This window comes from Panthera tigris, chromosome C1 (genome assembly GCF_018350195.1).
Source record: "Panthera tigris isolate Pti1 chromosome C1, P.tigris_Pti1_mat1.1, whole genome shotgun sequence".
Lineage (NCBI taxonomy): Eukaryota > Metazoa > Chordata > Mammalia > Carnivora > Felidae > Panthera > Panthera tigris.
In genome coordinates, this window is record NC_056667.1 from 87,662,390 (window position 1) to 87,734,478 (window position 72,089).

Genomic DNA, 72,089 nt, shown 5'->3' on the forward strand with positions numbered 1-72,089 from the left:
TGATTTCACTATTCCTTACTATTGGATACTATTGGATACTATTCACTACTTCCTTACCTATTTGGATACCTTTCATTTCTTTTTGTTGTCTGATTGCTATGGCTAGGACCTTTAGTATCACATTGAATAAAAGTGGTAACAGTGGACATCCTTGTCTTGCTCCTGGCCTAAGGGGAAAGGCTCTCTGTTTTTCCCCATTGAGGATGATGTTAGCTAGGGGGTTTTCATATATGGATTTTATTATATTGAGGTATGTTCCCTCTAAACCTACTTTGTTGAGAATTTTTATCATGAATGGATGCTGTACTTTGTCAAATGCTTTTATGCTTCTTTTGAAATTATCATATCATTCTTATATTTTCTCTTATTGATGTGATGTATCACATTGATTGATTTACAAATATTAAAACACTCTCACAACACAGGAATAAATCCCACTCGATCATGGTGAATGTTTTTTTTTTAATGTATTGTTGGATTTGGTTTGCTATTATTTTGTTGAGGATTTTTGCATGCATGTTCATCAGAGATACTGCCCTGTAGTTCCTCTCTCTCTCTCTCTCTCTCTCTCTCTCTCTGTCTCTGTGTGTGTGTGTGTGTGTGTGTGTGTGTGTGTGTGTGTGTGGTATCATTATCTGGTTTTGGTATCAGGACAATGCTGGCATCATATAATGAATTTGGAAGTTTTCCTTCTGTGTCTATTTTTTGGAGTAGTTGAGAAGAATAGGTATCGACTCTTCAAATATTTGGTAAAATTCGCCTGTGAAGCCATTTGATCCTGGACTTTTGGTTGTTGGGAGTTTTTTGATTACTGATTCAATTTCTTTGCTGGGAAATAGTCTGTTAAAAATTTATATTTGAAAATTTCTTGTTTCAGGTTTGGTAGTTTATATGTTTCTAGAAATTTATCCATTTCTTCCAGGTTGTCCAATTTGTTGGCATATATTTTTTCATAATATTCTCTTAATATTGCTAGTATTTCAATGGTGTTTGTTGTTATTTCTCCTTTTTCATTTGTGATTTTATTTATTTTGGTTATTCCTCTTTTTTTTTCTTGATGAGTCTGGCAAGATGTTTACCAATTTTCTTGATTTTTTTCAAAGAACCAGCTCCTAGTTTCATTGATCTGTTCTACTATTTGTTTTTAGTTTCTGTATCATTTATTTCTGCTGTAATCTTCATTATTTCCTTCCTTCTGTTGTTTTTAGGTTTTACTTATTGTTCTTTTTCTGGCTCCTGTAGGTGTAAGGTTAGGTTGTTTGAGACTTTTCCTGCTGATTGAAGTAGAACTGTAATACTATAAACTTCCCTCTTAGAGCCTCCCAAAGATTTTGAACCACTGTGTTTTCATTTTCATTTTTTTCCAGGTACTTTTTTATTTCTTCTTTTACTTCCTGGTTAACCCATTCATTGTTTAATAGCATGTTATTTAACCTCCATATATTTGTGGTCTTTTCAGATTTTTTCTTGTATTCGACTTCTAGTTTCATACTGTGGTGGTTGGAAAAGATGCATGTATGACTTTCATCTTTTAAAATTTGTTGAGGCATCTTTTGAGGCCTAATATGTGATCTATTCTGGAGAATATTCCATGTGCACTTGAAAAGAATGTGTATTCCACTGTCTTAGGATGGAAAGTTCTGAATATACCTGTTAAATTCATATGGTCCAGTGTGTTATATAAAGGCATTGTTTCCTTGTTGATTTTCGGTTTAGAGAATCTGTCCATTGATATAAGTGGGGTTAAGGTCCCCTATTATTATATTATTGTTGATTAATTCCTTTATGTTAATTCCCCTGTTAGGTGTATAAATATTTACAATTGTTATCTTCTTGTTGGATTGTCCCCTTTATTATATAGTATCCTCTGTATCTCTACAGTCTTTGTTTTAAAGTTTATTTTGTCCAATATATGTATTGCTACTTTTTCTTTTGACATCCATTTGCATGATAAATGTTTTCCATCCCCTTTCTTTATTATTTTAATTTTTTTTAACATTTATTCATTTTTGAAAGACAGAGAGACAGAGCATGAATGGGGGAGGGACAGAGAGAGAGGGAGACACAGAAACAGAAGCAGGCTCTAGACTCTGAGCGATCAGCACAGAGCCTGATGCAGGGCTTGAACTCACAGACCGTGAGATCATGCCCTGAGCCCAAGTCAGCCACTTAACTGACTGAGCCACCCAGGTGCCCCTATATCCCCTTACTTTCAATCTGCATGTGTGCTTAGGTAAAAAATGAGTTTCTTGTAGGGAGCAATAGATGGGTGTTGTTATTTTATCCATTCTGTCACCCCTATGTCTTTGATTGAAACATTTAGTCCATTTACATTCAAAGTAACTATTGATAGATATATATTTATTGCCTGCCATTTTATTACTTGTTTGTGGTTGTTTCCAAAGATTTTCTCTGGTCCTTTCTTGTCCTTTTCTCTTTCATAGTTTGTTGGTTCCCTTCATAATATATTTGAATTTTTTTCTCTTTATTTTTGTGTATTTGTTAGTGGTTTTTGACTTGTGGCTACAATTAGGTTTGTAATAACATCTTCCACATATAGCAGTCTATACATTTTTTAATTTTTTTTAACGTTTATTCATTTTTGGGAGCATGAGTCACGTAGGGGCAGAGAGAGAGGGAGACACAAAACCCAAAGTAGGCTCCAAGCTCCCAGCTGTCAGCACAGAGCCTGATGTAAAGCCCGCACCCAAAACCCAGAGATCGTGACCTGAGCCAAAGTCAGACACTTGACCAACTCAGCCACCCAGGTGCCCCATAGTAGTCTATATTATGTTGACAGTTGCTTAAGTTTGAACCCATTCTTTACTCCTCTCCTCCCCATATTTTAGGTATATGGTGTCAGATTTGCATCCTTTTGTTTTGTGAGTTCCATGATGGAGTTTTTAAGCGAAATACTCATTTTTCACTCCTTTGTGTTTCCTACCTTCATACTGTCATTTTTGTTCTTTCCTTTCCACTCTAACAGTCCTCTTTAATATTTCTTGCAGGGCTGGTTTAATGATCAAGAATTCTTTTAACTTTTGTTTGAGAAACTCTTTATCTCTCCTTCTCTTCTGAATGATAGCCTTGCTGCATAAAGTACTCTTGGCTGCAGGTTTTTCCCATTCAGTACTTTGAATACATCTTGTTGCTCCTTTCTGGCTTGCAAAGTTTCTGCTGAAAAATCTGCTGATAGCCTTATGGGATTTCCTTTGTGTGTAACTGTCTTCTTTTGTCTTCTTCTTTTTTTTAATGTTTATTTTTTGGGGGAGGGGAAGGGCAGAGAGAGGGAGACAGAGGTCTAAAGTGGGCTTTGTGCTGATAGCAGAAAGCCTGATGTAGGGCTCAAATTCATGAACTGTGAAGTTGGACGCTTAACCAACTGAACCACCCAGGTGCCTGTGTCTTGCTTCTTTTAATATTTCTTTCTTTATCACTATATTTTTCCATTTTACTCACAATATGTCTTGGTGTGAGTCTGCTTTTGTTGGGGGTTCTATGTGTCACTTGGATCTGGATATCTGTTTCCTTCCTTAGATTAGGGAAGTTTTATTTCTTCAAATAAACTCTCTGGTCCTCTTTTCTTTCTCTTCTTCTTCTGGACATTCGATTGAGTCATTGAATTCCCTAACTATTCTCATTTTGCAAAATTATTTTTCTCTTTTGTTCAGCTTGATTACTTTCTATTACTGTCTTCCAGTCATTAATTCATTCCTCTGCTTCTTCCAGTCTGCTGTTCACTCCATCAAGTGTGTTTCTCATTTAGTTTATTGAGTCCTTTATTTCTATTTCCTTCCTTATCTTTGTGTTAATGGTCTCACTGATGTCCTCCACTCTTTTTTAAAGTCCAGTGACGACATTTAGGATCATGTACTTTAAATTCCCCATCAGGCATGTTACTTATATCTGATATCCTTTGGTTAGATCTCCAGCCATGGCCTTATTTTGTTATTTCATTTGGGACAAATTCCTCTGTCTTCTCATTTTGTCTAAGTCACTGTGCCTGTTTCTGTGTGTTAGAGAAGTCAGCTATACCTCCTGTTCTTGAGGGTAATGGATTTATGAAGAAGAGGTCTTAGAGTGCCCTGCAGTATAGTGTTCCTTGTTCCCCAAGGACTGGTGCTTCCAGAAGTATATCCAGTTGTGCTGTGTGCACTCTGCTGTTGTGTCATGGTTGCTTTATCCTTCAGGTCAGTCACCAACAGAGGTTCTCTGACTGTTGTGGGCAGTATTTGGTCCCTGGCCTAAATGTGGCATATTTTAATTAGGTGGGCCCTGGTCTGCTTGTGAAATGAGACCTGCTGCTGGAACCAAGATCCTAAAAAACTCTAAGGTCAGGATATGCAGTGTTGGCAGGGGTATGGGCCAATCTTCTGGGGGTAGGGGTCCACAGTAAAGGGACTGAGGCATGCATGACTAAGAAGGGTGTTTCTTACAGAACATGGTGTGGGGTGGGGGTGTATGCAAGTTATGTAGGGAGAGCCAGCACTGCACTGGTTCCTGCAGGTGATTCTGTGTTTATGCTAAAGGGCAGATAGAGGAAAAGGTGCCTGTCAATTCCTTTATTCCTGGAGTGTTTTCTCTGTGAATGCTGCCTCTCTGGGAAACACTCCAAGATGAGCAAGATGGGCCACTCTGTGCCCCAAGCATAGAACATAGAACAGATGACTGCTTCTATGTTGTATGTCTATGTGCTGTTTGCCTGCCTTCTTTCTAAGAGCAGTCCCAATGTCCTCCAAGCTCTCTTAGAGCCAAGCACACTGACCTTTAAAACTCCAGGCTTTAAGCCCTGCAGGTTGCAGGAACTTACAAAATTCAGGGTCTCTCACTTTCCAAGCCAATTTGCTATGGAGATTCATTTTCCCCATGCACTCTCTTGTGTGTTAGTCTCTCAAGCTTCTCCATAACCATGGATCCCTCCTCACCACAGTGACCACAATCCATTTCTCTCCCAAGCCACATCTCTGCACTTCCTACCTTCTTCAATGTGGCCTCTTTTCTACCTGTAATTGTGGTGTTTGTTCTTCCAGTCTTCAGATCAATTTCTGGGATAGATAGTATGCTTTGATAGTTACATAATTGCGTTTGTGGGATGAGGCCAACCTAGGGTCCTCCTATTCCTCTGCTATCTTCCCCTCCCCAAATATACTCTTATTATAAGACTAATATATAATATAACATATATTCTTCAATATGTATATAAAGCAAATTTAAAATCTTATAATAAATAAAAGCTATATATTCACATAGAGAAAATACTTATTTTGAGGAATTGGCTCATGTGAGTATGGAGGCTGTAAAGTCCCATGATTTTCCTTCTGTCAGCTAGAGATCCAGGAACGCTGGGTATATAAATCACTCCAAATTTGAGTGTCTGAGAACCAGGGAAGATAATGGTATAATTCCCAGTAAAGGCCAGAGGTGAGATATTCCAGCTCAATAGTAAGGCAGGAAAAAAAGGGACAGACTCTTCCACCATATACTTCATGTTCCATTCAAGCTCTCAAGGGAATGTATGATGCTCACCAATATTAGACTAGGCAAACCACTTTACTGAGTCCACCACATCTAATGCTAATCGCATCTAAAACCACCCTCAGAGACAAACCAAGAAATAATGTTTAACCTGGGCATCCTGTGGCCAGTCAAGTTGACTCATAAAATCCACCATCAGAGTGTATTTTTATTCATAATAGAATTTGCTTTGCTATGGTTAAAAAAAAATAATAACCCTAAACTATCAGTGCATTAACATAATAAAAGATATTTCTTAATTATGGAAAGTTTGGTGGGAGTCAAGTAATTTTGTAAGGCAGTTGTCATTTAAATGGTGACTGTGTATTCTGCTATGTTTACCTGTCTACTTATGTTTACCTTATCTCTATAATCTCAATGTGTGGTCCCCATGATCACTGCTTTCACATCTACTCTTCCATGCTATGGTCTGGAATTGACACATGTTGCTTTCACTAACAGCCCATTGACCAGAATGTACTGCATAGTCATACCTAAGAACAAGGGAGTTGGGAAATGAAGAACACATGGAATAATTGTTGAGCCTTTTTGTGTCTGCTCAAGGGGCGAGGACAAAAGTAGAATGGCCATAAGGCCACTGCAATTTCAGAAAGTTCATGGTGGCTTTAACAAGGGTGGTAACAGAGGGGATGGAGAAAAATGGTCCAATTTTTGATACATTTTGAAGGTACAATAAGGGTTTGTTGAATGGAAAGTCATGGGGTATAAAAGATAAAGAGAAATCAAAAGTAACTGAGATGGAAAAAACTTGAGAGTTTTAAAGAATATCAAGAGCTCAGTTTTATTTATTTATTTATTTTACTTATTTTTGAGAGAGAGAGAGAGAGAGAGAGCAAGTATGGGAGGGGCAGAGAGAGGGAGAGAGAGAATCCCAAGCAGGCTCAGTGCTCTCAACATGGAGCCCGATGTGGAGCTTGAACCCATGAACTGTGAGATCATGACCTAAGCTGGAATCAGGAGTCAGACATTTAACCGACTGAGTCACCCAGGAGCCCCAAGAGCTCAGTTTTAAACAAGTTATGTTTTTGATGATTATTATATAACATGGAGGAGGTATCAAAGCAAGAGGTTAGATATAGGAAAGAGGTATAGGCTGGAGATACTAAATTAGGAGGCATCAATATATGGATGGTTTTAAAAGCCATGAAACTTGATAAATTACCTGTAGGATGGGTAGAGTAAAAAGAAACTCCAACATTTGGAGGTCAGGGAGATAAGGAGGAACCAGCAAAAGAAACAAAGAGAGTGATCAGAATGACTGAGGGAAAACATTGCAAGTGTGGTACCCAGTAAGTCAAATGAAGGGAGCTTAGTTTGGGAGTTGTGCTTTGTTTTGGTTGTTTTTACAGCAGAGAGTAAATAATTGTGTTTAGTGATATTGATAGATCAAGTAGCATAAGATCTGAGAAATTACCATTGGATTTAGCAATGTGTTGGTCATTAGTGACCTTGAAAAGGGCAATTTCAGTAGAATAGTGGGGTTGCTCACTTGATTAGAATAAACTGCTAATGAAAAAATTCAACTGAGTAGATTTTAAGATCTAATTGGCTTTATTAAGTGATTCATGAATCACTTAATAATCAGGCAGCATCTGATCTAACAAGCAGGTTTTTATAGGTAGGGGGCTGAAGCAAGAAGTTATTAGCAAAAGAAAAGAAAGGATTGTTCCAGACAGGTTTACCTTCCCTTAGGGGAGCTTAGGCAGATTACCTCATCTTCTTTTCCGGGGCTGAGAGGGTGCATGTGACAGACTACCTAATTGATGCTTAAGAGAAAACTCTTGATTACTTAAGACTAAATTTCTGGGGGAGGTTAAAACTCCAAGTAGGTTGTACATTAAGCTTTGATTTGGTGACAGCCTAAGTGAAACCATTTTGGGCCTGTGGTTTTCTTTTTAACAATTCCCCCCCTCCCCCCGCCATTGATCAGACTCAGTTTAACTAAGAGATGTGATAAAAATGTAAGGCATCAGCACCGCTCTTAGCTACTGCTCTAAAATTCTTGCAATTTGTGTTTTTCCTTCAGTGTGGTAGCCATATGTCATGCTTAACCTCCATGATATTCACAAGTCATGGTTTCAGGTTCAAATTCTTTAAGTCAGTCATTTTCTTGGCTTCTCCTCCAAGGTTTCACTCTCAGGAAGATCATCTGCTTGGTAGTTAGCAGTTACAAACATGCATTTCAAGTTTTTGAGAGGATACAATATGCCAAGGAGATTATAAGAATAGTTCCCAATGTTCAGAGTGCACTTCAAAGCCATAGTCCCCAAGACATAAGTATAATCATGAATTCATAAACCTAAATCAAAAGTAAAAGAAAGACTTCCTTGAAGAAGTGAACTTTTTAAGCCAAGTGGCTTGCTCCATGATTTAATATAATGAAGTTTTAACTTCCCCAGAAGTGTTAATCCAGATACAGCAAGTGGTGTTGGCCACAGCTCAAACACCTCCTTGCTCAGCGGAAAGATAATTATGGGCTATCCTATTATCAAGAACTTTGGCCAGAGAGTCTAAAGACCTTTTTGGGGCCACCATTACTTCAGCAGGTGGTTCTGCAATAATTAAGAATTAAGGAGAGTTTGTTGGTCATAGCCTCATTTGCATTTAGCCCTAACCAGGGAAATAGAGACCTGACAAACAGAAAGAATCCTAAATCATGAAAACTTCCTAATAGGTCCTTTCTAACTCAACAATGTAAATTCAGGGGAGTCAACCAATGAGAGATCTTATTTTGCTTGTGAAAAGTTAGGGGCACAATTAGATTTTCTCCTAGCCTGAAATAAATTCTAGATTACCCCCTCTTAGCAATGGCCTGGGAGATATAGATGATGGCATTATCTTTCCAGGCAAATGCCAAAGTACAAGAAAAGAAAACAAGGGGAAAGGGTTTCATCTTTAAAGTCTGCAGTTGATCCATTGTCATGGGCAGAATCAGTTTACCTTGATGTCACCTACTTCTCCTCCTTGTCAATGTGATTCAGAGGTCTCCAGTGTCTTATAGTTTCACAACAGTATCAGTGGTTAGGAGAACTTGGTAAGGTCCCTTTTAGCTGAGCTCAAGAACTGTCTTCCTTTGATAATGTTTCCAGAATACCCAGTCACCAGGCTTTAGACTGTGCCCAACAGGTTCCTCTGAGTTGGGATCCAGAAAGTCTTCTATAACCTGTTGACAGGTTTCAGCATAAGACATGGAAGATTTACTGTAGTTGGTCATACTAGCACGAGAAAACAAGGGATCTACAGAAGGCTGTATGCCAACAGACATCGGTCTGCCTGTGACTATATAATGTGGTATGAGTTTATGCTTCCCAAAGGAAAGCTTCTAATAGTAAGACCAAGGGCAATACCTTAAGACAGAGAAGTCCAGTAGTTTTGGCAAGTTTAGAAGTGTTCAGTTTGAGGATCCCATTAGTTCTCTCAACCTTGTCTGATGATTGAAATGATATGAACAGTGATAATTCCAAAAAGTTTTCAAGATTTCCATTAAGGCTCATGTGATTTTTCTCCGTGAAGTAGGTGCCTTGGTCATCAGAGATCATGGAAGGTATGTTAAGTAGGAAACACATTTTCTAGCAGTTTTTTTAGCTACCATGAGGATATCAGCCTTATAGGAAAATAAAGCTTCAATCTATGTGGAAAACACACAAAAAAGAACAGGAGCATATTGGTAAACTATACTAAGAGACAGTTGAATGAAGTCCAGCTTCAGGTATCCAAAGGGTCCAAAGGGAGGAAGTGTGAATCCTCTTGGAAAAAAACAAGTTTCTCCAGGATTATGAACATGACAGGTCAGACATCATTGGTAGACTATTTTTGCAATTTTATAAAAGTCTTCCCTTCAATGTCTATTAATAATTTGAGACATCTTGAATGCATGAGAGTGGTTAAAAAAATGTAAACACCAAAAAAATGGGGCATGCCAGGGAGCCAGAAAGAACTGTGCAGTCATCTTGGGTTTCCCATAGCCTTAATTTTTCTATGTTTATTTTTGAGAGAGAGAGAGAGACAATGTGAGCAGTGGAGGGGCAGTGAGAGAGAGGGAGACACAATATCTGAAGCAAGCTCCAGGTTCTGAGCTGTCAGCATACAGCCTGACACAGGGTTCAAACTCACGGACCGCAAGATCATGACCTGAGCCGAAGTCGGACGCCCAACCAACTGAGCCACCCAGGCACCCCAACCCCCCATAGCCTTAATTGTTCATTTAATTTACAACTATTGTTTACCCATCTTAATTTCTTTGTTTTAGAAGTAGGCTGTTGCCATGGGCAAGGACATCAGGATGGTAAAAGTCTGGCATCAAAGGGTCATTTTCTGCAGAGGCAGAATAGACTTCATCCACATATGCCACAATCTTTATAGATTCTGTTGCTGCTGCCTCTGCATGAAAGTCAGCTAAAGCATTTCCTTGATACTCAAGTTTAGTCCTTTTAATATGAATCTCATTTTTGATGAGACACTTCAGAAGGTGAAAGAATATTTTCAAGTGGTAACATACCAGGACACATATTTCTAGGAATTTCACATAATTTCTAGAACTCTTATATATTTATACAAAAACAACATAAAAAAAGAATAGTATTAGTTCTTATTTGACAATACTTCCCATATAGTTTAACATATGAAATAAGCCTAGTTTATTAACAAATCCCTTGGAATGTTCCAGGGAAATTTCTAGAAAAATTCCAGTTTCTTCTAGGACTAAAAGACTTCACTTAGAATTTGATTTGGGGAAGTTTGTAAAAATAGCACACAAAAAATTTTTTTAGGTGCTGACCTGAGTAGTATCACAGACCATTATAAAACTTAATTACCTATTAGCAAAATTTAGCTTTTTTTTTTTTAATATCCATTTATTTTTGAAAGAGAGAGAGAGACAGAGCACAAGCGGGAGAGGGGCAAAGAGAGAGGGAGACACAGAATCCCAAGCAGGCTCCAGGCTCTGAGCCATCAGCACAGAGCCCGACACAGGGCATGAACTCATGAACTGTGAGATCATGACCTGAGGTGAAGTTGGACGCTCAACCAACTGAGCCACCCAAGATCCCCCAAATTTAGCTTTTTTAATATTAAGAAGACTCAGGGGTACCTGGCTTTATCACTTGGTAGTGCATGCAACTATTGATCTTGGGGTCATGAGTTTGAGCCTCATATTGGGGACAGAGATTACTTTAAAAAGAAAAAAGATATATACGTACATACATACATACACACACACACACACACACACACACACACACACACACACACACACATATATGGAAAACTCAGTTTTCCTAGGTAATCAAAGACATGATAAAGACAGTAGACACAGGAAATTATTTTTTATAAAACACAGAATATTTGTTTTCTAGGCAAATCATTCAAAAGGTAAAGAAATGTTCATAATCTATTAACAAAAGCAGACCAAAAATCCAGCAACTTTGTCCTTTTAATGGAGAAAAACAAATTCCAATTTTGTAAGTTTACTTTTGATATTAAAACTTACTCATTCCAACCTCCTGACTGATGGGATTTTGGAATGGTGGGGGTCTGTAGCCCATGGCCAGGAACGAATTCTTGAGACATCTTTGGTGCAAAAAAGGTGATTTTATTAAAGCACAAGGACAGAGGACAGGCTCCTGGGCAGAAAGAGCTGCACTGGGGTTATGAAGAGTGACTGGTTATATACTATGTAATTTGAGGGAAGTAAAGGCAAGAGGGAGGCCTCCAGAAGGACTTTCATATGTTAAAGAGAAAAAATATATATGCTAAAGAGGACTCCTAAGATACCTGAGTCCTTGCGTTTGTGAGGCTAAGGTTGTTTTCCCCCTAATAAGGGATTAACATTATGACAGTAGGGGGTTCCTGGAGAAATATTATACTCTATTTGCCTCAAGTATTTATTTGTCAATGGGCTGCAGGTTATAAAGAAATTTAACTTTACCTGCCATTTCCTTCTTGCCTTTGTTCCCCACATCACTATGGAGGGGAGGGTGATATTGCGGCTACACGTTTCTAGACATTAGGCTATTGATAAGATTGCCTTTTTTTTGTAATTTACTAAGATATTTGAAAATTGTCCTGTATGACTGTGATCTCTATCAGTTAACTGTTTGTTTTCTTTCCTTTCCTTTGTTCTTGGGCAGCCAGGAGTACCTGAGGAATATCACACATATACCATGGGTGGGGGTGGCTATAGGGTGTCAGCTTGCCTTATGGTCCCTTATCACTGACCACATATAAAATTATTTTCCAAAGTTTACTTTTTCACAAACTTTCTACAATTTTCTTTTTTATATTCAGATTTTGTCTATTTTCTCTTTAAACAACCAGTCTCATTTTAGGACAAAATTACTTTCTTTTTCCTCAACAAAAATTGCATCTCAATTTCTTGTATCTTTTAATATCGAAAATACATCCTACTTTCTTGGTATGATAGGAAAAGATAGGATAAAATAAGCAGAGAGGGAAACTTCCTGAGGTCCCTTGGTGGAGAAAAACACGTATTTTGGAACAATGCTGGGAGTATCTGACCACAGCAAACCCCCTGGGGCATAAGGTTCCTCTTAAGAATGTAACAGACACCACCCCCTTAGGTTTTTCTCAGGAATTTGAAAAAAGACCTCACTAAAAATAAGTAGACCATAAAACCTATGATTCACAAGGAACAGGTATGGCCTTAGACCACCCCTTATACAATGGAAATGAGTCAATCAGGAATGGACAACCCAGCACCTAGCTATCCAGTCAATAAGAGTAGAACCTGAGAAGGAATAAGGAGGAAGGGTGTGGGGGTGTGGGGTGGTGGTGACCAGAACCTTATAAAACAAGGACCCCTGCCTATTGTCCATAGGTATGATGACTGAGCATGAGGCAGGCTGAGGGCAAAACACAAGCCAGAACCAACCTTCCCTCAAGGTGGGACATGTGTGATACTCCTTGGACACTCCTGGCTACCCAAGAACAAAGGAAAGGGGTTTAAGTGCTTGCCATGATAATGTGGGAAACTAAGGCAAATGAGAAATTAAATTCCCTTACTGCCTACAGCCCATTAACAAGTTCTTGAAACCAGCAGAGTGACCTCCCTCTAGAAGCTCAGTGATGACACTTGCTGGGGGCAAAAGAGAACCTTGGCTTAACATTGTCCCAACCTCACGGATCCTGTAAGTTTACCTCCTTTATCTTAACTGCCCCAAGATATATGCTGGCAATCATACTCCAAGCTTATAGCCCCCCAATATGCATCTGAAGGGTCTTATGACTGAGGTTTTATTAAAATGGTGATGAATGGTGTTTCGCTAGCAATAGCTAGCCCCTCAAGGTCCTGGAAACCTTGTTTCCAAAGTTCTTTAGAGACTTACTCTATCCCTGATCTCCTCCCAACCTGAGGGTATATAATGAGTTACCCATCATGACTCCAGTGCAGCTCTTCCTGCTCATGGATCCTGTCCCCATGCTTTAATAAAATCACCCTTTTGCACCAAAGACATCTTAAAGAATTCTTTCTTGGCCATCGGCTCCAGACCCCACAAACCCCCCATCATCCCAAAACTTTATCAAGTATTCACCTTCGAATGCCCCTCTCTGTAAAGAGAGCTTTCCTACTACTCTTCCTTTCTAATCTTATATTCTAATAAACCTCTGCCTGCTGCTCATTCTGTGTCCACCTCTTCAGTTTTCAAAGCAGTGAAACAACGAATCCCAGGTAATGAGGTAAAAAAATCCTACAACATAAGGAGATATTTTCCTTATTATTTCTAGTTGTTATAATCACATATTAATTAGAATTCTTAACTCTTAGAAACCTTAATTTCTAGTGAAAACTAGAAGTAGGCAATTGTGAACCTTTATACCAGCATTCTTTACATTGGAAAATTTATGAATACATTTCATAATTTCCAGAAGCATGTGCCTTTTCCAATGTAGCATTAACACATCCGAATATCTTAGTTTCTCTGTTATAAAAAGCCAAAAGTAGAGAAATCTATGTTTAGTAATTAACGTTTTATTACTTTATTAGGAAATGATCCCAATATTCAACAAATTTAATTCATCCCTTAGCAAAACTTTAACGTTTTGAGTTACCAAGAAGATTTGGGGAAATAATTTTTAAAGTCTACCCAAAACGTTATCTGTTCAATCTGCTCGTTTTTAACAATTATGCTTAGATTATGTATAAAAACTTCATAAGACACCAGATAAAATCAACTATAATTCTAAATTATTTTTGCTAACAAATTGCAAATGATATTACATGAATTTAACTAGTAAATAAATTTAACTAGTAGAATAAAATTTGTTTATCAGAATTATATTCAATGTTGATAACTCTAAAGACATGCCTCTTTTAATTAAACCAGTGAATTTATTGAGCTAACTTTAATTTACTGAAGATTATCCCAGAATACAATGATGTAGAGAATAAAGGTAAAAGAAATATAGATAAAATTAAATCTCCTTAGGACTTATAGCCCATTGACAAGTACTTGGGACAGCCAGAGTGACCTTCCTCAAGGAGCTTAGCTGCCTCAATGATGATAAAACTTTGCTAGAGGCAAAAGACAACCTAATCTTAATATTAACAATATTAACCAGACCACCAAGATCCTGTAAGTCTTCTCTAACAAATGAAAATCCTTTTGGAAACTTCCTTTGTCTGTACTTCCCCCAACTCCAAAGTATAAAATCAGCCATTTCTCACAAGTCCAGTGCAGCTCTTTCTGCCCAGGGATCTTGTCCCAGTGTTACAATAAAAACACCCTTTTGCACTTTTCAAGAATTCTTTCTTGGCCATTGACTCACGGACCCTAGTTCAAACCATACCAACAAGAACCTGAAAAACATTTGGGTTAGTTTCTATTACATTTCTGAGAACTTTTATGTACACTAATTTACATAAGTGCTAGTTTGTTTAAGCCAATTAAACAGAGCTTTAGCAAATTAATTTTGGCAATACCATCTGGAGGTAGAAAATATCACACATCTACAAGACAGATATAGACACATATGAACTGTATGTTCAGATATACAGAGACCTTATAGCTTCCGTTTTAAAATTACTGCCATGAGGTGTGCCTGGTGGCTCAGTCCATTAAGCATCCAACTCTTGATTTAGACTCAGGTCATGATTTCATGGTTTGTGGGTTCGAGCCCCATGTTAGACTCTGAGCAAACAGCATGGGATCACCTTGGGATTTTCTCTTTCTCTCTTTCTCTCTCTCTCTCTCTCTCCCCCCTCCCCTGTTCACATTCTCTCTCAAAATAAATAAATAAACTTTTAAAACAGAGATAGCTGTTTAATAGCCTTTTCAGAGTAGATATAAGTCTTATAATCTTTGTTTTAGGTACATTTTCTCTATTTTTTTATTAGACATTTGCAATGAATCTTCCACTGAAACTATTTTAGAAGTTTGAAAACTTTTGGAGACTTCTGCATGCAAATTAAAATAGGTATCCCATCCTATTTAATTTGGGGACTGCTAATTTCAAGTATTCTTCTTAAGTGATCTTATCTAATTATAATGTTTCCCGTTATATATTAATCCTTATTTCAATGACTTGGCCTAAGTGATGCCATTTTGGGCCTGCAGTTTTGTTAACAAAACTGAAGAAAATATAGGAGAAAAAAAGTGGAGACAACAAATATAAATCCTATTTTTAGAAGTTTTGCTATAAACAGAAAGAGATGGCAGCTGGAGAGGGAAGTGGAAACAAAAGTTGTTTTTTTTTTAATTTGTATATTTGCTGATATGACATGTTGAGGTTCAGTAGTGAATGTTCAAGAAACAATTCTTGAAATGTCTTTGGTACAAAAATAAAGATGGTTTTATTAAAGCACAGGGACAGATTCCTGAAAGAGTTGCACTACAATTGTGAGGAGTGACTAATTATACACTTTCAAGTTGGGAGGGGGTTAGGGATAGCATAAGTCTCCAAGGAATTTGCAAGCAAGGTTTCTAGGACCTTGAGGAGTCATTTACTACTGTCTAGTAAAACCTTAGTCATGAGATCCTGCAGATGTATTTCAGTGGGCCATATGTTTGGAGGGCTATTGCTAACATATATCCTCTGCAGGAGGAGGAGGTGAGGGTAAGAGATAAAGGAAGTTTCCAAAGGGATTTTTATATGTTAAAGAAGACTTATAGGATCCTGGAGGCCAAGCTAATGTCAAGCTAAGGTTGCTTTTGCTTTTTGCCTCTAGCAAAGTATTAAAGGTAAGGCACTTGAGTTACTAAAGAAAGATCACCCTACCTGTCCCAAGTACTTGTTAATGGGCTGTAAGTTGTAAGAAATTTTAATTTTTTTTCTATATTTCTTTAGCCTTTGTTCTCCAAATCATTTACTTTGCTTTTTTTTTTTTATTTTTTTTTAATTTTTATTTTTTGAGAGACAAAGAGAAACAGAGCATGAGCAGAGGAGGGGCAGAGAAAGAGGGAGACACAGAATCCAAAGCAGGCTACAGGCTCTGAGATATAAGCACAGAGCCTGATGTGGGGCTTGAACCCATGAACCATGTGATCACAACCTGAGTTGAAGCTGGATGCTCAACTGACTCAGCCACCCAGGTGCCCCTGCTTTGCTTTTTCAAAAAGCAAAATGATAATAGCATACATACTGAATGAGAATGGTTCAGAGTACCCAAGAAGGCAGGGGATCCACTTCTGAGGTGAGAGTTTGGCTTAACCAAAGAGAAAAAATATAAGTATGATTGATGGGTATGGGAGTCCTCAATTTTTTTCAATGAGATTAACAAACAAGGTTGTAATATAACAGTAAAAGTGGAAAGAAAGTTCAAAGTTAGGGGACAGAGGGAAAAATAAGGAATTGAAAATTTATTAGAATCAGGTTAGAGAAAAAGTGAGATAGAACAATAAGAGAAATGGTATGTTTTGAAAACCAAGGGAAGCTGATGCTTCAAAAAGAAAGTTGTCAAATGTTTCAAGTGCTGTGAAAAGTTAAAATGACACTGAAAAAGTCCACTAGATTTAGAGATTTGGAGGTATCTGTTGACCCTAGTGAGAATTACTCTAAGGACTAATGGAATCAGAAGTCAGATAGAAATGCATTTTTGAGTGAGTAGAAGGTAAGTGAATAAGGATAATTTATGTTTCTCTCTAGATGTTTGGCTATGAAGGAAGAGGAGACTGTTTTTAACAAAAAATTTGGGAAAGAATTCATGAAACTCAATAGCAAAAGAATATACAATAATTCAATTAAACATGAGCAGAAAATCTAAGTAGACGTATCTCCAAAGAAGACATACTGATGGCTAATGGATACACAAATGGATGCTCAACATCAGTAATCCTCAGGGAAATGCAAATCAAAACCACAACGAAATACCAACTCATGCCTATTAGAATGGCTATTATCAAAAAGAAAGAAAGAAAGAAAGAAAGAAAGAAAGAAAGAAAGAAAGAAAGAAATAACAAGTGTTGGCAAGGATGTGGAGAAAAAGGGAATCCCTGTGCACTATAGGCAGAAATGTAAACTGGTATAGCCATTATGTAAAACAGTATGGGGCCTCCTCAAAAAATAAAAGAACTACCATATGATCAGCAATTCCACTTGTGGGTCTCAGCTGAATAAAACTAACTCAGAAAGATATATGTATCCCCACATTTACTACAGCATTATTTACAATAGTCAAGATATAGGCTAAACAACCTACACATCCCTTAATGAGTGAATGGATGAAGAAAATGTGATATGTAATGAAATATTATGAAATATTTATCAGAAATAAAAATGAAGGAAATCTTGACTTTTGTGGCGAAGTGGATGGATCTCAAGGTCATTTTGCTAAGTGAAATAAGTCAGACAAAGAAAAATGACATCTGATCTCACTTACATGGGACTCAAAAACAAAACAAAACAAAACCAAGCTCAGAGATACAAAAAGTGGTTGTCATAGGCCGGGGGGGGGGGGGGGGAAGATGGGAGAAATGGGTGAAGGATGTCAAAAGATATAAAGTTCTAGTTATAAAATAAATACTGGAGATGTAATGTACAGCATGGTAACTAGAGTTAATAATATTGTATTGTATATTTGAAAGTTGCTAAGAGTAGATCTCAAAAGTTCTTGATCATAAGAAAAAAAAATTTGTAACTATGTAAGATGATGGATGTAAACTAGACTTACTGTGGTGACCATTTTGTAATGTATACAGACATCATATCATTATGTTGTATACCTAAAACTAATATAATATTCTATGTCAATTATATTTTAATTTAAAAAAAAGTCTGAAAAAAAAGAGTAAATTCCTTTCTCAGGTTAGCTCTCCACAGCCTTCCAAAAATAGCAGAAATAGGCCCCAGCAGTGCTCCTAGCTTCATGGGAAAAAATAGGGAGCTTGAAAATGGAAAGGAATGCAGATAAACTAGGGACAGAAACCAAAGTAAGGGCCAAGGAGCAGGGAAAGCTATTCTTCTCTCAGAAGGTACTCAGTGATAGAGGGGGAATTGATGAATATGAGCCCCTAAAAACCACATTAGCAGAGGCTTCCATCCACAGAAAGATAGAACCAGAGAGAATCAGAGTGAGATAAAGAACCAACATTTGGTCAATGAAGTAAGATACTCCCAACCTCTAACATTCCCTCCTTCCTTGCAATGAAGAAAATCAAAATCAAAAAGAAGTTAGAGCCACAATTCTCAAACTGTACGCTGAGGTGCCCCAGGTGCCCCGGCCACCTCACAGGAGTGCTATGGAATAATTTATTTTGATTTTTAATTAATTAATTAATTAATTAATTATTGTTTTAAGCAATCTCCACATGCAACGTGGGGTTTGAACTAATGACCCCAAATCAAGACTGAGCCAGCCAGATGCCCCTGCTATGGAATATTTTAAATATTTGAGGGAAACAGCAACACTCAATATCTGCCAGACACTACATGAATCACCAGCTTGAAATATTTTTGAATTTAAAAATGTTTGGTGGGGTGCCCATTGTCTCAGTCAGTCAATTCAAGCCCCATGTTGGGTGTGGAGCCTACTTAAAAATAAATAAATAAATAACCAAACAAATAAATGAATAAAAAATCTTTGCAAAGCTGGGTTTTTGGTTTTTTTTACCCCTGTTGCTTTGAGAAAAAACAAGTGCCTCTTGAAAGTCAAGGTGGAACAGGAAGCAAGGAGGCACCAAGGGATGTTATGAAAAAATTATTGAGACAATAAAAGCAACATGAGTTGAGAAAATTTGGGAACCTCTGCAGTATAACAAGAAAAGAAAATGAGAAATGTGCAACTCAGAACAGAGCACATCCACTTCTACTCAAACATGGGAGAAATAAAAGCAAATTATATCTTCCTCCTATCTCTCAGGTTAAGGCTAATATGAAAAGAGGGTAAAAAGTGAGGCCTGAATGTAATTTAGAGTTGACATTTCAAGACCACTGGGACTATTAACTGAAAGTGACTAAGAAATTATGAAATCTGTCTGAGCTATTGGCAAGAGAAGGATAAGACAGATTTAAGTGAGTGCAGATAAAAGTAATTAAATTAAATGGTAAACTATCCCAATGAGTTGTGATACTCAATTATAATATATAAGGACCATTAAATTTATGTTGATGGCCAATAGAGCAATTTTTGACCATAAGAAGCAGTTATAAATATTAAGGTTAATCCATTCCTGAATTCATTCCTTGAACAGATATTTATACATTATATACTCATCATTTAACTAATGGTACGAGACACAGCAAAAGTTTGCAAAAGACAGTGTTTAAAGCAGCATGCCTTCTCTAATAAGTTTATCCCTCTACCCTGTCTCTATTTTTTTTTTTCTCCAAAGCACATATAACTCTCCAAAGGAACTTATTTACTTATCTACATGTTGTGGTCTATCTTTACTACTAGAATATAAGTGCCAAAAGAAAAAAGAATTATCTTGTTCTTTCTCCTCTCCTCCATTTCCCAACATTGGCATGCTCCATAGATCAATACTGGGCCCCCTTCCCCTGGCCTACACTATCTCTCATCCCTTGGATAGAAACATTATGTGTGTTGATGCTATATGTGCATCTCCGGTTGATATTTCTCTAGAATACCATATTTACACATCCAATTTCCTACTTGAAACATGGATACTGAATAGGTACTTGAAATTTAACATGTATTCCTCCATTTCCCACCCTTCCCTGCAGTCCCTAATCTAGTTAACATTTTAGTCGCTCTTCTCATGCTCAGTAAATGGCACCATCATCCACCTAGATGGTGAACAGTTTAGCACTCAAGCTGAAAACTCAGAACTATCCTTAATCACTCTTTTTTATCTAAAAGTCTATCAATTCTACTTCCAAAATATGTTTCAATTCCAATTTCTTCTCTCTATATCTACTGTTACCAAACTATTTCAAGCAATGTCTTGCGCCTGGGCTACTATAGTAGCTTCTACTGGCTTCTACTATATTTTTCACACTGCAACCAAAGAGAAATTTTCATATCCAAAATTTAATCATTATACATAGACACACACACCCATACTAGAAAAATCAGTCAGTTTACAATTAGTCTCCATATAATCAAGACTCCAAAGAAACATACTGGAGCATCAAAGTCTGACTCTACATAACTGACATTTGGGGGTTTTCCCATGTTTTCCTAGTTTTTATTAAAATCTGTCCCTTCCTGGGAAAAAATATTTACAAACAGAGAGGGATGGAGACAAACCACAAGAAACTCTTAAATACAGAGAACAAACTGAGAGTGGATGAGAGGGTGGAGGAGAGGTGAAAATGGGTGATGGGCCTTGAAGGGGGGCCTTTGTTGGGATGAGCACTGGGTGTTGTATGTAAGCCAGTTTGACAATAAATTATGTTTAAAAAAATCAGAAAATCGTCGAGTACTACCAAATACTAATACTAAATTAGAGCCTCCTGAATTGCTCATAGTGCTTAATACAACTATAGAATTTAGACGTCCAAGCTTTATTATGATAATAAACATCAGGGATTTCATGTTAAAAAAAAAAAAAAAAGTCCCTTTCCTGCTTCTCCAACAATGCTCCATGAAAGCAGAAGTTTAGTATATTGCTTGCTGTTATGTCTTTAATACCTAATTAAGTAGGAAATAAAAAGTAGGCTCCATAGGCCCCTAGACTATAGCAGCACCTGTACAGAATGTAGCCGACTGTAACCAATACCTCTCTCTAGAATCCTCAAGGGATTCTAGAGAGAAATTTTCATATCCAAAATTTAATCATTATACACAGACACACACACCCCTACTAGAAAAATCAGTGAGGAAGATTTCTGATTGATTTCTTGGGATGATCTCTCCCTCACTACATTCAGAAACTAGGCAGGATAGTGGATCAAAGTGTAACGCCAGTCACGCTAACAGGGTCGAATCTCAGCTTTGCCATTTATTAAACATCAATGCCCTCATTGTATATCAATGCCCCCTGTACATCAACGTCCTCACTTATAAAACCGAAATGAGTACCTACCCCCTTAGGGTTGTTATGAGGATTAAACGTGAAGATCTATCGCTTTATCTATATAATCATTTATTTACATTTATTAGAGTATATCTCCCTAGAGGCCACCAATTCCGTGAAATAAACAGTGGCCAGAGCCTATGAGGCTGCTATATGCACGATGATTCAAGAAAACAAAACACATTTCTTTGTTAACTTTCTGTTCCTTAAACTGAGTTCTAAGGGCACTTACTGAAGGAAGAACATGCTATCTTTAGGTTTTACTCTTCCAAGACTGTAAGCAACCCCCCCCCCGCCGGCCAGCCAGTCAATACGCTTTCGCGCTTGGCCAGGAAATAGGAATCCAGTGAGCTCAGCTCCCGCCCAGGCCAGCGCCGCGTCCAGTCTTGCTCCCCGCCTGCGCTGTCGCGGCGGTGGCTCTTTCATTCCCTGGGTTTACGTTCTTTCCCCTTCACGCGACTGGGACACCTCATTCCTTACTTGATACATTTTTAAATCCTCACGCTTCTCTAGGGCAAAGGTTTTTTTGTTTTTTTTTTTAATACCTTCAGCAGTTACCTGTAATTTAAAACCACTTTGCTTTCCCTTCGTTTGGAACCTAGTTCTTCATTTTCAGAAACCGGTTTCCGAAGAGACATCCGTCGCGGATGCAAGTCTCGCGAGAAAGTGACCGTCTATCGCGGTATTTCTCTGTTTCCAGAATCCTTAGCGCGAGGCGGAAAAATACTCATTTATCCCCAGCTTCTGTTGATTAGCTCATTTTCACTGCGGCCTCTTCTCTTCGCTTTCCGTGTTGCAGTTTCTCTGAGGGAAATGGCGGCTCCCGAGCAGCCTCTACCGCCGATGGCAAGAGGATGTCAGAGCTCTGCTTCACTCTCTCCGTCACGGGGCGACCGAACCCTTCTTGTGAGGCACCTGCCAGCCGAGCTGACTGCTGAGGAGAAAGAGGATTTGCTGAAATATTTCGGGGCGCAGTCGGTGCGCGTCCTGTCAGATAAGGGACGACTGGTAAGGGCGCTCCTGTCCCAAGCCGCCGGGGAAGGCCCTTGACTCGGGGAGGGGGAAGCTTTGACAGAAGGAAGACAGAAAAGAGTGGGAAAATGCGCTTGTGTAGTGAGGGCGTGTCTGTCTTTCCTCTTTAATGTCCAGATGTCTTGCGTACCATGTGAAGTTTTAATTGGCTTGAGCCTGCATTAGTCACAGCGCCGCCGAGAAGGGCAAGGCAGAAGAGTGGCTTATGTTCCCTTTTCTGATCCATCCGGGGAATCTCAAAACTCCTCTGAATTTGAGAGCATTTCTTTTAGACTCAGTACTCAAATACAAAGTACAAAGGACTTTGCAAAAATGTTGGTTCACGTATATGCCACTGTGAAGATATTCATTAAAATAGAGGAGAAACTACAATAGTAACTTCAGTAAGCCAGTTATAGAATTTCTACTAGACTTTTTACGAAGAAATTATTCATAAAATCTTTTTCTAAAGTAAAGTGAAAAAAATAAAAAGGGGCACCTGGGTGGGTCAGTGGTTGAGGCTTCATTTCTTGATTTCGGTCAGATCGTGTTCCGTGGGAGGTGAGATGGAGTTCCTCTCCGGCTACCCGCAGAGCTTGGACCCCGCTTAGGATTCTCTCTCTCTCCCTCGCCCCTCTGCCCCGCTCATGCTCGCTTGCTCGCGCGCTCTCTCTCTCTCTCTCTCTAAAATAAAATAAAAATAAAATAAAAATTTCTGACGGAATCTTTGGGGAACAATATTTTGAGACTGCAGGAATTTACTCAATAACTTCATTTGCTTTTATGCCTGAAGATGTTTTAGATGGGTTTCTCTCCATTAAAATAGTACGGTGATGTTAAGTTTCTGCAAGATGGTCTATGATGCAGCGAAATCAGTGGTTTTAGTCTCCTCTGGTGATTCTAATATGCAGCCAGGGTTAAGAAGTACTGAGAAGAACGACCAGTTTTGATCAAAGTGTCATGTATACCAGCAAGTACAAGTATTCTGTGTTATTCAGTTTAAATACACTCTTATTAGGTCATGTTGGATCAGATCTGACAAAATTAGAATGTGTGATATAATATAAGCAACTCTTGACAACAACTCTTTCACAGCATAAGGATTCATTTACTTTTGACTTATGTTTTTTTCTGATGGTTTTTAAACTATTTACAGTTTATATTGAAAAATAGACTTCTCCCATTGAACCCTTATTACAAGGATAAATCACAAAGGAAACATGCACTTAATGATTTTCTGTTGGTAAACCTTTTTAAACTTCGCATTTATCTTATAGAGGAAAGTTTTTAAGATCTTCATATATATTATAAATTGCAGATATTTGTATATTGAGATAGTTTAAGAGTTGTCCTGTGTATAGTAGGGGTTTTTAAACTTCTGGCCTATTGAACTATTTAAAAGCATGTGTAAAACATACTGTATATGTGTGTACACCTTCGTATTTAAAAGGCTACATAGCTTTCATCTCAAGGAACTCTGAAGCAAAAAAGATTCAGAACCACTGTACTGAAATTAATTATCAGTTAAAACAATCTCGATTTTCCATCCTTTTCCATGACTATTAATTTTTGAAATCACTGTCAACTGGTGAAGTATCAGACTTCCTTATGGAAGACTGAAATTATGTTACAAATAATTTGTACCTTAATTATTTTTCAGAAACATACAGCTTTTGCTACTTTTCCTAGTGAAAAAGCAGCTATAAAGGTATGACTTTTTTATTTATTTATTTTTTTACTATTAAAGTTGTCAGCAATTTCCTATTAACTTATCTTTGTTCAAAAATGAAATGTGATGTTAAACCACAGTTTTCAAAAGCAAAAGGGTCTGTATTTCAAGAGTTTTCCTCACAGACTGCATTTGGTTTATCAGTTGGCAAATCGTCTCCAATGTTTAGGTATTTGGAAATTAGAATAGATTCACTGGAGGGGCGCCTGAGTAGCTCAGTCAGTTCAGCATTGGACTCAGGTCATGATCTTGCAGTTCGGGGGTTCGAGCCCTGTCAGGCTGACAGCTCGGAGCCTGGAGTCTGCTTCAGATTTTGTGTCTCCCTCTCTCTCTCACAATAAATAAATAAATAAATAAACAAACAAACAAAGAAACATAGATTAACTGGAAAGCAAATTAAGATTGAATTGTAATTTCATATGTACTTAAAAATAAATTCTAAAGGATGCAAAGATTGATAACTCTCTTTAACTGCAAGGTAAGATGTTTTAAGTATTAAAGGGAAAATACATGTATTTTAAAAATCCTAGGGATTCATTCACAAAGAAGTTGACCTTTGAGGTAGACCTTTAAATGATTAGTTGGATTTTGAGAAGAAAACAAAGGGAGATGGGCCCTTTCAGGTTGGGTGAACACTAAGTGAAGCTGTCAAACATGGAAAGTTGTAAGTAGAGCAAGAATTAAGGGTTGAAATGGAACTAGGACTTGGAAAATAGGTTGAGATCTAAATTTGGGTGGGAGGGAGGGACTGAATTTTGTTTAGTAGATATTAAGGCACTGATAGTTTTGAGCTGGCCAATAATATAGTCAGATCTGTGAAAATATCTGGTAGAGTTCATGTAATGGATTAGATGGGGAAAAACTAAAGGTAGGAAGACCAAATGGAAAGCCAAGACAAGAGAAGTGTTATAATGGGCAAGGCAAGATAAAAGGTCTGAATAAATCAATAAGAAGACAAAGGAAGAAGTAGATATACACTTGGTAGAGATTGAGTTTGTAGGTCTTGTGATTCCTATACATAATTAGGTTTGAGATTTTTGGGCTGAGGTATTAGGTTATTACATTAGCTGACATTAAGGGCAGGATTTAAAAGATACTTGCAAAGGTAGATAATGAATTCAAATGCTATCTGTTAACTTTGAGGAGTCAATGAGCTACTTCTGTGGAAATATTTTTAATACAGTTAAAAATATGGCTTTAGAGCTGAGACAAGCTCAAAATGGAGTTTTTTGAATCAGGTGAATGGGTATGGTTGCCCAAGGAAGACATTAAGGGCAGGATTTAAAAGATACTTGCAAAGGTAGATAATGAATTCAAATGCTATCTGTTAACTTTGAGGAGTCAATGAGCTACTTCTGTGGAAATATTTTTAATACAGTTAAAAATATGGCTTTAGAGCTGAGACAAGCTCAAAATGGAGTTTTTTGAATCAGGTGAATGGGTATGGTTGCCCAAGGAAGACAGACCAGCAAAGGAGAATGAGAAGAAGAAGTTGAAAAGGAAGTAGAACTACAAAGTAAGTAGCTGAGAGAGGTGGGGGAAATTAGCTAACATTAAAAATGAAAAACCATATATCCTTAAAGAGAATATGTATGACATCCATTTTGCGAGGAAGAAAATAATAATAAAGATTTATGTTCTCATTGAGGCTCACATTCTCTAAAGGGGAGGCAGATTATAAATAATAAACATAATTGTTTAATATTTTAGAAAATGATAAATGCTATGGAATACAAACAAAAAGGAAATAGGATCAAGAGTGCTAGATGGGAATGGTTAAGTTGCTGTTGAGGTGATAAGGGTCATATTTGAGCAACGATCTGAAGGAGGTGAAGGACGTTAGCTAAGAGAGTACCTGGGGAAAGTACATTCCAGTCAGAATAATGGCTGGAACAAGGGCTGTAGTATGGGAGAACGTCATGTTTAAGTAAGCCAAAGTGGCTGAAGCAGACAAAATGAGGGGGAAATAATTGGATTTGAGGTTAGAGAAGTAATAGAGGCCATATCATGTAGGTATTCTTTTTTTTTTTTTTTTTAAAGTTTATTTAGAGAGTGAGCAAGAATAAGCAAGGAGGTACAGAGTGAGAGGGAGACAGAATCCCAAGCAGACTCTGTGCTGACAAAACTCACGAACCCTGAGATCATGACCTGAGCTGAAATCAAGAGTTGGACACCTAACCAACTAAACCACCCAGGCAACCCTCATTTAGGTATTCTAAGGATCCTAGATTTTACTCTGAGTAAATGGGGAGCAATTGGAATATTTTGAGCAAAGCAGTAACATAATCTAACATATCTTTAAAAGGATCACCTTGGGTGTTGTGTTGAGAAGAGATGTAAAGCAGGGAAGAGTAGAAACAAGGAAATCTGTAAAAAGGTTATGGTGGCAATTTAGTTCAGAGATGATAGCTGTTTGGAATGAGGTGATAGAAGTGGTTAGATGCTGGATATATTTTGAAGATAGAAGCAAACAATTTCTTGATGTGGGAAGAAGACTTACAGATGATTCCAGTATTTTTGACATAAGTGAGTAGAAGAATGGAGTTATACCAGCAACTGAAATGTGAAAAGTCCCAGATAGAAAATATTTGAGGGGATGAGGAGAGAACATTAGTGGCTTAGTTTCTGAAGTGTGAGAAGTTTGAGATGTTTGTTTGACACCTAACGGGAGCCATCCTGTAGTTTGGATATGTTTTCTTGAACTTCAGGACAGGTTTGCACTGAGGTTATGAATTAGGGAATCATAAGCATAGTGATGGAATTTAAATTTAGGATGCTGATTAGATCACCAAGATAGTAGCTGGAAAGAGGGCCCATAATAGAACTCTGGGGTGTATGCCAACATTTAGAATTTGAGAAGGCACAAGCCAAGAGATTAAGCAGTAGAAACCAGTGAGCTAGGAAGCAAACAGCAAGAAAGTGTGATGTCTTGACACCAAGTGAAGAACATGTATCAAGGAGGGAGTGATCAACTGTGTTAAATGCAATAAGATGATGATTGAAAGTAGACCATTGGCTTGGCAGTACAGAATTTGTTGTCTTTGCTAAGCAGTGCCAGTGGACTGAGTTGGCGACTGGATGGGAGCAAAGGAATTTTAGGTAAAGGGCTTAGGTAATTCTTAAGGAGTTTTACTGCAACAGTAATTAAAGGAGGGGAGAAGAGCAAAGTAGGATCAATGGATGAAGAAAAACAAATTAGGATGGGAGAAATAGAAGCATATTTGTGTGCTAATACGGACGATTTAGTAGAGGACAGAAAATTAAAGAAGACTTCCCATACAGTTTCAGGGAGCAGAAGAGAGACTCTTGAGTAGATGGGAGGGTGGGATTTAGTATACAAGTCAAGCAACTGGATTGAGATTAAAAACATGACTAGTTAATACATTATAGCAGAAGGTAGAATATGTAGATGCATATGCTGGTAGATGGGAGTTATGGTGGGAATCTGAAGTTCTCGTATAGTTGTTTCAGTTTTCCCAAAGTAGGAAGCAAAATCCTAAGGTAAAGAATGGGAAGGGAATGTTGTGAGGGTTGAGGAACCAGGAGAAAGTACAAAATAGTCTTAGAAATTAGTAGAAAAAATGAACTAAAAATGAGATATGTATGGCATCATTAAGTTCCACTCCAGATTTGTGGTTGTGGTCATGAATTTAAAGTGAGTCCAGGCTGATTGTGTTTGTTTTTCTAACCTTTTCAGTTGCCTAGGTATAGGCAGATTTGGATTTCAGCAGATTGTAGTTTTGGTAAGTGATAGGAAGCAGTCCCTTAATAAACGACAAAGGCTAACCAGCCTGACATTAGAAATGGGTAAGAAATAGCCAAGGAAATATTAACAGCATTAACAAAGAACATGTGTAAGTTATTATATAGATGTTCTCTAACAAATAATTTTTGGTGGAATTATAAAATATTTTACTCTTGCTTTTCCAACTGAAGGCATTGACAAGACTACATCAGCTGAAACTTTTGGGTCATACTTTAGTTGTTGAATTTGCAAAAGAACAAGATCGAGTTCATTCCCCATGTCCCTCTTCAGACCCTGAAAAAAAGAAAAGGTATGTAGATAGGTTTTCCTAAAATTTTAAAGTGTTTTTAATCAATTGTGTTTCTATTGGGTTGTCTTCAGACTAGCAAGTAAATGATTTCAGATAATAAATGATACATCTCTTGAATCTAGTATATTATATTTATGTTTGTTCTTAATTGTGCATTAGGAATCTTCAGTGTTGATTTAATATTAAGAATTTAATCAGTGTGAAGTGAGAAGAGGGTAGGGTGAAAAGTAATCAATTTTAAGTGGAGGAAAAGTAATCAATTTTAAGTGGAGGAATATAACTAGACTTCAATTTTAAGTGGAGGAATAAAACTAGTATAAGTCCTTGTATTACAGATAGCAGGGTGTCATGAAAAGGCATGGCCTTTGAAATCAAAGACTTGTATTTAGTTCCCATCTGTAACTCTTTGTAGTTATAAAACTTATAAATTTGCTTTGCACTAGTGGTTCTCAGAGTACTCCCTGGACCAGCTGCATCATCTGCACCTCAGATTCTTGGGGTGCCTGGTGGCTCAGTTAAGCATCCATCCAGCTCTTGATTTCAGCTCAGGTCATGATCTCACTATTCCTGAGATTGAGCCCTGTGTTTATTATCTGTCAACACAGAGCCTGGTTGGGATTCTCTGTCTCCCTCTCTCTGCCACTCCTCTGCTCACTCTCGCTCTTTCTCTCTCTCTCTCTCTCTCTCTCTCTCTCTCAAAATAAATAAACATTAATGAAAAAAGAAATACAGATTCTTGGGCCTTACCCTAGTCCTACTGAATTTGAAATTTGGTGGGGGGAAGGGTAGGAAGGGGAAGATAAAGCCCAGCAGTCTGAATTGTAACAAACTCTTTAAGTGATATTGATACATGTTAAGAAATTTGAGTACCACTATTGTATACCGTGTGAACTCCAGGGGTATTTTTTTTTGCTTTTTGTTGCTGTTTTTTTGTATGTTTTGTCAATGAGATTTGTCATAGGATATGTCATAGGTGTCATATCTTCATAGGGTTTCATTGAAGAGTAAAAAGACTAAATGAAAATGTGTGCCTTGTATAATGTCTAGGATAGAGAAGGACGTTTACTAATGTTGATTACTATTTACCTTTCTTTTGCTATTTGTTTGAGAAATGGTTGGAAGTTTTATTTATTATGGAACTATTTTCGTAATACAGTACCATGTTTGAAAAGGTAATATGTCTTTTCTGTATGTAGTTTTTTTACTCTATTTCTAAACATAAGATCAACTTTGATTCTGTATTTTTTAGATCTGATGATCCTGTGGAAGATGATAAAGAAAAGAAAGAACTTGGTTGTTTAACCATAGAAAATGGGATTGCACCAAACCATGGGTTAGTATTTTTTGTTAGTGTCTTGTTTTTTCAGTTTTGTCATTCAGAGTGTGTGTGTGTGTGTGTGTGTGTGTGTGTGTGTGTGTGCGCGCGCGCGCGCGCGCCTGTATTGCAAATAAGATGTTCTACAGGATATTTTATTATATGTCATGTATATTTTTAACATGTTGATTGAACATTTTCAGCAGTTAGAGTTTGTCACTGAATTTGGGACCATTAAAATGTTAAGAGCTATAAGGGCACCTGGGTGGCTCAGTTAAGCATCCAACTTTGGCTTAGGTCATGATCTCACAGCTCATGAGTTAGAGCCCCGCGTCAGGCTCTGTGCTGATAGCTCAGAGCCTGGAGCCTGCTTCAGATTCTGTGTCTCCCTCTCTCTCTGCCCATCCCCTTCTCACACTCTTTCTCTCTCTCTTAAAAATAAATGAACATAAAAAAAAATGTTCAGAGCTATAAGATAAGCTCTGGTAAGAAATACCTTTTTTTAGTGCAGTCAGAAAGCAAGTTTCTTTTTAAATGTACTTGTTTGGGATTATTAGGAACAAGGTAAATCTAAAAGTACTGAATTATGTGAGCAATTTTGTATGTTACCTAAAAGTGAGTTATTGATATGAAATTTGCTAAAACATGATAAACATTTTAAATATTTTTTTTAGGCTGACTTTTCCCCTGAATTCATGTCTCAAGTATATGTACCCACCACCTTCAAGCACAATCCTAGCAAACATAGTAAATGCTTTGGCAAGTGTGCCTAAGTTCTATGTACAGGTAAGTAGAATGAAACGTAACTTTCCTCAAAGTAAATGCTTAAATGACTTGATAATTATTCTCCATGCTAATTTTTATACTTTTCATAATAGTATTAATCAGACTAATTCCAACATGCAATGTATTATAGTAATTAAGGGTGTCTTAGTTTGGGTTGCTATAACCAAGTACTGTAGACTCACTGGCTTATAAACAGAAAATTATTTCTCACAGTGCTGGGGATTGGAACTCTGAGATTAGGGTGCCCGCAAGGTTAAGTTCTGGTAAGGGCCCTTTCCTGGGATGCAGATGGCTGTTTTCTCTTTGGATCCTCACCTTGCCGAAAAAAGGTGAGAGAGCTCTCTCGGGTCCGTTTTATAAGGGATACTAATCCCATTCATGGGAGTCTACCCTTATGACCTAATTACTTCCCAAAGGCCCTACCTTCTAAGACCATCCATCACACTGAGTGTTAGGATTCAGTATATGTATATGGGTGGAGGTTCAGTCCGTTGCAAAAGGTAATGAAGTGTTACTGGATTCAAGTAGAAGTTTTTCTAAACTGTGGTATAAACATAGTAATATGCTTACTATTAATAATACTAATAAACACAATGTAATTTGGGAAATATAATTTCTGGTGATTTTTGTTACTTAAGCATACACCTTTAATGTAGATATTCTTTCTTAAAGAAAAAGGCATAGTAGACCCTTAAGCAAATGCTTGAAAGTATTGATAGTAGTAAGATACTTTGAGGTACAAAATGTAGATGATATTTATTTTCTTTATTGTACCTTCTGTTTCATAATTCTACAATAATTAAGGGGAAAGACATAACATTTTGATAGCATTCACATTGCAAGAACATGACATTTTTAATAATGAGAATAATAGTATTTGTAGAATTGACAAACATTTCAGGAAGGCTAATCTTCTGAGATATACCAGCACCTGGTATTATCCCTGTTCTGGGATAAGGCAAGAGGTGGCCAGCCTTTGCACTAAATCAGGAGTGTTATTGCAAAGTTTTAAATTACATAAAATATAAGATGTGAGTTGAATCGGGTGCCTAGGTGGCCCAGTTGGTTAAGCATCCAACTTCGGCTCAGGTCATGATCTCACGGTTTGTGGGTTCGAGCCCCGCGTTGGGCTCTGTGCTGACAGCTCAGAGCCTGGAGCCTGCTTTGGATTCTGTGTCTCCTTCTCTCTCTGCCTCTCCCCCACTTGTGCTCTGTTTCTCTCTATCAAAAATAAATAAATGTAAAAAAAAAAAAAGTTGTGAGTTCAATTGTCATTTTATTATATGATTTTAAATGTGTTTCTGCTTTAAGGTTCTTCATCTTATGAATAAAATGAATTTGCCCACACCTTTTGGACCAATTACCGCGCGACCTCCCATGGTAAGAAATCTCTTAGAATTTTAAAGATTTACAACATCTCTTCTGAGGTGGGATTATTTAGGATCAAGTTCACAAATATTGTTCCAGTAACCTCTAATGTGCATTGAAAATAAGGGACAAATACAAAGTTAATAGAACATTAGTCAAATGAATAATTAAAAGTGGAAAAAAGCCAGAACATGAAAGAGATGCATTTGGTAATAGAGGCCATCATTTCTGTGATATCTTTTTTTTTTTTTAAACATTTTTTTAAATTAAGTAAGCTCTACATCGTGGGGCTTGGACTCATGCCCTTGAGATCTAGTCGCATGCTTGGGGTGCTTGGGTGTCTTAGTTAAGTGTCTAACTCTTCATCTCAGCTCAGGTCTTGATCTCTAAGGCCATGAGTGTAAGCCCTGTGTTGGGCCCCATGCTAGGAGTGAAGCCTACTAACAAAAAAACAAAAAGAGTGGCATGCTCTACCTACTGAGCCAGCCATTGGCTCCCTAGAGGCCATCGTCTGCTGCCAGTGTTGTTGTTCAGTCCTCTGATCCAGAACATTCTGCCATTTTATAAAATAATTACATTCAACAATTATGAAAATTTCCATTGTTTCTGGTTTTACTGCATATAGAACTTCATTTGCAAAAGACAAGAAATGTTGCTAATAATTTTTATTAGAATTTACTGTGCAAACCTATCAGTAATTTAGATCATCTGTGTCTGCTGTTGAATAATTCTAGTTTCTATTTTGGTGTAGTACTCTTAGTATTTGTTTAGACAGTAGCACTGAGAAATTATTTTGAATCCTAACATTTAAGTAGAACATTTGCTTTTCTACTATGTATTGCATATTGGCTACTTTTCTAATGTCTATACTATTAACCTTGATAATATTTTGTAATCCCAACATCTCAATGCCTGGCACATTACAGGATTATTAGTTAAGATTAGGCTAACTGTTGGGTGCATGGGGGCTCAGCTCAGTTGGTTAGGTGTCCAACTCTTGATTTTGGCTCAGGTCATGATCTCGTTGTTTGTGGGATTGAGCCCTGTATCAGGCTCTTTGCTGAGAGCATGGAGTCTGCTTGGGATTCTCTCTCTCCCTCTGCCTCTCAGCCCCACAAGCTCACATGCACACTCTTTCTCTCTCTCAAAATAAAAAATAAACAAAGATTAGGCTAACCACTGTTAACATAAAACTCAAATCTTAGTCACTTAACACAGTATAATTTATTTCTTATGCATGTTAAGTCCATCCCAAAATGGACAGAATGGTGTTGTACTCTACTGAGTCATTCAAAAGACATAACTTCATTACGTGCATTCCCATATCAATGAGGGTATTACCATACATCTTGCAGATCAAGAAGGAAGAGAGGATTATGGGTGGATTTTTTTTTTTTTTTTTTTTTTTTAATGCTAGCATTTTGTTGGTTAAAACTATTGTATGGTGAAATCTAACTGTAGGAGGTTTGGAAATTTAGTCCAGCTAGGTGTGAAGGAGGAAAAAACAAGTTTTGTGATCAATTAGCCATCTTCTGTAGCAGGTGTTACTCAGTGTTGCATGTGTAAAAGAATATCGTGAGGGAAAGAGATCTGAGAATAATGTGTCTGGATGGAAATGGTTTTTCTGTTCTATAAATATCATAGATTGCTGTAGTCTTTTTGTTTTTTCTTTTAATTAGTATGAAGACTATATGCCATTACATGCACCTCTTCCACCTGCATCTCCTCAGCCACCAGAGGAACCTCCTTTGCCAGATGAGGAGGAGGAATTATCAAGTAAAGAATCAGAATATGAAAGTAGTGATGATGAAGACCGACAGAGGTTTGTAATATCAAATAAGATTTGTTTAGATTTGAAGAAACAGAATGATTCACTTGCTCTTATTAAATTTTGCCTATAATTGTTCGTAATTTGGGGTGATTAGAATTTGTCCCCAACCCTCCAACTCTTGACCATGCATATTAGGTACAGATTAAGACCTGGGACTATATATTAAGACCTAAGGAAAAATTTTTGGATTATGAGTGATTTTTTAGATTGACGATTATGATACTATAAAGTACAATTGATCCTCATTATTTGTGGATTGCTTATTTGTGAATGTGCCTACCTGCTAAAATTTATTTGTAACCCCCAAATCATTACTTATAGATAGGGCTTTTATGGTCTTTTGGCAATGTGGGCATGGTGCAATGATGAAAAATTTGAGTTGCTTGACATGTGTATTCCCAGATGAGGTATAACAGGGTGACATTCTGCTCCCATACTGTTAACAGGTATCCTTTTCATGGTCTATTTAATACTAATCTTTTCACATTTTTATGCTGTTTGTTGGTGATTTTGCTGTTTAAAGCGGTCTCCAACCATAGTGTTGTAGTTCTGTCTAATGTTTACAAGATCAAGGAGGCTGTGATGTGCCTGATGGAAAAAACACATTAGATAAACCTTGTTCAGGTTGGAGCTGTAGTGCTGTTGACTGTGAGTTCAGTGTTAATGAGTCAACCATATTTAAAATAAGGTGCCCTTAAACCAGAAACACATAAAACAAGGTGTTTATAGATCAGTTGGTGAAATGTTAGAGAATAGGCTTGCAGGAAACTAATCCTGACTTTCCCCTAGGGGCATTGATTCATTCATTATTCACTAATTCTTTGTGGAGACTGTTTTTGGCAGAGGGGACACTTTATAAAACATAACTCTCTCGAATAACAAGAATAAGAATAGATTGTATTCATATTTTTTCAGCTTATTCCATGAATTTTATTCACCTCTGAGTATTTCCAGAGCATTTCTGAGGGATTTATGCAAAGCCATTCATAGTTACTAATGCAGATGAATTTATTGGTTGTTCTTGACAGCCTACATATATTTTATTTAAAGATTCTGGTGAAAAGCAGTAAGTTGTTAACAATGTCCAGGTGTACAATCCATAGCATAGCCTAGAATAGGAATTGCTAAACATTTTCTGTATAGGGCTAGAGAGTTCTGTTATAGTAGGAAAGTAGCCATAGACAAACCTAAATGAGCAGATTTTGTTGTGTTCCAGCACAACTTTCTGTTTACAAAAACAGGTAGCTGGCTGAATTTGGTCCTAAGGCTGTTAATTGGCCAATCCCTCCTCCAGCAGACTAGTATGTGCACATGATGGGAATCTTTTTTTTTTTTTTTTTCTTGTTTTTTAAGATTTTTATTTATTTTTAAGATTATTTATTTATTTTTAAAGTTTAATTGTTTTGAGAGAGAAAGACCAAGTGTGGGAGGGGCAGAGAGAGAGAGAGAGGGAAGGAGAGAATCCCAGGCATGCTCCACACTTGAGTGTGGAGCCTGACACGGGGCTTGAACTCAGGAACCATGAGATCATGACTTGAGCCAAAATCAAGAGTTGGATGGTCAATCAACTGAACCATCCAGGTGCCCCTAAGATTTTTTATATTTAAGTAATCTCTACACCAAACGTGGAGCACACCAACTGAGCCAGCCAGGTACCCCATAGGTTGGGAATCTTAGGTAACTGTGTACAGAAGTCAGATACAGGAATGCTTGACAGGAGTCAAAACCCAAGCAGAGAATCTAGGCAATATTTACAAATAATCAGTAAGAATTTCACTATTATTGAGTCAGTGTTCACTTAAGTAGTGGCTCAATATATATATTCTTTCAAGAGAAATAGTTAAAATCAAAGTGTAGGTGGAGCCAAAACTACATAAATGGGGTGACTAGAGTGTCTTCAATAGAGACATTTTAGGAAAGCTGACAGCTCTTGATAGACTATAACTTTAACTTGTTACTGAATAAAGAACAGCATAGAGTGTTGCCTTGTGTTAATTCCATAACCTCTGTAAATTTTACTTTCTTTGTAAAAATTATGCAAACTGGTGAAAACTCTGTTGTTTTATTTAGGTTTTCATTTAGGGATATAGTGAGGAATTCTCTAAGTAATTCACCTTGAGTAATGAGAAACAGTCTCTGGTTTCTGCTTTTCTAGTATCTTCTGGAAATTAAAAAAAAAAAAAAAAGGAAAAACAAAAACCTGTACTGTTCATTCAGCAAATATTTGTTGATTACCTACCTAACTTATGCCTGGCATTGTTGTAGAGGCTTAGTGTACTTTGAGCAGTTTGTGAACAGAGGCATGTTTTTGTATTACTAGATTTATTCATAAAATTTTGGGTAAACTATGATTGTTAAGAGGCTTTATGTTTACATAGCATAAGTTTACATTTTTCCTCACTTAGATTTAAAGCTTATGTTAACGACTTAATTCTCTTTTCTTGAATTTTGTGTGCATGTTTATTTTGCTTCCAAATTTCACAAATGTAACTATAGATATAGAGCTATCTATGACTAGTGGTTTTTGAGCTTGTGCTCTGTGGAAACACCATGTCCGATCCTGTGGAAGATACAAAAAAGGCTAGACAAGATCTTTTCTAAATATTATTCACACTCACAATGAAGATAAACTACATACAATGTATCAATTGTTACACCTTGATAGTTATTTATAAACTACTTCAGAGTATAGTACTGTATTTGAAAACATTGTTCTCAAGTAACTTATCTTGTTTGTGTAATGATTCATGTGCAACAATTATACACAAAATGCTTTAAAATAAAAATACTTCAGTTTAGGCTATCTTTAATTAGAAGAAAAGTCAGTCAAGGAAAGAGAAAAGTTACATAAGTTGTTGTATTACTGTATCTTGTTTTAACTGTTTGGCATCAGGTGTAGTCATTTTATTTGAACAACTAATAATTTTTATACTAAAACATATCTTTTAGAGATAAATTGAAACTAAGTAAATTTCCAATTCCTTTAAAGTAAGATGAAAGTTGACCAAGGAAATTTAGAATATGAGCTTATTTTAAATTATTATCTTAATTGACGGCTTAGAAACTGTACTTAATGGGGCCCTGGGTGACTCAGTTTGTTGAGTGTCCGACTTCAGCTCAGGTCATGATCTTGGCGGTTCATGAGTTTGAGCCCCACATTGAGTTCTGTGCTGACAGCATGGAGCCTGGAGCCTGCTTCGGATTCTGTGTCGCTCTCTCTCTGCCATTCCCCCACTTGCACTCTGTCTCTTTTAAAAATAAACATGAAAAAAATTTAAAAAAACAGACTATACTTATGCTACATAAATCCTAATTTACTAGAATATGTCATTTATACTTCTAGCTTAATTTATATTATATGCGCCTACATGAGGAATTTTTTGTTTTTATTTTTCTTTCCCTAATGTAGAATGACCAAACTAATGGAACTAGCAAATCTTCAGCCCAAAAGACCAAAAACAATAAAGCAGCACCATGTTAGAAAAAAGCAAAAAATAAAGGATATGTTGAAAACACCATCTACTGCACACAGGTAATTTTGTTTTGGGTTATGAAATAAGCATTTTCTGTGTACTTTGTCTACTTGCTTAACTCATGTCATTTAAAAACAATTATGGCAGATATTTTACTTGCCTGTTTGCCATGGAATTCTATGCATTTTAATATCTTAGATAAAATTATCATTAATTGCAATTTTAGTTTTGTTTTTTTTTTTTTAGCTATTCTACAATATAATTTCCCTTGAACTTGTAAGTAACTTCATAGAGAGTTTGCTAAAAATCTTTTTTCCATTTGAAAGGAATGAGTCTTATTTTTTTAAAGTTTCATATTAAGTATAAATATGATGTATGTTTCTTACCTATGTATGTCTTGATACCACAGTCCCATGCTTTTAATCTCTATAGCAGCACAAATAACTAAAGATAAGTCATGTGAACCAAATTCAGTTTTCCAATAGCCACATTAAAGGAGTAAAAAGATGCAGATGAAATTAATTTTGATAGTATATTTTATTTATCCCACAATATCCAAAATATTATTTTAGCTTATAATTAATATAAACAATTACTGACATTCAACATTTTTTTGTACAAAGTTGCTATATTCTTGTGTGTATTTTATATGCTTATATTTTAATTTGGAAAGCAATATTTCAAGTGCTCATTAGCCACATGTTTGGCTAGTGGAAATTCTGTTGGACAGTACAGCTTTATTGTACAGCATATAGAATACAGTACATAAAAATGTGTATATTAAACATAGAATGAACTTCTTTGTGTATTGGTAAATATCCTCAAGTTTGGAATCAGTAGTCCCCAAGTACTGTCTCTATCATCTAATGAGTGATATCCCTTAATGTCAATCTCCTTGTCTAACTAGGAATTTAATAATACTCATATTAGAAAATTTGTTAGGATTTATTGAAGTATTAAGTGGAAGTTACTTTGTGTAATGCTTATAGTATTATGAGCACTTTATCATTGTTATGGTAAATATGAAATGAAGTTTTACTCAGGATTTTATTTGCAATTACAAAGTAATGCTGTCACTGTTTATAAACAGCAGTTTACATCCAGTGTTGTTACCTTCGGATGTATTTGACCAACCACAACCTGTAGGTAATAAGAAAATTGAATTTCATATATCTACTGACATGCCATCTGCATTTAAGAAAGATCTAGAAAAAGAACAAAATTGTGAAGAACAAAATTATGGTAAGCATATTCTAGTTCTTTAATATGCTATGTAAAAATTCTTAATCTGCTTTTTGTGTTAGAATTAAATATTTGAAATATGCAGACTTCCTTAATATCATGAAATACTATCCATTTTGAACTTTTTCCTGTAATCAAAATTAGTCCTTAATGATGAGACCATCACTGTTGTCTTTTGCTAGTAATGAACTATGGGGTGAAATTTAGTCTGGTTTTTGCTGATGTTTACACTAGAAATACAATGGAAAAGTTTCTTCTGTTGACTTATGTTTTCATTGTTAGATGTGATGTTGTATTATTGATTAGGAAACAAGCTATGTGACTATTGTGTCTGTTGTAGATTTCATGTAAATATTTTTTTTTTTTTTATCCAAAAGACATGGAAGATTGTTTACTAAGATGGTGTTAAGTTTAAAGATTATTAACATTACAGATACTTTTTCTGCTTACTTCAGGCATTAATTTGATATTATAATGACATTCCTTTTTTTTTAATCTTGTTTTTTAATTTTGGAAATAATACGAGCTTATAGAAAATAAACATATAAAGTAACATTTTAAGAGTTAATACCTCAAACCCCACTGTGCCCTGTCTTACTCCATAGAGACAGCCATTGTTAATAATGTAGAATATAGTTATTCTTCAGACCTTATCCTACACATGTGTAAACACGTTTCCTTTTTTTTTAAATGGGCATCATGTTTTATGTATTTGCCATTCACTTACTATTGACTTATTGAAAGTGTAGAGCATAGCAGACTTTGCTCGGCACTAAAAGACAAGTTAGGCATCGTCTCTGACCTCTTGGAGTTTAAAATCTAGTGGGAGTGGCTTACTGTATTAGAACATAAAATATATACCTTATTTTGTTTTATGGTTGCATAATACTACATAGTCTAGTTGCATTAATCTTTATTTTTATTTTTTTTTAATGTTTGTATATTTTTGAGACAGGGAGAGAGAGAGAGAGCATGAGTGAGGGAGAGGCAGAGAGAGAGACACACAGAATCCGAAGCAGGCTCCAGGCTCTGAGCTGTCAGCACAGAGCCTGATGCAGGGCTTGAGCCCACGAACTGTGAGATCATGACCTGAGCCAAAGTTGGATGCTCAATTGACCGAGCCACCCAAGTGCCCTTCATCAATCTTTATTTAACCATGCTCTGTTGGTAGAAGTTGAGGTTGTTTCTGTTTACTATTTGAGAAACCACTGGAACATAAATTTTTGCACGTGTGTTTTTGAGCACTTATGTGAATATATGATCAGAGTTCCAATAACTGTTAGAAAGTGAGTGGAAAAACTGCTTTTAAGTCCTTTCTCATGGTTAGTGAGAAGGCATTACCTTTTTTTTCTTCTTCTTTTTTTTTTTTTAAGAGAATGGTATGATGCCTCCATCTGTACTCTTGTCCTGGCCCTGCTGGCATTAGGGTTGGGCTTGTGTCAGCCATCTGACCATAATCTCCACCAGAGAGGCAGCATGTACAGTACCCTGGCCCCAGAGCACAGTGCCCATCACAGAAGAGGAGATAATAAATATTGTGAGAAACAACCAAGATGATCCAAGTAAACTGCTTGGCCTGGTCTAAATGTCTAAATATTAGCTATTGTTGTTTAATAAATGAACAGTAGGTAGAGCACAGATAGCTCCTTTTTTGCTTATATATGTATGTGTGTGTGTGTGTGTGTGTGTGTGTGTGTGTATATGTTTGTTTATTTAGAGAGAGAGAGAGAGAGAGTGAGCCCAACCAGGGGAGGGACACAGAGAGAGGGAGAAAGAGAATCCCAAGCAGGTTCTTATGCCATCAGCGTAGAGCCCGATTCAAGACTCAAACCCACAAACTGAGATCATGATCTGAACCAAGATCAAGAGCCCAATGCTTAACTGAGCCACCCAGACACCCCTATATTTTTCTTTTTGTATATTTTTCTTTCTTGTTTCATGTTAGTCACCCTTACATGCAATATTTTTAGTTTTTAAGTTTAATTTTCTCAAAGGTTTAGACCTGTATGAGAGGGTAATAGTCTTCCCATTCTACATCAGTGCAAGTAGTAATGTTGAAGTACTAGTAGAAGCAGTCTTAAAGTTTTTTTTTCTTATTGATGCTTTCAGGCCACAGGAGATCTGTTTGTACAACAATTTTTCAACATTACGTACAAACTTTTATAATTCTAAATATGGCATATTCTTTGCACTATTTACATAGCTTTTTAGTTTTTTGGTAGTATGACTAGAATTTTTCTAGTGAACGTTTAACCCTAACCCTATCCTTCCCATACCAGTTTAATTTTTGCTGAAGGTAAAATTCATGTTTTGTAAATGAAATCTTTAATGTTGCTATATAAAATTTAAAATTTGCCATGTTGGGGCACCTGGATAGGTCAGTTTGTTAAGTGTTAGACTTCAACAGTTCAGGTCATGACCTTGCAGTTTGTGAGTTCAAGCCCCACATTGGGCTTTGTGCTGATAGCTTAGAGCCTGGAGCCTGCTTCAGATTTCGTGTCTCCCTCTCTCTCTGCCCCTCCCTGCTTGTTTGTTCTTTCTCTCTCAAAAATAAATAAACATTCAAAAAATTTTTAAAAATTGCAGTGTTTTTTAATTTTCCTAGTCAGTAATCTCTTAAGTATGATTACTTGTTTTTCTGTACTTCTTGCAGGATTCAAGAGTAGGATTGACTTTTTTTTTTGGTGGGAGAGTGGGGAGAGGTTTAATGAAGTTTTTTTGGTAACTTCGAATGAAAGTGTCTTATGATTTCAGCAGATGTTCTGATCTTAATCTTTTAATAATCTTTGATGGTTGTTTTCTAATATTCTGATGTAGCATTATGAAGTCATCAAATGCATTGTATAATCTTGAATGACCACATGCCATTACAGAATGCCTTTGATAGTTATGTAATTTATTTAATGAATTGCAGATTTCTTTCATGTAATTATTCATAGTTCAGAGTGGGTAGGTTAAACAAAATACTGTTGACACCCCCTCCCCTCCAACACACGTTTCTGCTTATCTTGCTCACCACATTTAATCAGCTATCCCCTCTGGCACCTCAAACTAAATTCCTTGAAAATAAATTCGGTTTCTTTCCACTTTGCAGGCCCTTACAGGTAACAACACAAAGCAACCATTTGACTGTTTAGCTTTTGTCTGTGTCTGTTTCATGTTACAGTGACAGAGTTTAATAGCCATGATAAAAACCATATGGTCTGCAAAGCCTAAAATATTTGCTATTTGAACATTTACAGAAAAAGTTTGCCTACAGAAAAGTTCTAAAGCGTTGAGAAAAACACTATAGAGTTTTAGTGCCAGAAGATACCTTAAAATGGAAAACAAAACCTGTTTGAAGGGAGGGAATTTTTAATTGCTGTTGTTAACGTTAACTTTTAGATTTACCTGCTACTGAGGGTGATGCACCCAATGTAGGATTTGGAAAAATCTTCCCCAAACCTAATTTGAACATCACAGAGGAGATTAAAGAAGACTGTGATGAAATGCCATCAGAGTGTATTTCTAGAAGGGAGTTGGAAAAAGGCAGAATTTCTAGAGAAGGTAATTTTGTGAAATAAACCAGTGCTCATTCCATTTCTTTGATGCTTCAGAAACAAAACTTTTCATGTTCTTTACCATATTTAAGGCATATCCTTCAAAACATCTTTCCAGTTAATGTTTTTAATCACTTTTTTTGATTTTTAATACCCATATTCGGTAGGGAGGAAAGTGTCTCTCAATACAGTGTTTTCAGTCTATATATAATTGGAAAAAATTTTTGTTTTCATTCCTAAAACTTTCATATGACATTTAAAAAAATCAAGTGGCCCATAATTTGTAGTTCTATATTCCAAATACAGTAGATATATCATCACAATATTGTGTCTAAGATGCATGCAAAGCAGTTGTTTGTTTTAAAAAAAAAGTTTCAATTTTGTAGTGATTAAAGTCTGTGTTTATGGATTTTATTTCCTAACATGATAGTTTTTTATTTCTAAAGAATTTTTCCTGTTTTACTACATTTTAGGAAATTAGGGGTTTTAATTGACGTGTAGCATGTTATAATTTTTTCCATAATAATGGGAAATAACCCTCCAACTAGCATTTTTGCATAGAATGTCAGTTGTTAGGAACTGATAATTGACACTTAATAGGAGTAACTGTATAGGGATTCAGAAGCCACAGTGTGTATGAAATACTTGATTATCAGGTTTGACTAAATTAATACTTACATTTGACTGTGTTTGTGCCTGGTGGTTTGGGAAATTGACTTTAAGCAAAACAGTGACACAAATGGTTGATAACATTAAATTGCTTCAGTCTTTTTAATAAAGTAACATCATAAAGGAGCCTCAATAATATTTTATTGGATAAGTTTTGGTTATTCTAGATGCCTGAAGTTCTTTTTTTTTTTTTTTTTTTTTTAATGTTGATTTATTTTTGAGAGACAGAGAGACATAGAGCATAAGTGGGGGGAGGGGCAGAGAGGAAGACCCAGAATCTGAAGCAGGCTCCAGGCTCAAAGCTGTCAGCACAGAGCCCCACGTGGGGCTCGAACTCACAAACTGTGAGATCATGACCTGAGCCAAAGTCAGATGCTTAACTGACTGAGCCACCCAGTGCCCCTAGATGCCTGAAGTTCTTAAATTTATTTTCATATTATCAACTCACATTTTTAGTGGGTATTTTTGTTAATAATACTGCTATTAATGGCTATAGTTTTGACAATTTCATATGCTTTTTTCATCTATTTAACATTTGTATTTGTTATTATGGTTTTTCTTTGAAAAAAATTAATGAATACTAATTTTATATTGTTTTGTTTTCCTTTTAAATAAGAAATGGAAACACTTTCAGTTTTCAGAAGTTATGAACCTGGTGAACCAAACTGTAGAATTTACGTAAAGAATTTAGCTAAACATGTTCAAGAAAAGGTAAGTTGAAATTTATAAATTGGCTTTTTATTTTACCTTTTTTTTCCCCTGAACCTTCTTATTTTTCTTTTTCTTATTAAAATTCTAGGACCTTAAGTTTATTTTTGGGAGATACGTTGACTTTTCTTCAGAAACACAACGGATAATGTAAGTGGAAGCATATTCTTAAATTTTTTTATTTTATCTGTTACAAATTAACCCCTTTTTATCCCAGCATTTTCCCTGTTGCATAAGTTTTAGATATCTAAAGCTGTAGTCAGCAAACTTCTTTGTAAATGGGCAGGTAGCAGACATTTTCTATTTTTAATTTATTACAGGTCATAAAGCGTCTGTTGGAGCTACTCAGTTCTACTTTTGTAGTATGAAAGCAGGCATAAACAATACATAAACTATTATTTATGGCTGAGTTCCAATAAAACTTTATTTATCCAAGTAGCATAAATTCCAGTGTTTATCCCCAGTTGTAAAGCTGTGGTTCTCAAACTTTACCCTGAGTAAAAATCACCTGGAGAGCTTGGTAAAAACAGTTTCTTCAGTCCATCTGGGTTGAGGTAAGACCCATGAATTTGTACTTCTAAAAAGCTCATGGATGATGCCAAAGCTGCTGGTTCAAAGACTACACTTTGGAAACTACTGCTTTAATAACTCATGCAGGAATATATAGCAGTCAGGCCTAATTTTCAGATTCTTAACATTGGTAGTAACTTCCCTTCTTTTAATTAGTCTGCATTAAGCAAGTCTCCCACTTTTGGTGAGAGCAAAAGAAATGGATGTGATTTGTGAATGAGTTAAGAGCTAATGTTTAGAGTTAGAATATCATTCTTTAAAATGCCATCATTAGTGAACTCAAGTATTTAAGACCCTCAACCATATAAATTAGAAGTAGGGAAAAGTAGAAAAGGCAAAGAGAGAGACTTGAGTAGAGGTAAAAGAGTGGAGATAAAAGAGTAACTGGAACTAGTTAGTCTTGTTTTAATCTTTTAAAGTCTGTCTGGCTTGTTTATACTTGTCAGTGGCAAATATCTCTTCTTATACTATACCAATAGTTTCTGTTGCTAGGCATGCAAAATACTGGTCCTTTTTCTTGTTTCTACTTTTGAATCATTATAAGAAACAGAAGAATATATGTATGAAATGTTTAGTGTACATAAATACATATGTGTGTGTGTCTATCCATTTCCTCTGTTTTTTTGTATTGCTGCATTTAGAATTTGAGGGGAAAGATAATTCTATATGGAGAAAGCTGTATACGTCAAAATGATCAATTAATTGTTTTCCATGGGACTAGTCATGTGAATTAAAAAAAAATTACTGCATTTTTAAAATGCTTTGTATGGACTATCACAGTTGTAGGCAGTACTTTAGTTGTAAATTACAGTTTGGTTTTTCCGATTTTCTAATATAGTTTTCCAAAAAATGTTGAAAAATGAATATGCTATAAAATAATAGAACACTACACTTAGAATAAAAAAAATCTGATTTCTGTTTCACTCTAACTTTACCTGTATGACCTTGAAGAAGTCACTAATTCTCTGTAGGCGTCACTTGTAAAAATGATTTTGACTAGATAATAAAGTCCGTTTCTACTTTGAAATTCTATGTTACTTTTCTGTGGTACCTCTCAGCCTTTCTGTTCTTGGTTATGTAGTTGTTTTTTGTCACTTGGGTAGATAGTATTGAGTTGGCTGTATGAAATTTTTTAAAAATAGAGCTACAAAATAAAAATTTAAATTTGTTTTCATAGTTTCTAGCAATATAATTTTTAAACTATGTAAATACAGCATGGCAGAGTATCTCTTTGACAAGCACACGTTGGGAAACAGTGATAATGAGAGCTAAGCCTTAGGCTGTCTTCCCATCGCCACATGGGTGACTTCCCTGGTCACTGAGGCAGTGCATGTATGTTGGGGTGACATTTTCCCTTTTCTATAAGTTGTACCAAAACATCTACTTAACTTCCTTCATTTGTAACATTCCTTCAAACAAAGTAATTTGGTACACCCCAAAAAATAAATAAAAATAAACTACCTAAATACATTTAACATAGCTTTAAAAAGCTAGATATAAGCACATTATCAAACTTATATTATGTAGAATCAATTTTAGAACAGAATACAAAACATAATTTTAAGAAGTCTTGAGTAATGTTCTAATCAGACACTGTAGTCATTTATACTCTGAAATAGAAAAAATTTTAGATGTTTGACACATTTCTATTCCCCTCATCAAAATTGTTTGACATTCTTTAAATCAAAACCTCTTTTTCTTCCTTGACTACTAGGTTTGATATACGTTTGATGAAAGAAGGTCGCATGAAAGGACAAGCTTTCATTGGACTTCCAAATGAAAAAGCAGCAGCAAAAGCCTTAAAGGAAGCTAATGGATATGTTCTTTTTGGAAAACCTATGGTGGTTGTATCCTTTAAACAGTCTGTTCCAAAGACAATGTGTCTTTTAAGCAGAAGGGTATACTTCCAACTAATTTTTATGTTATTGTTAAGAAGTCTCAACACTTGGCATTCTAGCTCCAGATACTCAGTTACAAACATACTTAGCTGAATCAGGTGGTTGTTTAGATTTTTATTGGAGAATAGAGGAACCTCAGCAGCATGGGCTTATTAAAATTTAGCCATGTTTAAACATTTCATTTCTATAGCTCAGTAGTACATTTTTATGCTAAGCCTAAAAGACTATAGTATTCACAAATCCACTAGGAGTCATTAAAAAAAGATATGATTCACTGCAGTTTTACTGTTTTATTTTGTAATTCATATTTCTATTTGAAAATTTACCAAAATATATTATTGATTAAACATTCTGCTTTTAGTAGTTAATGCAGTTTGCAAGATGGAAATCAGAGGGATATATGTAGTGAAGGTCCAGGTGTAAAAAAAATGACTATAAAGAAAAGGTAAATTTTTTACTTTTGCAAATCATGGGGAGCAAGTAGGCACTCAAAAAAATATTTGACATGTCTGAGAGTAGGAAGACAAGTATAAGAGATACATTTTAAAAACTGTACTTCTTGAGCGCCTGGGTGGCTCAGTCGGTTGAACATCCGACTTCGGCTCAGATCGTGATCTCAAGGTTCATGGGTTCAAGCCCCACATCAGGCTCTGTGCTGACAGCTCAGAGCCTGGAGCCTGCTTCGGATTCTGTGTCTCCTATCTCTGCTCCTCCCCTGCTCACGCTCTGCCTCTCTCAAAAATAAATAAACATTAAAAAAATTTAAAAACTGTACTTCTACCCTATATTAGAATGTTCTTAATAATTATTTAGAGAGGATTACTGTCATGTTTGTGAAGGAAACCTTAATTTTTAAATATTAGCAATTTGCTCGATCTGCTAGACCAAAACAAGATTCTAAAGAAGGAAAAAGAAAGTGTTAAAAATTAATAAAGGTAAGTGTGGATATAACATAATAAAAGAACAAACTGTCTTGAGATAAAATTAAGGAAAGATAAAAGCCTGATAGTGATAAATTCAGGTATCTCCTAAGGTTTTTAAAGGATGTGAATCAATTGATCGATCCACCCATGTCTCTATCTCTGTGTCACTGTGCAGTTAATTCTCAGTGAATTTCAAAATTATAACTACCTTATGAATAAAGCCCATATGTATGTAAAAATTTAGTTTGGAGAATGAATTTATGAGAGGAATGAGTCTTTGTCTTAAATCTTTTTCTAGCTAGAGGAAAGCAATGCTTCTTAAACTTTAATATGTATTATGGTATTCTGAAGGTCTGATAAAACAGTTTGCTAGGCTTCCCCTCACCCTCACCCATTTTCTAACTCAGTAGGTCTGGAGTAGGGGTCTTGGGTAGTCAGTCATCCCAGTTTTCCTGTGCTGAGACTGGGAAAGTGTCTACCAAGCCAAGACAAATTGGTCACTCTTAATGGGCCTAAGAATTTGCATTACTAATTATATATGTCACAGAACTATTTACATATGTTTTGAGGCATGAAATTTTTTGCCTTTCCAATAAGTAATTTTAATGCGTACTTAAGAAATTTAATGATTAGAAGTGGTAGAATTAACCATTTTAAGCTTCAAAGTTTGTGTTACATTGTTTGATTTTAGGAAATCAAATGAGTAGAAATACATTCATTTTGTTTTATTTTAAATCTTCCTGCCTTTATAAACTGGAGGAACATGAAATAACTTCGTCAACTTCACTGGTGTTAAGCTGAAAAAAATATAATTAGGGAAAATTTTGCAAAATGTTTATTCCTTTTGTGAAATGCCATGATAATTTGAATTTTGTGAAGTATATATCCTGATGTAGTCAGAATTCTTACAAATACCCTAATGGACCAGTTAAAAATAAACAATTTTCAGTGTGTGTTTAAAAAAGTAATTTATTTGTAAATATAATGTGAAAACTGAGAAAAAAAAATTAAACTGAATTCTGCTGTTCTTCTTTAGAAGCATTCCTGCGTAAATACTGCTGTAATACTGTCATACAAAGTGTATCCTTTCTTGTTGTATCCTTTTTGGGGCAGTGTTTTTTGTTCTTCCTAGAAATGTTTTGTCACTTTCCCACTCATGGATTCAGAATAAGCAATAGTTTTTTATAATTTTATTCAAATGAGTTATTTTTAAAATTATCAACATTGATTGGACAAATCATTTATGTGGTTTTTTTTTGTTTTGTTTTTTGGGGAGTTTTTTTGTTTGTTTTTTTTGTTGTTTTGTTTTTTTGTTTTTGTTTTTGTTTTTTTGGTTTTTTTGCTTTGTTGCTGAATTTTCTATGCCATTCTTGAGGTTATGTAATTTTTCCAGGGAAAGTTAGTGAATCAGGTCAACGTATTTACTTGGAGAATGTATGCATTTGCTTTAACACAGAAATTAGTCTTGTTTCTTATATTTATGTATTTCCTAAACCTAATTCAGTAACATGCCTTCTGTTTTGTGATGTATCTGGTTTAGGTATTCTATATAATGTGTTGTAAATTTTGTTTGGGGAAAGGATTTTTTTCATTTAAAAAAGTACACATAATGAAAATTAAAATAACTGGATTTCCTTGTCAGTTCCAAATAAGAGGAGCAGACCTCACCTCTGAGGTTTTAATATTGATATGTCTTTTGAGATAGATAGCAAGCAGAAGTATCTTTTTTCCTCTTTCTTTTTCTAAACAAAACAAAAGGAATAAGAAAAGAGGAACAGAGAGGAGAAGACATAATGTTGACTCAGGGTAGCACATTAAGTGAAAAGAAACAATACTGGTAGGTATACATAATAACAATGGTTTCCAGACTAGTTGTTGACTGGTATTACCCAAAACAGTGGTTTTTAATCCTGGCCACATTTTGGAATCACCTGAGAAACTTTTCAAAAATACTGATAAAGAAAAAAGAAAAAAACCCTGAAAAATAACACTATTGCTTAGGTTTCTCTCCATTTTGATTTAATTGGTCTGGCGTACAACATAGATACTGGAATTTTTCAACCCTCCTAATGTGTGACCAAGGTTGAGAACCACTGAGGAAGGATTTTTACATATAAAGGTTCCTGGGCTTTCTCCTAAAACTAATAAATCAGAATTTTTGTGAATGAGACCAAGAATCTAATTCGAAAAGGTTCCTTCAGTAGTTACAAGGGCTGACCAGTTTAGATACTGCTTAGATTAGAATGGTTAGATGCGTAGCCATCCAACCTTCTACAAGTAGGAAAATCAAGAATTAGAGCCTCTACATTTCTTGCAAATCCTGCTATTACTAGTACTATGAAAATAATTCAAAATTCTGTTAATAAATTATCACTCTAAGTATGAAAATTTGCAGATGTTGAAATTGCTATTTTTTAATAGAGACAGTTAAAATGTTTTATTTTCTAATGTTATAAATCCGTTTCCATATAAGCTGTTTATGTTGACAATCAAAAATTTGTAGTACTGACATGATTCACTAATTTTCTAAATATAAATGTTTTAGCTTTTAGTTATTTTAAAACAATTGAAATGTTTTATAATCATTATTTTTAATGAATTCTTATGGTGTTTTAGGTTCCTTTTGCTTCCATGTCTTCCAACTGCTTTCCAACTTTGAGGAGAAGAAATTGACACCTGGACTATGGAACTGTGCGTAACAGCTTTTAAAGTATATTTAAAAATTAAATCTATATGCATTTAAATCTGTTTATTGGGGATATATTACATGTATTTTAATCATCTTCCTCATATATAATAAATTATTTTCTTTCCAATAAATGTTCTTAATTTTTCTTTATGTTTAATACATTTGGAAAGTGTAATTTGATAATTACATAAAAATTACATAAAAAGTGTACAAAAGTGTAATTTGATAATTACATAAAAAATTACATAAAAAATTAAATAAAAAAATTACATAAAAAAGTGTAATTTGATAATTACAAAAAAAATTACAAAAAAAAATTTTTTTTTCAGGTAATTTTACAATACTAAATAGAAATTTTCTTTTATGATTACGGATACAGCTTTTTTTTCCTTCTTACCTGGATACCACTGCACTCACATACTTTTTTTTTTTTTTATACTAATGTTACTTCTTATTTCTTGTAATTATTTTAGGAGTGGTTTGTTTGGCTATGAGTTTTGCTGTTTTTTGTTGTTGCTTGTTTTGTTTTAGTAGTGGGAGATTTTTCCCACTTCAGGGGATTTGTATTCTTGTTCTTAATTGTCTTTTATTTTGGTGCCCCCAAACCTTAAAGGTGTAAATGTTTTCCATACAAAAGTATCCTGTTGTCTTAGTGAAATTAGTTTCAGCTATGTGTTAATATAAAACTTTGATATATTTAATTTGTTTATTAAAAGTGTCCTGTGAATATGTAATAGTAGCTTCATCTTAGAATCACTGCCCAAAGACTTGGGTCTTTGTTAGAATGCTGTTGTGAATCACATTTTATTCCTCATAGCATCGTGAAATAAAGAAAATAGAAATTTTAAAGGTAAGCATTAGAAGTATGGTGAAGTGAATCCGGGAACATGCTTGTGTTTAGATGTCAAATATGTAAAGAAGACTAAGGAATAGGCAGAAGCCAAATGAAGAAGGTATCTCAAGTAGGAAGGGGTGGTCAACTACATCAGATCTGTTCTTAACACACCTCTCTCCTGACAAACTGATTTGATGGATGGAAGAAATGAGAGGAGGTATTAGAATAGCAGAGAGGAATTTAATATAGTGAGAAATGAAGATGACTGTTAGAAGAGTCTTGCTCTCAAGGGGAATAGAAAAATGTTCTCTTAATCTAGGGAGATACAGTATGAAAAAGGTTTTTGATTTTGTTTTGTTTTATAAAGATTTAGGATATAGCACGTTTGTGTGGACTAATCCAGTAGAGGAAAAAGCAAAACCAAGGATGATATAGGAGGGAAAGGGATATTGCTGGAGGTACAGATATGGTGTACAAATAGAAGAGTTAGTTTTAAAGATGGGCATGCAAACATCTCATTAATAGCAACAGAAGGGACAGATTGTGTAAGTCGAAATGGTTATAGTTTGGTAGATACATAGTAGGAGCATGTAGAAGTTGTGTTCTATTTTTTTCAGTGAAATAGGAAGGAAGTAAGATCTTGAAGAGGAAAAGAGTGTTGGATCCAGGGGCAAAAAGGAAGGTGTAAAATAGACACTTGAATGGCAGAGTGAATAGACTTAGAAGGATGGCTAGAAGGTACTTAAGTGGTGTTTTGAAGTCTGTTGTTAGAAGGTACTTAAGTGGTGTTTTGAAGTCTGTTGTTAATTTAAGTGACACTAGTCAAATAGTTCTATGTTCATTTCCAAGTATTCTAGAATTGGTGCTATCACTAAGTAGACAGAATTGAATTTAATTAGAATTGGAATATTCCTAGGTGAATACAGCCAAGTGGGAGAAATGAAAAAGTGTTGATACACTCAAGGGAATGAGTATAAAGAAGGGGTGTAGAAAGAGATCTGCGTAAAGAGCAAAGTGAGAAAATGAAGGTTAAGACACAATGGAGAAATGGTATGATCAATTACAGATTGCAGTATGATTAAAGATATGTTGGAGTTATATACTAGAGTAAGAAGTACAAATTTGGGAGGTTGAAATAAGAGAATAAGGTGACTGCAATTGACAATAGTAGAGAGAATACGGTAATTAGTGACTGCAAGTTCCAGGATGTGGACATGGTAGTTGAGTGAAAGCAGAGTCATGGAAAGAGATTAATTAAAGATATTGAGAAACTTGGGTATTAAAAGAAATATCTAAGTGGATTTTGAAATTATTAAGATTTATGACAGGAGCAGTGAGCTAAGAGCTAAATAAAATTATTCCTTAGAACATGTAATTGTGTTAGGTATGCAAAAAACAGTTTTTAAAAATTAATATAAAACTTTTCTACAGTGACAGGAAGTTCAGGTTAATTTACTGAAAAGTGGTATACTGCAGTGGTTTTATAGATGTATATTCTAACATCACATCTTGTTTCTAAGGCTTAATTGCTTTATGGCCTTGGTCAAGTTATTACCTTCTCTATCAGTTTCCCTGGGCATAATCATAATACTTAGGGTTGTTGTAAAGATGTGTGATGAATATAAAATACTTAACAAGTCTGATATATGTATATCTATATTGTATTCAAATTCTCCATAAATATTAACTCTTGTAGTAGTAGTTGTGGTGGTTCTCAACTCACACCGATTCCAAAGGTGACGTAAACATTCTGAGATCTTAGACAGTCAATTTCTCCACTGTGATGACCAGAACTTCTATTGCCTCTGTTCAGCAGGAAAATTTCCTCTATTATTCAAGTTTCTTCTAGCTGATCTAAGAATTAAATTGACATGAGACATAATTCATAATTTCAAGAAATGTGCTTCTTCAAAATATAATCTTTCAGTAAAACATAAAATGTTCAGTATCAGACTCAAGCTTATCTTTAGTTTCTCTGTAACAAGGAAGCCAAAAGTAGATAAATCTATGTTCAGTAATTAATGTTTCATTATTTTATCATATTTGGAAATGATTTATTAGATATTCCTTAAATTTACCTTAACTCCTCAGTTAGCAAAACTTTTAGGTTTCAGATTACCAAAAAGATTTGGGGACAATATTTTAAAAGTTTACCTAAAACCTTTTTATCTTACCTATATCTGTCTACTTACTTGTTCTTAACAATTAGGTGTAGGTTGCCCACAAAAACAACTCTGTCTGCAGAATCTGACATTATTCTCAGTTTATATTGTTTTGGGCTGACAAGTTTTGCAGTAGAGATTACATGAACTTATTTGACTTTCAGTAAACCCAGGTGGAATAAAAGTATTATTTTAATGCTGATAACTCTAAAGACATGTCTATTTTAATTAAACTAAAACCTTCAGTTAGTTTTAATACCAAATACTTTCCTAGATCACATGAAGTTGAAATTCATTTGGATTTTCTTTTTTATTTTTGAGAAATTTTAGGAATTCAAAATTATTATGTGCTTAATTTTCTTTAAGCAAATTAAACAGAGGTCTTTTACAAATTAATTTTAGCAATACCAACTGGAGTTAGAAACAGCCATATATCTACAATAGATACATATACTGACAAAGGCAGAAGCCTTACAGTTAGCAATATTTGAAGAGAAAAAGGGGCAAGAGAGCCCTTTTGCAGTGTACTTTTTAAAAAGAGCTGCTTTCAGGGGGTGCCCAGGTGGCTCATTTGGTTGAGCCAAATGACTCAACTTTGACTCAGGTCATGATCTCCTGATTCATGAGTTTGAGTTCCACATAGGGCTCTGTACTGACAGCTCAGAGCCTGGAGCCTGCTTCGGATTCTTTGTCTCCCTCTCTGCATCTCCCCAACTGGTGCTCTGTTTCTCTCTCTCGAAAATAAATAAGAATTAAAAAAAAAAAAAAAGGCCTGCTTCCTTCTTTTTTTCCTTTGCCTTGGTAGTTGTGGGCTGTATTTACACTTCAGAGATATAAGATTTATGACTTTAAGGGACAGAAAAAGAATGTAAAGTGTGTGTGTGTGTGTGTGTGTGTGTGTGTGTGTTTTCTAGGAGTTACAGGATAATTGCTGTTTAGAATTTACCTTTTTCTAAAATACAGGACAATTTTGCTTCAATATCCTGATCTTTATAGTATCTATAAATGTGTCAAGAGGAATAGGTGAGGTTTTGGAATTGGTAGAGACTGCGGGGGGGGGGGGGGGGGGAGGGGGGAGGGGGTGATTTGCTTCTAGAGTTGCATTTTTGGTTTTGTAGAAATTTGGCAGGCAAACTTGTTTCTAATTCCCACAAAGAACTGAATTACAGCTAGAATATCAGGATTGATCAGCCATTTTAACTAAACTTGCCTCTTTAGATCAGGGAGATTTCAACTAAAGTGGGAATCAGAAGATTTATATCTTTGTAAAAAATTCTGTAGAAATTATTTTAACAGAAGCCTTCACAATTCAATGTTGGCTTCTGTTAGCCCCTGAATATCAGCCTTCTGCTGTTCATTTGTAGGAAGGCCATAAGAAATTATGGGCATCTGTTTATTCTGTAATGGGGAGGTTGTGAGTGGCTACTAATCTTCTAATTTCTTTCTAAATTTGGTGGGATCTTCTGAAAGTGGAGGTAAAAACGGGCTTTGTAATTTTTAAGATTTACTGCTCTCCTAGGGACATGAAATTTTTTTCCCCCTGGGTGGGGTGGTTCAGGATATATCTACAAATGATATTGCATAGGAATGCCTACAGCTGGCAGAGCCTGATTACAGAGCTCTGGAAAGTAGGAGTTCTTATGAAACAGGAAAGTGAGCCGTATCACTTGCTTCAGTGCTTTTGTTAAATTCCACTTCACGGGTTTTTATTTAGCATTGACATAAGTAACCTATATACTTTGAATCTAGAGTTTAGGCTGGAGTACTTTTTGTACGGAAAGGGAAGTTAAAATAGGCAGATGGGGCCAGATTTTAAGAAGGGGAATTTACTTTGAATGTAGACATCAGTATTTGTCTTAGGTCTAATTTCTCTTTCATTTTGTCAAGGGAATCCCTAAGGCTCGCAATTATTATACTATTAAGACAAGAGCTCTGTATAAAGAAATTTTTTTGAAACAGCCAATGTGAAGGATTTATTGTCTCACCATTGATGAGTAAGATTTTATTAATTTTATTTATTTATTTAAAAAAACTTATTTTTTTTTTTTTATTTATTTTTGGGACAGAGACAGACAGAGCATGAACGGGGGAGGGGCAGAGAGAGAGGGAGACACAGAATCGGAAACAGGCTCCAGGCTCCGAGCCATCAGCCCAGAGCCTGACGCGGGGCTTGAACTCACGGACCACGAGATCGTGACCTGGCTGAAGTTGGACGCTTAACCGACTGCGCCACCCAGGCGCCCCCGAAAAACTTATTTTTTAATGTTTATTTTTTGAGAGAGAGAGAGAGACAGAGCATGAGTGGGTGAGGGGCAGAAAGGGCAGGAGACGTAGAATCTGAAGCAAGCTCCAGGCTCCAAACTGTCGGCGCTGAGCCCAATGCAGGACTCGAACTCATGAACTGCAAAATGATGACCTGAGCCAAAGTCGGATGCATAACTGCTGAGCCACCCAGGCACCCCAAGATCTTACTAATTTTAATAGCAACTCAAACCGATAAGCCTTTTTATGGAAAGACTCCTAGGTGACTTTCTAGACTTAGGCCATGAATGTGAGAGGCATATCTAGAGGGCATAGATGATAGATACAGTTCTCATGATCCCAAAGTTAGCTCCCAGAAATAGTCTAAGGAAGCAAAAACCTTTGTTACATAGGCAGTGTGGATGAATTTAGTGAAAACAGTGTCTTTGATAGCACACAGAAACCTGAGATACTCCAATCATAGACCCACTAATCTGTGACACCAGGCAGATGCTACTGGAATGGGACTTTTCAGCAGTAATAACCAGCAAACCACAAAAGTCCCTTATGGACTGGGACCTTTTATGACTTACCTTTCTGAGAGCTGGCTTGGCTGGACAAAGAGAGTGCTGCTTTCAACTTCATATCTCACATCCTCACTCTCTGTGGCTACCAAGGTGCACCCCAGTAAGTACACCCTCCAGAGTGGTGGAGACCAGAGAGAATATATTCACAGATCACAAATCCAAGTTCTCAAGACATAAAGCAAGACAAAAGGAAAAACCTCATCCAGTTTTTACGTGGGAGACCCACACAGCAAAGTTTGTCAAAACATATGCCAGTCTGATGAGAATTGTGAACTCAGAAGTCTGTAATACTAGTTTGAACAGCAGACTTGTAAGGGCCTTTGCTGATATTCTTAACCTGTAGTAATTCCTTTTTATAACAATGGAGCGATGATCTCTGGGAGGAAATCAGTCAGTAAAAACCAAGAGTACTCTCTACCAAATTAATTCGAATTGCTAAGCCCAAGCAACTATTTCCAAAAATATTTTCTCTCGCTCCTCTAAATTTAGAAAGAAAAAGGACTCATGCCGCTTGTTCCACCGGACCTTGCAGACAGATTGCAGGAGGTTGACATGGTAAGAAATCTTACCTTTTGCCAGCTGTCTCAGATGTGCCAGGATTTCTCAACTACAGCAATCTCAGGGTGAGCAATATTTAGCCAGTTAAAGTTTATCCTGCCAACTAGCCAACTGTTGGGGAGGAAAAAATTTCCTTCAAGATTCTTCTAACTGGTCTAAGAATTAAGCTGACATGAAACAAATTCATAGTAGGAAAAAAACAAATTTTAATTAATGGAGGCCCAATAATAACATGAAGTCTTAAATATTGAAGTTTTATGCTTCTGTACATTTTATGCAGATGTTGCCAGGTGAACTGGGGAGACCCAGGGAGATTCCAGGCCAGGGGGGGCCTCAACCTAGCTGAAGGAGTTGTCAAGAGCTGTCTGTCTTGTCTTGAAAAAACTCAAGGACAGGCACACAACACAGTGGATGAGCGACATAAGCAGGAAAGTTTATTAAACTGAAAAGTATACTCTGGAGATATGAGAGCAAGTGAGCTCAAGAGAGAGCTGTGTGCCTTAGGGGTTGGGTTTCTAACTTTTACTGACAGTTGTTAACTAGGGGGTGGAATATTTATTACTTGGGGCAGGAAGCAGGCTTTTATACTTTTTCTTACTAATTTGGTCTGGGGTTTCCTGTCATGGCATCTGCCATCTTGGGCCTGTCAGGTTTGATCCAGATTCTTGTGGACTGCTACCAGGACAGGCCTCTCTCTGACGTTTCTGATAGCTGGCCATGACTTCCTTGTTGCTGGTCTCCAGGTATCCTGTTAGAACCTAACTGCTTACTCCAACACAGACATAAATCAATGAGGAATTGACAAGATAAAGAAAACTTAATTTGGGAGCTTCAAATAGTGAAGGATTCTAAACAGAGTTTAGGCTATGGCTGTAAATTACTAAAACTAACAAGACATGTTCACACAACCTTCATAGCTCTGAATTTCCTATCTCTGGTGATAAAGATACCTCAGGGAGAGTGCCTTTCATTTATTTCCTGCTTTCTGGAGACAAGGTGGGGAGGGGGAGAGCATTCTTAATAATTAGTATGCCAAGGTGGCACATTTTGTGGACAGCCTGTCCTTGGCCTTCACACTTCTTGCCACACTTGGACGATGAGACTTCTTGGCAAGTTTAAGAACTTTGGTGTCCAGGAATTATTAACCTGTTTATGGATAATGCACAACCATCCCACCACTGTGTCTATTTCATAAATTGAGCATATGACCCGAATAGGTCCAATTAGAAGGATTTCCAGGGCTTGTACAGATCTTCCTTCCTTCCTTCCTTCCTTCCTTCCTTCCTTCCTTCCTTCCTTTCCTTCTTTCTTTTCTTTTTTCTTTTCTTTCTCTTTCTTTCTTTTTCTTTTCTTTCTTTTCTTTCTCTCTCTCTCTCTCTCCTTCCTTCCTTCCTTCCTTCCTTCCTTCCTTCCTTCCTTCCTTCCTTCCTTCCTTCCTTTCTTTCAACTGGATAGAGCTATACCTGGAGCTGCTAAGCATTATCCTGGTAATTGTGATAATTGTTTGTTATCAGTGAGTTTTTTAAAAAAATCATGGAGAAGTACTAATAATTTAAACCTATACTAAAAACCCTAACAGCTAGTCTGTCATTGAATTTTTTAGTTACTATAAACAAAGTAAACTTTAAATAAGTACTTTTTCCTTTTGCTGGAGGGATTTGGCACCCTTATGGGCTGACTATGGGTCATATATGTTACCCTTAAAGCATAAGGAGTGAAGTTTCATATAAACCACATAAAGTGAGAGTTAGAAAGGGTTTGTTCTTCAGAGGAAAAGCACAGTGCTATGAAATTAAGAAAGTAGGTACTTGACAGCCAAAATCAAATGTTTTACTACAATATACAATATATACTTTTATTTCCATGTGATTTTCCATTTATGCCTTCTACAAAGGCTGGGATTAGTATGAGGGAAGTGAGACCTATAGGGTATAAAATTTAAGTAGTCAGGCACAGAATAATGCAGGTGCTCCTCATCCCAACCTAGCATGGCTCTGCCTCCTACTATAGTAACATAAATGGAATCAGCATAATCCTGATTAGGTAAATCAAAAGGCAGTAGCATTCAGGTTTCTGCTTTAGATGATTTGGAAAGTATATGCTATACAAATAAGACTCCTTTAAAATCAATATCAAGATATATCAAGGCTTTTAAAAGAAGTAAGGGAAAATAATATTTATTGAGCACCTGTACTTACAGTAATTATTTGATCTTCATCACCCTATAAGAAGAGAACATTTCCCATTGTGAGCAATGGAGGAGTTTTTTGTTTTTTTTTTTTAATAAACTTTAGCTGTAAGTTAGTAAGATATTTGTTTTATTTATAACTCACTAATACATATAAAACAAAGAATATTGACCTCAGTATGATTGCTCAGGAGAGGTGATAGCCAACCACATATGTTAGGTACATAAGAGAACTGATGATCTCAGGAGGAATAGTGTTCTCACTCTATTCAGTTCTATCCAAGAACTGAAGTTACTATATATCCTACTCTGACATTTTCTGAAAGGAAGCTGTTATAGAGGTATTGGATTCACATAAAGGCCAGTAAGAAATCTAAAGTAAACGGCTCAAACTCACTAAATATTGAAAAAATACTGGGAAAGGGAGAACCTGTATGCAACAAGCATAAGCTTTAATGCCTTGGGGTGAAGTTAGGAGATGAATCAACATGTTAGAACATCTGTGATTAAAAGGGGTTACATCTATTAGAAACTACATCAACTGAAAATGAGAAAAGGGGTATTTGACTATACGAGAAATGTTAATTTTTTTAAATTATGATATAGTACTGATACACTAGGATATTTGAAAATCTTAAGAATTCAAGAAGCAAGTCTGAGCAAGAGGTAATTTATTGTATGAAACTTCAGAGCTTAGAAAAAGATGCATAAAATACCATTAAATAATACTTATGGAGGCATTTAATATCTTGCTGTGGGAGAAAAGGGTGGAAGGAAAGATTGAGGTTTGGATAGCTCTATATATTGTACATTTCTTTTAAAAAGTTATTTGAAGAATATTTTGGTAAAATATTAACATCTGTTAAATCTGGGTCTTGGGACATGGGGTCTGTAATTTGTTGTTGTTGTTTTGCATCTTTCTGTATGACCTATATCACAACTTAAAATAAAATAGTGGAACACCTCTAATCCAGTGTTTTGCAGCTATGTTTTCATATGCCCTCCCCAAAGGAACATTTTTAGAATTTTTTTCACTAATCACTCTACATGAAATTTTAATATCACAGTATACTTTTTGTTTTTGAACTGTATGTTTACCTGTTATGCATAAATAGTAAGATTTTTCTTCCTTTCCATCCCAAGAACTAAACAACAGTGATTCATTTGGAAGACACATGATTTGGTACTGATAAAACATTAATAAGTTCAAAACCTTAACAGATCATATAAAGTATATTGTCTGACCTTAGTTGAACTAAATTAGGTATCAGTAACAGAAAAAATGTGAAAAATGTTCAAATTTCTGGATATTAATATTTCTAAATAACATGGATCAAGACAATTCTTAATGGAAATTAAAAAGTATTTGAACTGAATGAAAGTGAAAATTCATAAAAAATTTGTGGAATATACCAAAAGAGTGTTTAGTGAGAATTTGCTTATATTAGAAAAGAAGAAAAATCAGATTTATGATTCAGTTTTCCACCTTAAGTAACTAGAAAAAGAAGAGCAAATTAAACCCAGAACAATCAGAAAGAGGAAATAATAAATAAATCAGTGAAATTGTAAGCAGAACAGTAGAAAGTATTGTAAACAAAACTAATGCCTAAAAGATCAATAACACTGAGAAAGTTCTGGCCAAATTGCAAAGAAAAAATACCCCCAAAGTTGTAAGAAAATATTTAGAATATTTTGAAAATGTGTTTCCATAAATTTACAACTTTGATGAAATAGGCCAATGTCATAAAAGTGACAAAATATCAAAGCTTGTTCAAGAAGTAGGTAACCTGAACAATCCTATAGCTACTTAATAAATTTACTTTGTAGTTAAAAATCTTTCTGCAAAGAAAACTAAAGGCCTAGATAGATAGCTTCACTGGTGAAATTTGCTAAACATTAATGAGGAAACCAACAATTCTATACAAGAGAATACTTCCAAATTCATTTTATGAGTCCTGTATTACCCTGATGCTAAAACAAGACAGGATACAAGAAAACTACATATCAATATTTCACATGAGTGTAGATTCAAAATATTAAGTTGAATCAAGTAATGTGTAAAGAGTTTTATAAATCATGACCAAATGCAGTTTTTCTTGGGAAAAACAGGCTAGCCCAACCTTTGAAAATCAGTAAAAGTAATCCATATCAAGAGGCTAAGGTGGAAAAAAAACAAAACATGATCATCTTAATAAATGAAAGGAAAGCATTTGATAGACATTCATTCTTAATAAAATCTTAGTAATAATAGGACTAGAAAAGAGCTTCCTAAATCTGGTAAATAGTGTTTACAAAACATACAGATGTCCTGATGGTGGCTAAAAACTAATTCTTTCCCCCAAGATTGAGAACAAAATGAGAAAGTGCACACTAATCTCCCCACTTCAATATCTACTGATAGCCAGTGCATAAAACAAAAACCATACAAATTGGAAATATATAAAGTCCCCATTCAGAGATGACTTGATTATAGAAAATCCCAAAGACTTAAAAAGCCTACAACTAATAAGTGAGGTAAGCAAGGTTGCAAGGTTAAAAGTCAATGAACAACTGGATATTGAATTTTTTTTCTAAAAATACCATTTGCAATAGTATCAAATAATAAATCTACATAATATGTACTAAACCTACAACCCTTCACCAGTTTTGATAATGAAAAGTGACTAAATGGGGAGAGATAGATACTGTGTACATGAGTCAAAAGACTCATGATTCTTAAGGTTATCAACTCTTCCCCAGTTGATTCATTACTACTCAAAAATCCTAGCAGTATATTTTGTGATATTTCCAACATGATTTAAATTTCTTTAGAAAAGGAATAGAACTAGAATAGCCAGTGCAATTTTGAAAAAAAAAAAAAAATCTTTTAAATTGCATAACTTAGACTACCTAATTCTAAGACTTATTACAAACAAGTTAGTGTGGTATTGGCAAAAAGATGGACACACATATCATTGGAACAGAAAAGTCCAGAAATAGACTCACACATGTACAGCAATTTTTTACAAAGGTGAGAAAACAATTCAGTGGAGAAAGTATGGTCATTTCAACATGCTGCTAGAATAATTGGACATCCATAAGCTAAAAAATAAAAACCTCTGTACATTGCTTTCACTTTACACAAAAATCTCTTCAAAAATGAATCATAGTCCTAAACATAAAGTGTAAAACTATAGAACTCCTAGGGGGAAAACAATAGGATGAAGTCTGTATGACCTTGCTTAGACAAGTTCTTAAGTACAACATGCTAAGAAGGAAGGAAGGAAAGGAAGAAAGAATTGGTTTCTGTTAAATAAAAATCTTGTATTTTTCAGAAGACACTGCTAAGTAAATGAAAAGGCAAGCCACAGACTGAAAAAGTTTTGCAAAACATATATTTGAGTTTTATCCAGAATATATAAAGGACTTTCAAAACTAAATAAGAAAAAAATAGCCCCCCCAAAGGATAATAAATCTGAAGATCCTTTACCAAAGACAGATGGCAAATAAGCACGTGAAAAGATGCACATCATTAGTCCTTAGATAAATGTAAAACAGCCGCAGTAATATAGCACCGTACACCTATTAGAATGGCTTAAAACGAATTCCGACAGTAGCAACAATTGCCAAGAATGGAGCACTATAGCTTTCGTACATTGCTGGTGGAAGTACAAGATGGTACAGCTGCTTTGCCACAGTTTGAAGAAGTTTGTTATAAAGTTAAATGTACACTTATATGTGATCTAGCTTTCACACTTCAGACTATTTAAAAGGAACAAAAAACTGTGTTCTCACACAAAAAACTTGTATGTGAAAGGATTCTGGAAACATGGTAGAGTAGGAAGCACCAGGAATCCGTCTCCCCAACTAGATGACAATTGCACTGGTAAGTAGTTATTTGATGTAACTATTTTGGAACTCTGGAGTCTATTGAAGCCTTGCAACTTAACATGGGAAAGCTCTCACAGTAAATAACAAGTTAATTCAATTCAAATTTAGCTCTTAACAGAGTAGCAGTTACCTATTAACCAACCCCAGCCATATAGCTGGCAGCTCTGCATGTATTCCTGGAGCAGCTTGTGCACAGCTAGTGGGAGCCAGAGTAGACAAAAAGAACCTTCACCTCCAAATATTGGGTATCAGTGCTGATGGCTGATTTCTGTTTTTGATCATGGAGGTAAAGAATTGAGAAACCATGTTTGTTCTACCTCTTTCCATTGTAAGCAACCCCCCAACCCCTTATGAAGTGACTTCCAAGGGTATAAAAGGACTGATCCTCCTATATTCCCCCTGTTTTTCTTTGTTTTCCTTTCTGTTTCTGTTTCTTTTCCTTTCTTTTTTCTTTTTCTTTCTGTTTGTCTTTTTTTTTTTTTCCCTTTAGAGAGCTAGACATTAAAGACTAGATATTCAAAAACCGCATATATCCGGGCGCCTGAATGGCTCAGTCGGTTAAGTGTCTGACTTCAGGTCATGATCTTGTGGTTTGTGAGTTTGAGCCCGCCTCAGGCTCTGTGCTAACAGCTCAGAGCCTGGAGCCTGCTTTGGATTCTGTGTCTCGCTCTCTCTCTGCCCCTCCCCTGCTGACACTCTGTCTCTGTCTCTCAAAAATGAATAAATGTTAAAAAAAATTAAGAAAAAAATGCATATATGGGAAAAATTAGAAATTGACCACAAATACCCAAGGAAAGACTCAAACAATATCTGAGAAGACCTTAGGTTTTATACCTCAGGCTGATCCTTAGCACAGAGACAGCAAAAAACAATAAAAAACTAAAACAGTAACAACAACAACAACCAAAAAACCCCTCAGTAAATCCTAGGGAAAGAAAAGAATCTGATTTTCAGAATTAAGATATTGTTAGGTTAAAATGTCATTTTCAACAGAAAACCAGAAGACAGAATAAAAATCAGGAAAGTATGACCTATTCAAAAGGGAAACAAAAAACAGAAACTGTCCCTGAAGTAGACCTGATGGCATTTACAAGAGAAAGACTTTAAAACAACCTGTAACGATGCTCAAAAGATTAAAGGAAGATGCACAGAAAGCTAGGAAAAAAACAAACCTGACTGAAAAGGACAATAAATGGAATGAAAAAGTCTCTAGAGGAATTCCAAGGAAGATGTGAGTAGGCAGAAGGAAGAATCAACAACCCAGATGAGAGAACAATGATTAAGTCTGAAGAACAGAAGCAAAAAAGATTGAAGAAAAATGAACGGAGCATAAGGGATCTGTGGAACACCAGCAAACAGATGTATATACACTATGGGAGTCCCAGAAAAGGAGAGAAAATGACAGAATATTTGAAAAATAATGGCTGAAAACTTCCTAAATCCGATGAAAATTATGAATATAGAGATCCAAGAGCTCAACAAATTTCCAGTAAGATGAACTCAGAGACCCATATCAAGACACACCATAATCAGACTTTCAAGACAAAGACAGAGTGTTGAAAACAGCAAGAAAGAAGTGAATTGTTAAATGCAGGAGATCCTCAATGAGATTATCAGCAGATTTTTTTTTCTCAGAAACTTTGGAAAACAGTAGGCAATAGGCTGATAGATACAAAGTGCTAAAAAAAGAAGAAAAAAAAAACCCTCTCAACCAGATATCCTATATCTAGCAAAACCATTCTTCAAAAGTGAGGGAGAGGGCTCCTGGGTTGCTCGGTTGGTTAAGCATCCCAACTTCGGCCCAGATCATGATCTTGTGGTTTGTGGTTCATGTCCGTGCTGACAGCTCAGAACCTGCTATGGATTCTGTGTCTGTCTCTTTCTGCCGCTTCTCTACTCATGCTCTGTCTCTCAAGAATAAATACATGTTTAACAAATTTGAAAAAAAGGGAGAAATTAAGACAATCCCAAATAAAGTTGAGAGAATTTGTTACCATTGGACCTGCCCTGCAAGAAATACTCAAGGGAGTCTTGCAGAGTCAACTTAAAAGACACTAGACAGTAATTCAAAGCTGTTTGGAGAAATACAGATCTCAATAAAGGAAAATATATGGGCAATTATAAAAGCCAATATTATAATAGTGGTCTATACACCTGTTTTCTACACAATTTAAGAGACGAATACATTTTTTAAACAATTATTAATTTATAAACCAGCATTGTAACTGTGGTTAGTAACCACAGTTTGTTTTCTACATACTTTGAGACGAATGATATTTAAAATAATTATGTTTTGGGGTACACATGTATGAAAATGTAATTTGGAGGACTTCAACAAAAAGTGACGACAGAACTGTAAAGGCAGAGGTTTTGTATGTTATTGAATTTAGTAAGTGTTAAAACTTTAGAATGTTAAATGTAAACCCCATGGTAATTACAAAAGCTACAGAATAAACTCAAAAGGAAATGAGAAAGTAAACGTCACTACAAAAAATCAACGTAAGACATTAATAAGGCAGGAAATGACACCAAAAAAGCCATAGCGCATATAGAAAATAGACAAAATGACAGAAGTCCCTCTTTTTAGTAAGTACCTTAAGTATAAATGAATTCAACTCTTCAAAACTCAACAGTTGCAAGAATATATGAAAACACAATTCAACTATATTATATCTACAAGAGACACACTTTAGATCCAAAGACACAAAAATATTTAAAATGAAAGGATGGGAAAAGATACTGCATACAAATAGTAATCAAAAGAGCAGGGCTGGCTTTACTAATATCAGACAAGATAGACTTTAAATCAGAAAGATTGCAAGAGACAAGAACATTAAATTTTAATAAAAGAGCAAAAGGATATAGCAACTAAACTTTTATGCACCTAATGACAATCAAAAAATATATGAAGTAAAACTGACAGAATTGAAGGGTAAAATATTCAATTTTACACTAATAGTTCAAAACTTTAGTACTCCCCTTATGACAATGGATAGAATGTGACAGAAGATAAGGATATAGAGGACTCACACAATAAACTAACTAGAACTAACATATACGGAACACTCTACCTAACAACAACAGCATACACATTCTTCTCAAATGCACATGGGACATTTTCTAGGGTAGACCATGTATCAAGCTACAAATTAAGTTTCAATAGATCTATAAAAAGAGATGTACAAAGTATGTTGTCTGACTACAGCAGGATTAAATTAGAAATCAATAATGGAAGAAAAGTTGGAAAATTCACTTTACCACTGACATTAAATGAAATTCTTGAACAACCAGTGGGTCAAAGAAGAAGTCACATGGGAAATTAGAAACTAGTTGAGACAATTGAAAACCCAAATAATGTACCAAAACTAGGGGATGCAGCAAAAGTGGTGCTAAAGGAAGAATTTATTGTTATAAATCACACTAAAAAAGAAATATCTCAAATCAACAAGCTAACTTTACAACTTAAGGAACTAGAAAAAGAATCCAAAGCTAGTAGAAGGAAGGAAATAATAGAGATAAATGAAATAGAGGATAAAAAAGTAATAGAAATCAATGAAACCAAAAGTTAATTGTTGAAAAACATCAACAAACTTGACACACTTACAATGGGTAGACTAATAAAGACTTACTAAAATCAGAAATGAAAGTGGGTACATTACTCCAGATTCTACAGAAATAAAAAGGATTATAAGAGTATGATGAACAATTCTACTCAAACTGGATAACTAGGCAAAATTGACAAACTCCTAGAAATACAAAACTTACTAAGACTAAATTATGCACAAAAATAGACCTATAGCTAGTAAGGAGATTGCACTGGTAACCAAAATCTGACAATGAAACACTGTGGAACTGATGGCTTTACTTTTGAGTTCTAGCAAACATAAAGGAGAGAGAATGCCAGTCCTTCCTGACCTTTTCCCAAAAATTGAAGAGGAGAGAACACTTCTTGCCTCATGCTATGAGACTAAAATTACCCTAATAGCAAAGCTTACTCACTACAAGAGAAAAAACACAAACCACTATCCCTTATGTACATTGATGTGAAAAAAATTTTTTTTTCATCCAAATACTAGCAAACTAAATTCAGCAGCATATTAAAAGAATTACACATCATGACCAAGTGGGATCTATTCCTGGAGTGCAAGGATGGTTCCACATATGAAAATTTATCAATGTTCATTAAATACAGCTCATTAAAAAAATGAAGGACTAGGGTGCCTGAGTGGTTCAGTAGTCTAAGCATTTAACTCTTGATTTCTGCTCAGGCCATGATCTCGTAGTTCATGAGTTCAAGCCCCACGTCAGGCTCCATGCAGTCAGGGTGGAGCCTTTTTGGGATTCTCTCACCCTTTCTTTCTGCCCCTCCCCTGCTTGCAGGCATGTGTGTACTCTCTCAATCAATCAATCAATCAATCAATAAAGGACAGAAACCACATGGTCATCTCAAATTATATAGAAAAAGCATTTCACAAACTTTAATACTTTCTCATGATAAAAACATTCAACAAACTGGGAATAGAAGGAAACTGCCTCAGCATAATGAAAGCCATATATGAAAAACCCACAGTGAACATCATACTCCATGCTGAAAAGCAGGGAAAAATTTTCCTCTACAATCAGGAACAAGTTAAGGATTCCCACTTTCACCATTTCTCTTCAACATAGTGCTGGAAATTCTAGCCAGGGGTGTGGGGATGGAGGCAGGGAAAGCATTCAAATTGAAAAGGAAGAAGTGAAATTATCTCTGTTCACAGATGGTATGGTCTTCAGCATTATTGAGTTATAATTGAGAAATAAATTTTTAAGATAGTTAAAGTGTACAGTGTGATGATTTAATATACATATACATTGTGGAAAGAATCTGCCCCCCCCATTGAGTTAATTAATATATCCATCATCTGACATATTTACCTTTAAGTTCTGTCCACAAATTTCAATTACAGAGTGTGTTACCAAGTATAGTCACCATGTTATACATTAGGTCCTCAGACTTTATTTATTCATTTTATAACTGCAAGTTTACACTCTACCAACTGTTTTTGTATTTCTGCCATCCTCCAGTTCCTGTTAACCACTTTTCTACTCTCTGACTATAGTTTTGACTTTTTTTTTTTTCCTTTTTTTTAGATTCCACTTACAAGTGATACTGTGCCGTATTTTTCTTTCTGTGTCTGGCTTAGTTCACTTAGCATAATGCCCTTCACGTTCATCCATGTTGTCACAAATTACTGGGATTGGTGGATCATATAGTAATTCTATTTTTAGTTTTTTGAGGAACCTCAAAACTATGTTTTCCACTATGTTTTCCATAGTGGTTGTACTCCTTTACACTGTCATCTACAATGTAGAGGGGTTCTCTTTTTTTCACATCCTTGCCAGCATTTATTATCTCTTATCTATTTTATGATAATCATTCTAACAGGTGTGAGGTATTAGTTCTCTGTGGTTTTGATTTGCATTTTCCTGATGATTAATGATGTTGAGCATCTTTTCATGTACCAGTTTCCTTTTTGTATGTCTTTTTTGGAAAAATGTCTATTTAGGCCCTATTTCCACTTTTTGTTTTATTGAGTTTTATTTTATCAAGTTGTAAATATCTTATATTAGAAAATCATAAAGATTCCATTACAAAACTTGTCAGAATTAATAAATTCAGTAAAGTAGTAGGATACAAAATCAACATGCAAAAATCAGTTGCATTTTGGGGTGCCTGGATGGCTCAAACATCTGACTCTTAATTTTAACTCATGTCATGATCCCACAGTTCATTAGTTTGAGCCCTGTATTGGGATTTTTTCCAAGCCCAATCCAAGCCCTGCTTGGGATTTTTTCTCTCTCCCCGCCCCCCCACCGCCGTCCCTCCCACATGTTCTCTAAATAAATAAATAAATAAATAAATAAATAAATAATAGGTAAACAAACAAATAAATAGGCAAATAAACAACTAAACTTAAAAAAAATCAGTTGCATTTCTGTATACTAATGAACAATCTGAAAAGGAAATTATGGAAAAAATTACATTTGTAATAGCATGAAAAAGAATAAAATACTTAGGAATTAACCAAAGAGGTGAAAACTCATATGATGGAAACTATAAAACATTGCTGAAAAAAGTTAAAGAAGACATAAATTGAAACACTTCTTATTTTCATGGAATGGAATACTTAATAGTATTAAAATGTTAATACACCCAAATGTGATCTACAAATTCAATACAATCTCTATAAAAATCCCACTGGCTTTTCATTTTTAATAGAAAATCCTATCCTAAAATTCATATCTTAAGGGACCCTGAGTAGCCAAAACAATCTTGAGAAAGTAGAACAAAACTGGAGGACTCACTTCTGGTTTCAAAACCTACAACAAGGAGTACCTGAGTGGCTCAGTCAGTTAAGTTTCCAACTCTTGATTTCGGCTCAGGTCATGATCTTACAGTTCATGGGATTGAGCCCACATCAGGCTCTGTGCTGACAGCACGGGGCCTCCTTGGGATTCTGTCTGTCTCTCTGTGCCTTCTCACTTGTGTGTTCATGCTCTCTCTCTCTCTCAAAATAAATAAACATTTTTTTAAAAATCTACTACAAGCCTATAGTAATCAAAACATTGTGGTACTGGCATAAAGGCAGACATATAAATCCATGGAATAGAATAAAATCCAGAAATGTATCCTTACATACATGTTCAAATGGTCTTGACAAGGGTGATGCCAAGACCATTCAGTGGGAAAGGTCTGTCTTTTCAACAAATGGTGGTGAGAGAACTGGGTATCCACATGCGAAAGATTGAATATGGACCTTTACCTAAGACTGTATATAAAAATTAAAATGGATCAAAATACAAAAATTTAAGAACTAAAAAACCTCCTAAAATAAAGCAAAAGCTCATAACATTTGATTTGACAGTGATGCATTAGATACAATGCCAAAGGCATAGGTAACAAGAAAAAATAGACAAATTGGACTTCACAAAATTTTTAAAAATGTGTATATCAAAAGATGTACACAGAATGAGAGAAAATATTTGCAAATCATAAATCTGATACAGGATTCATATCCAGAAAACATAGAGAACACCTAAAATTCAACAACAAAAAAGTCAACCTAATTTTAAAATGGGCAAAGAATTTGGGGTGCCTGGGTGGCTCAGTCGGTTAAGCATCTGACTATAGCTCAGGTCATGATCTTGCGGTTCATGACTTAGAGCCCCGCGTCAGGCTCTGTGCTGACAGCTCAGAGCCTGGAGCCTACTTCAGATTCTGTGTCTCCCTCTCTCTGTGTTCCTCCCCTACTTATGCTCTGTCTCTCTCTCAAAAATTAAATAAACACATTTAAAAAATTATTTTAAAAATGGACAAATAATTTGAATAGAGTTTTCTCCAAAGAATATGTATAAATGTTTAATATGCACATAGGTACCACCTCACATTCAGGATGTCTATCAAAACAAAAACAGGAAACAAATGTTTATGAGGATGTGGCAAAATTGAACCCTGTGCATTGTTGGTGGGAATGTAAAATGGTATAGCTGCTGTGGAAAATGGTGTGGCAGTTTTTAGTAAATTTAAAATAGAATTACCATATGATTCAGCCATTCCACTTCTGGAATATATACCCAAGAGAATTGAAAGCAAGTTCTCAAAGTGATATTTGTGCACCCATGTTCATAACAGCATTATTTATAATAGTCAAAAAGGTGGAAGCAACACAAGAGTACATCAGTAGATGAATGGATAAGTTGCATGTGGCCTATCCATACAAGGGAATATTATTCAGTCTTTAATAAGAATGAAATTTTGCCATATGCTATAGTGGAGATAAACTTTGGTGAAATTATAATAAATAAACTAAGCCACTCACAAAAAGACAAATGTTGTATGATTTCACAATATGGGGTACTTGGAGTAGTCAAAATCACAGAGAAAGCTGAATAGAAGTTGCCAGGGGCTGGAGAGAAGGAGCAGTGGAGAGTTTCTAGCAGTTTGTTTGTTTGTTTGTTTGTTTGTGTGTTTCAAGTGTTTATTTATTTTGAGAGAGCATGAGCCAAGGAGGGGCAGAGAAAGAGAATCCCAAGCAGGCTCTGCACTGACAATGCAGGGCTTGATCTCACAAAGCATGAGACCATGACCTGAGCTAAAATCAAGAGGTGGACCCTTAACAGCCTGAGCCACCCAAGTGCCCCTCAAGTTTCTGTTTAATGGGTAAAGGGTTTCAGTTCTTCAAAATGAAAAGAGCTATAGAGATTGATGGTGGTGATGTTTGCACAACATTGTGAATATACTACACTGAACTGTACATTTAACAAAAATTAAGATGGTAAACTTTTTATATATATTTTACCACAATATACAAATTTTAATAAAAAAAATAACCTGTATGTGAACATTTAGAGTGGCCTTATTCATCATTCTCCAAAGTGAAAACAACCCAAAATGTTCTTCAAGTATCGTACCTCTATATGAAATACTAATGACTGATACATGTGACGGTATGGATATATCTCAAGTGCATCATGTTCAGTAAAAGAAGCCAGACTCAGAAAGTCACACAGTGTGTGGCTCCATTTTCATGAAATCATATAAAGATAAAACTATAGTACAGAGACCTGATGAGCCAGAGGCTAGGTGTGGATGGATGAATTGACTACAAAGGGATGAAGGTATTTTGGGGTATGATGGAATATTGCATATTGTGGTTGAGATGGATATATGTACACATTTATTAAAACTCAGATTTATACATTAGAAAAAAAAAAGAACTTTACTGGATTACTTATAGGTTGCTAGTGGGAGTATAAAGTGATACAATCATTTTGGAAATAGTTTGACTATCTTTATAAACTTTACATATACTTAGTTTTTAAATTTTTTTAAATGTTTTTATTTTTGAAGGAGAGAGAGAGAGAGAGACAGAGCATGAGTGGGGGAGGAGCAGGGAGAGAGGGAGACAGAATTCGAAGCAGGCTCCAGGCTCTGAGCTGTCAGCACAGAGCCCAATGTGGGGCTCGAACCCACAAACTGTGAGATCATGACCTGAACCGAAGCTGGATGCTCAACTGACTGAGCCACCCAGGTGCCCCCACTTTACATATACTTATAATAAGAATGAACACTTTTACATTTAGGTATTAATCCATGTGATATGAAAATACATGTCTATAAAAAGTCTTGTTTATCCTTGTTCACAGCAGCTTTATACATCATTGCCAAAACATGTAAATCTAAATGGCCATCAACACATTAGATAAACAAATGATGGTACATGTATATAATAGACTACCACCCAGCAATATAAAGAAACGGACTACTGTAATATATTTTTTATAAATGCTGTCTGATCCAATTTTGAGGCCCTGACTACAGGTCAATCAGACTTTCTTGGGCATCTGATTAAGTCCACATCCCAAACAACTTTCCTTATCAGACTTTCACACTCTGGGTCACGTCACTGTATACCTTCCCTAATCACCCAAGGGCCAGGTACTAGACAACCAGGAGTATCTTTCTACCCTGGAACCCACTGAAATTATTAAAAGTAGACATCCTAAGCTTGCCTACCCTCCTTCACCCATTTCTTCCTGTAGAAACCATAAAAAAGGAACTTGCTCATAGTTTCCTTTCCTTCTTCTGCTTGGTGACCAACTCTGGTGCTTCCCCTGAGTGGCCCTGTGTGATGTCCTGTTTCTCCTCAGGGTACTGTGAGCATAACAAACTGTAAAACCTCCTGGTTTCTCTCTCTTGATCTGAGTCGGACCTCACTATACCAAATCCACAATAATATATATAAACAACTACTGATACACAAAAGAGCACATACTTGTATTCGTTTCCTATGGCTATTATAACAAATTACCATAATCTTCATGGCTTAAAACAACAGAAATTTACACTTTTACAGTTCTGGGCGCCAGAAATCCAAAATCTTTTCACTGATCAAGGTGTTGGCAGGGCCATGCAACCTCTAGAGGCTCTAAGGAAAAAGCAAGCCTTCTTTCTTCCAGCTTTGGTGGCTGCCAGCATTCCCTGACTTGTGACTGCATCACTCCAATCTATGCCTCCATGGTATTGACTCTCTTTCTTCCTCTTTCTTATAAGATACATATGGTTTTCAGAACCCACTGGGATAATTCAGGTTACTCTATTCATCTCAAGATCCTTAACTTAATTACATCTGCAAAGACTTTTTCCAAACAAGGAAACATTTATAGGTTCTAGGGAATAGGGCCTGGTACCTTTTTAAAAAGTGTTTATTTATTTAAAAAGTTTTAATAGTCTTTATTTTTTTAAAAGCAGTTTTAGCTTCAAAGCAAAATTGAGAGAAACTACAGAGTTCACATATAATCCCTGCCCTCACACATGTAAAACTTCCCCTACTATCAACATCCTGCATTAGAATGGTACATTAATTGTAATTAATGTACCTACATTGACACATTATTATCACTCAAAGTTTACATTAAGGGTTATTCTTGGCATTGTACATTTTATGTGGTTTTACAAATGCATAATATATATCCGCCATTATACAGGATAAATCCACTGCTCTGAAAATTCTCTGAGTTCCACCTATTTATTCCTCCTTCCCCCTAACTTCTGACAACTACTAATCTTTTTACTGTTTCCAAACTGTTGCCTTTTCCAGAATGTCAAGTTATATTTGTCAAATGTAGCTTTTTCATATTGTTTTTTTTTTTTTTCACTTTGTAATATGCATACAGGCTCCTCCATATCTTTTCATGGCTTGATAGCTCATTTCTTTTTAGCACAGAATAAATTTGCCTTGTCTGGATGTAACATGGTTTATTTATCCACTCACCTACTGAAGGACATGTTGTTGCTTTGAAGTTTTGGCAATTATAAATAAAGCTGCTATAAGCA

The 72,089-nt window shown here is 35.7% G+C and overlaps 1 protein-coding gene across 5 annotated transcripts; it reads left to right on the forward strand.

The window, feature by feature from the left end:
* Window positions 1-21,357: 21,357 nt before the first annotated feature.
* Window positions 21,358-48,774, forward strand: RNPC3 (RNA binding region (RNP1, RRM) containing 3). 5 transcript variants are annotated; one of them, XR_006221750.1, is made up of 18 exons: window positions 21,358-21,648; window positions 21,766-21,974; window positions 23,638-23,685; window positions 27,643-27,761; window positions 29,011-29,094; window positions 29,751-29,862; window positions 31,174-31,242; window positions 32,910-33,052; window positions 36,471-36,593; window positions 37,625-37,776; window positions 41,161-41,322; window positions 42,601-42,695; window positions 42,784-42,842; window positions 44,977-45,109; window positions 46,024-46,095; window positions 47,120-47,163; window positions 47,842-47,920; window positions 48,700-48,774. XR_006221750.1 is itself a non-coding variant. In XM_007093612.3 (15 exons), exons 1-14 carry the CDS (start codon window positions 21,780-21,782, stop codon window positions 46,081-46,083), a joined length of 1,554 nt encoding a protein of 517 aa, XP_007093674.2. In that variant the 5' UTR covers window positions 21,693-21,779; the 3' UTR covers window positions 46,084-46,095; window positions 48,700-48,774. The 5 variants fall into 5 exon arrangements, 2 of the variants coding, with proteins under 2 accessions (XP_007093674.2, XP_042853965.1); XR_006221749.1 differs by lacking the exon at window positions 21,358-21,648 and having other exon boundaries at window positions 21,693-21,974; window positions 47,120-47,178; XR_006221748.1 differs by lacking the exon at window positions 21,358-21,648 and having other exon boundaries at window positions 21,693-21,974.
* Window positions 48,775-72,089: the final 23,315 nt, after the last annotated feature.

What these genes read in the sequence shown, in the direction of transcription:
- RNPC3 (XM_007093612.3), top strand. Translation starts at nt 21,780, where the DNA reads ATGGCGGCTCCCGAGCAGCCTCTACCGCCGATGGCAAGAGGATGTCAG. An exon ending in AGGCAGAATTTCTAGAGAAG is followed by an intron (nt 41,323 to 42,600) that starts GTAATTTTGTGA and finishes CTTTTAAATAAG; the next exon opens with AAATGGAAACACTTTCAGTT. An exon ending in TCAGAAACACAACGGATAAT is followed by an intron (nt 42,843 to 44,976) that starts GTAAGTGGAAGC and finishes CTTGACTACTAG; the next exon opens with GTTTGATATACGTTTGATGA.